The following is a 66,434-nucleotide window of genomic DNA, read 5'->3' as shown; positions in this document are numbered from 1 at the left end:
TAATAGCACCTACTAGAAAGAGACAAAATATATTTTGTGTTCCAGAGCAGCACACTATTTTTGCTGAGTTAAACTGTACTAACTAATTAAGCTAGATATTTCACTTAGTTGCAGTTCTAACACTGCTTTCTACATTAATGGTGGGGGTGGAAGGGAAATAGAACCAAAAGGTTACTAAGAGCCAAGAGTAACATAAGTATGAGGGAAAAAAAAGCGTGAAACTTGCTGGGCAGACTGGATGGGCCGTTTGGTCTTCTTCTGCCATTGTTTCTATATTTCACAATGGTAGACCATCTTTTATTCCATATATCTTAATTGAGAAGCTTTAGTGCCCACAGTCGATGTGGGAAAACTATGGCTTAACACACTGATCTGTGCAAAGAAAAAAAATACATTTTTTCAGCATATACTCTAAGGCCCTGTAAGCACGCCCCTAAAGATAATCTGGCATTTTCTCTACAAACAAGCTTTGTTGTTCAAGGCACCTTGTTCAAAACCTTTTGAACAATCTATTTTTAAATCTCTTAGGTGGCCTCATAAATGATTCCTTTCTGACTTGCTCAAAATGTTGGGTCACCACACTGTTCAGATTTAACACTGTTAAATACTTTGAAATTTTAAGATATCCCAATAAAGCCTGCTTTCACAGATGAATTGTTCAAGGCTGTAACTTGGTTCTAATGTTGATCATCATAACAAAACACTTTTTTCTTGAGGTAATCACTAACCTAGTCCAAATACATTTTTCCAAAATAGGACAACTAGAATTTGAGTCCTCCAAAACCATTATATTAATGCCATTAGCACAAAATCCCCCAACAGAAGAACTCTGAAAAAACCAAGGACATTTCTACTTAAAGAAAGCCCAGATGTTATTTGCACACGTTAAACTCAACCATAACATTTTCCTCCTTACTTTCAAAATGGCATGTCCAGCTTCAAAACTGGATTTGGAAAACATGTCTTCTACATGTGCATACATCTGACTTTTATAGATCTCCATAGGCCATAGAGTAATCTCTTTTGGGCCATCTTGAACATCATTTTTACAACATGAAAGATACTGCGATCCTAACTCCAAAGATTATGGTGCTTTGCAACTTCCGTGCCATGACAAAGTCCTTCCTGTAGCATGGTAGTGGCAGGTCCAGCGTGATCGACTGATGGAATCCTCTGGCATCTATAGGTGCCAGCCTTCCTGCTGATAAGGAAGTCGAGCTTCTTAATTGTGTCCGCTTCCTCTATTCTGACATATGAATGCACAGTGGCCTGTAGTCTCACTAGCACTGCACCTTCCCAGGTCAACCTGAAGCCAGCAAAGGTAAGAACTGCTCTCATGTCCTCATGGTGGTGGGGTGATCGTAAGAGTGGTGGGTGAAAAAGAGCAGTGATGAGAAGTGAGGGTGGTATTAAAGACTGCAGGTCAGGGAAACAGTAGTGAGGGCACAGTAGGGAAAGATGAGAAAACAGCAGGGTCAGGGAAACATGCATCTAACAATAATGCAGGAGGAGACATGGAGGCAAGAGAGACTAGGAGAGGAGGATGGGAGCTAAGGAGAAAAAACTGGTCAGAAAAGGACTTCAAGGAGAGAGACTGCAGGGAAAACAAAGAAGGGAGAGTCCAATAAGATAAGACTATAGGGAAGAAGGATGAAGGCAAAGGAGAGACTACAGCAAGGAAAGATGGTGGAAAGGGAGAAGGAAACAATAGTTTTAAAGAGCACAGGAATATTAACGTGAAAATGAAAAGAAAAATATGGAGGCACAGGATAGAAAGAGCAGAGAGAGGAAAGACAAGACAAAATTACTACTTACCTGATAATTTAGTTTTCCTTAGTGTAGACAGATGGACTCGGGACCAGTGGGTTATGCACATCTGCTACCAGAATGAGACGGAGCAAGCTGACATCACAGTATATATACTCCTGTAGCAACATCAGCCCACCAGTATTCTCTTCAAAAGCAACTGCAAACAGACTAGCAAAAAACTGAGTTTGAAAAGTCAACCATTACTGTACTCAACCAACAGGAAAAACTGAATTAATGTACCCACCCCAATCTAGGGACTGGATGAATACTTACCAGTATCCCCTGGAACACATAGCCCCACAGAAGAAACTTAAAACAAGTATTCTGCACCCAAGGGCAGGAAGCTGAATACACTAAGGAAAATGAAATTATCAGGTAAGTAGTAATTTCTCATTTCCTAGCATGTAGACAGATGGACTCAGGACCAGTGGGGGTGTACCCAAACTACTCCCGACTCAGGTGGGGAGGGCTGCCTGCGGTCCAGTCAACACTGCACTTGCAAAGGCTGCATCCTCCTGGGCTTGCACATCCCATCGATAATATCTAGAAAAGGTGTGTAAGGAGGTCCATGTCACAGCTGAGCAAATGTCAACGGGAGACAATGTAACCTCAGCCCATGACACTGCCTGAGCCCTAGTGGAATGGGCTCTAACCTGTGTAGGCAACAGCTTTTCAGCCTTCATATATGTGGCTGTGACTACCTCCTCCTTAATCCAGTGAGCTATTGTAGCCTGAAAAGCTGGTTTTCCCTGCTTACTTATACCATGAAGGACAAAACAGGCAATCTCTCTTTTGGAAAGGTTTAGAAACCTCCAGATACTGCAGAACTTGTCTCTTGACATTCAAAGGAAGCAACCAGTGATACTCTTCCACATCCTCTCTCTTATCAAAGTACGGTAAGAAATGTACTGATTCAAGTGAAAATACGAGTCCACTTTAGGCAAGAAAGAGGGAGCAGTATGCAACTGTATCACTCCTGGAATCACCCGAAGGAATGGCTCCCAGCAAGACAAGGCCTGCAGCTCAGAAATTTGGCTCGCAGAACATATCGCCACCACAAATACTGTTTTTAAGGTCAATAGCCACAAGGAACGGCAATGCAGTGGTCGAAATATAGGGCCCGCCAAGACATCAAACACCAAGTTAAGATTCCACAAGAGAACTGGTAATCGTAAAGGACGACGAAGATGATTCACTTGCTTCAAGAAACGAGCCACATCAAGATGGGACAATAAGGATTCACCATTCACCTGGCTTCTGAAACAGGTAAGGGAGGAGGAATAGCCTAGTGGTTAGAGCAGTGGACTATGAACCAGGAGACCAGGGTTTGAGTCCTGCTGTCGCTCCTTGTGACCCTTGGGCAAGTCACTTTACCCTCTATTGCCTCAAATACTATCCCCTCTGGGGATAGAAAAATACCTACAGTACCTGAATGTAAACCGGTGTGATATCTCGATTGAGATCGAATGTCGGTATATAATAATAAATAAAAAGGAATTAAGAGCCAACTTCTTATTTAATGCATCCTGCAAAAATTCCAAAATGAGCAGGATCTTCACTGAACGAGGAAGAACACCTCAATCCTCATACAAAGTCTCAAGCCCTCGCCAAACCTGTACATAGGTTAAGGAAGTGGAGACCTTCCGAGCACATAGCATAGTGGCATTAACCGCAGAATAACCACTTTTCAGCAAGCGAGCCCTTTCAAGGGCCATACCGGAAGACAAAATCAAGTTGGATCTTCTTGAAGAACAGGCCCCTGCTGCAACAGATCCTTGTGTGGCGGAAGACTAAGGGGAGTCTACCACAATTTTTCACAGATCCGCATACCATGGTCTTCTGGGCCAATCCGAGGCATCAAGAGCACCATCCCCCGGTGGCCTTCAATCCTGTGAACTATTCTGCCCAACGGGCCACAGAGAAAAAGCATACAGCAGCTTGTCTTCCAGCCAGACTTGTATGATAGCATCTTCTTTGAACCTCTCCTGTGACTGAAGAAGCAAGGACCATTTGCACTGGAAGAAGTCGCGAACCGGTCCCAGCGATCCACTATCAGCTGAAACACCTCGTCTGACAACACCCACTCTCCCGGCTGAGAAAGTCTGCTCTTACATTGTCTTTTCCTGTAATGTGAGAGACTGTAATCACCTGGAGCTGCCCTTCCACCCATTCCATAAGTTGGCCTATTTCCAGCACCACTTGCTGGCTCTTGGTCCCTCCTCCCTGCGATTGATGTAAGCCACTGTCGTTGCATTGTACAACATTATTCAGGCTGCTTGATCCTGCAATCTGTTTCTGAACTGCAAGCACACCAACCAGACTGCCCTGGCTTCCAGGCGATTGATGTTCCAGAGAGACTCTTCTGTGTTCCAGTGCCCTTGCGCCGTTAGTTCCTGACAGTGCACTGCCCAACTCTGGAGACTCATCTGTCATGAGTATCAACCAGTCCAGCAATGACAGGGAGACTCCCTGTCTCAGATGAACTTTCTGCAACCACCACTGCAAGTGAGAGCAGATTTCTATCAGCAACTGGAACCAAACAGTCCTATGACTGTGGGTTCCAATGAGACAGCACAGAGCGCTGAAGAGGACGCATATGCGCTCTTGCCCACGGCACCATGTGTGTTGCTGCCAGAGTACCTGAAGATAGGACCACACTTTCGGATGTATAGTGTTCACCAAAAGACGCAACTGCAAAATCAACTTCTGAATCCAAGCTTCTGGCAGGAGAACTTTGCCCTGCCTCCTGTCGAACTGAATACCCAGGTACTCCAATGACTGAGAAGGCTAGAGACTGCTCTTGGCTAGGTTCACTACCCAACCAAGCTCCTGCAAGAAGGAGATCACCTTGCAGGTCACCAGGCAGCTCTCTTCCAGAGTCTTGGCTCGAATCAGCCAGTCATCCAAATACGAGTGTATTAGGATCCCATCCTCTCTCAACTCTGCAGGCACTACCACCATAACCATGAAAAAAGTTAGGGAGCGGTGGCTAGACCAAAAGGCATTGCCTGAAACTGATAATGGTGCCCCAGCACCGCGAAACGCAGAAAATGTTGGTGCTCCAACTGGATGGGAATATGGAGGTAGGCCTCGGACACATCCAGAGAGGTCAGATATTCCCGACTGCACGGCCATTATCACCAAGTGCAAGGTTTCCATGTGAAAATGAGTCACCAGCAAATGATGGTTGACTTCCTTGAGATCCAGGTTGGAACAGAAGGAGCCCTCCTTCTTGAGCACAACAAAATAAATGATCGGCCCATACTTTCCTGAAATGTAGGCACTGGAACCACAGTCCTCAGACTGTGGAGCCTTGACAGAGTATATTCCACTGCCAGCTTCTTCTGCAGGAAGTGGCAAGGGGACACCATGAACACGTCCTAAGGAACACTTACAAAACATTTACAAAACACTCACACTCATCCACAAAACTACCTACAACCAAGACATGACATGGTTCAAAGATCACCATCCGACTCCGCCCATACAACAGACCACACCAGGGGACAGCACCTTGCCATGATGCACACTCCCTCTCCAAAGCTGTCTAAACTCAAATCCACCAAATCACGTGCCCTCTCCTTAGCTGGACCCACCCTCTGGAACAGAATGCCCCCAAACCTGCGCTTAGAATCTTGTCAAAAAAGATTCAAACAGAACCTCAAGACCTGGCTCTTTAAGCAGAGCCTTCACCTAATCCCCTCTCATCTCACCTTACTCCCTCACCCTACTCAGTTTTACCCCCCTCATCTCACTTTACCTCCTCTCTCCCCTATCGTCAAGCCCAATTACCTCATTCCTTTGTTACGAGTATGCCTTGTAACCCCCATTTAACCTAACCGCCTCAACCCAACCCCTGTATAATTCCTCTCTGCCATCTATTCTATATAATCATGCTTACATTGAATTATCTTTCCCATTATAATCTGTTAACTATATAGCATATCGTGTTAACTGTTCAAATGTCGTTCATGGTTTACATTATTTACTTCCACTGTTTAATTTGTTCTCTGTAAAGCCTGTTGCAGTTTTAGTTATTTGTGAACCGAGATGATGTTCCCAACGTATCCCGGTATATAAAAACACATACATAAATAAATAAATAAATAAATAAATAAATAAATCTGCAAAATTCCAATGCATATCCTTCCGGTAATACCTCCAGGACCCACTGATCCTAAATGATTGACCCACCTCTGATAAGAGAGACGTCCCCCTTCCTCTTGTCTCCGGGGTTGAGTGAGCAAACCTTCATTGTGAGGCTCAGGAGGATCCGCCACCCGAGCCCACACCTCTCTTGGGTTGTCTGGGACGAAAAGAGGACTGAGCCTTGCCAAAAGGCCGAGTCCTCTGAAAGATCGATCTCTTGTAGGGACGAAACTTGCTTGGAACCCTAAGACGACCCCTCATAAAGGGGTGCCTGCAACTGCTTCTAATCCTCCAGCAACCAAGGAAGGAACCAAGGAACCCTCCAGCAAAGGAAGGTACCCTCTACTGACCAGTTTCTCCAACTTGCTCCTGAACAAGAGGGAACCTTTAAATGGAAACTTTGTACAATTAGTTCTGGAGGTTGCATTGGCCGACCAATTACACAGCCATGATGTCTGGCCACTATTACCAAAGCCATTCTCCTAGCCTTGGTATAGACCAAATCGCAGCCCACATCAGTTAAAAAGGTGGTGGCGGGTTCCATAACTGCTCTGGAGTTCACCCCAGAATAATCAACTTCCAGAGAGCAGACAAGAACGAGCCATCAGAGCACAACGGGAAACTATCTGCAATGTCATTGTCTCTGCTTCAAATGCTTGTTTGAAAATGGCCTTAATTCTCCTATCATGCACATCCTTCAAGGCCACTCCTCCTTCGACAGGAATAGTCGTCCACTTAAGAGACAGCACAGACCAGCGCATCCACCTTCAGAAAACACAAATGCCCTCTCCGCTGAATCCAGGGGGTGCAGGCCTTCCAATATCCAACCCCCCCTTTGAAATTTGCCTCTGGAGTGTCCCATTCAAGATCAAACAATTCTTGAATGGCTGCCATAACGGGAAAAACAAGAGGCTTTATGCAAAGAAACCAAATTGGGTTTCTTCTTTGGCTCAGACATGGAATCTGTCCCAAGTACTCCCAGCATCTTCAAGGTCTGGGAAATCAGTGCCATCAGTTCATCTCTATGAAAGAACCGTAACATGGTCCGATAAGGTTCCAGTCCCAGAGGAATTTCCCCCATCTTCCAGGGAGTCAGGATATGCCACATCATCAGTGCCATCCAGGTTCCTGTCTGGAATATCCACAGCTAACCGAGGTGTGCTTATGAGCTTAAACATAGGACTGGAAGAGGGAGAGGGGGTCACCTGCTGAGGATCTGACCCTGACAGGTTAGCTGAAGCGGAGGACTGCACTTAAAGAATTTCAGACCTTGGGGAAAAAAATAAAACACACACTTTACCCAAGAAAAGGCAGAAGGATCCAGGCCAAAACCAGAAGGAACTGGAGCAGGGCCCACTCAGTTGCCATCTCCTTAGGAGGAATCAGTTAAGGGAGTTCTAAGGTCCAGTGTACCTCCAGAAAAATGCTTAGCCAGACCACGATTAGGCTGGGAAGTACCAGGCTTAGCAAATTCAGAGGAAGACAATCCTCCCTGAGCCTCTAAGGAGCGCTGACACGTTAGAGGGCACTTCAGGTTGAGATGCCCGAATATGACAGGCAACAGGTTTTTTGTTCACCAGTGCCATTAGTTCATCAGTCAACTGAGAATGTACATCCAGCTGGCTCGCACTGAAAAATTTCAAGCTCACAAAATTTACACATGCAAAAATTAGGCACCCCAACATCAAGCACCACAAAAAAACAAATGCACAAACAGTGCGCCAAACTCTGGACACACCACCGACATGCTTAAATATGTGCGCCCAAAACTGAGTGCACAATATTATGCAGAGCCTGACACACTGCTCACACCGACATTCCTGTACAGGGCAGTCAAACATTCACAAAAGCCCATGAAAACACCACCGTGACCTACCACGTGGCATGAGGAAAAAAGTCTAACAGCAGGGCCTAGCCCACCCTGGCTGCTCAACCTACCAAGCTGCCCAGTTCCCTTAAACCCCACGGGAGCAGGAACAAAAGTTGGAATGGTGCGCTGAGCAAGAAGACTGGAGGAAGTCCTACAAAACCCCTTTACACTGACTTTTTTTTAAAATTCTCCTTCAAAAATCTGAAGCAATCCCCATAGGGAGATGCATGTCCACCATCTGCTGGAGACAGAGAATACTGGCGGGCTGTCACAGTATAAATACTCCTGCAGTGACATCAGCTTGCTCCTCCATCTGCTGGCAGAGGTGCATAACCCACTGGTCTTGAGTCCATCTATCTACATGCTTGGAAAATGGAGGTTGGTTAATTTGGGGGAAGAGACCTAGATGATATTAAAGGGGAAAGAGGTGACAATAGTAAAGGAATGAAATTTCAAGAGAAAAAGGAATGAAAGAACACAGATAAAAACCCACCAGAGTATGAATGGTTAGGTGAAAGAAGTTTAATTGTTCTTTGTTACCACAATTTTGACTCACTATTACACAACATAATTCAATACAGAAAACATTTTCTGTAAAATATTCCCCATCTGTAGGTGAGAGAAAGCAGGGCCACGGAAAAAGACAAGGTGACATCAGGAGGAAAAGTTAAGGGCTTGTATAAAAGATGGAAGAGTAACAGTCAAGGACCATCCAAAGTGGTTGAATTAGCACAAAATATGAAACTTGTCCGTAGAACCAGTCGCCAAAGCTTCAACCTTAACTACTATCCATTCACACATCTTTAAACAACATTCATAATTAAATTACCTTAAAAATATTTTAAAATAAAAGTTTACATTCCATTCACCTTACCATGCTTGAAACAAAGAGGGCCGGATAAACTGGCTTGGGTCCTCTGAGTTCCAGACAAAGAGGCATATTGGGTTGGGGGGGGGGGGGGGAAGAGGGTGCTCCAAGTTCCAGCAGAGATACACAGCAGACTTTCATCGGGCCTGTAATTCAATCATCTCCAGATTGCTTTCATCATTTCCAGGCAGAAGTAAAAGGCTCTCACTATCACAGCCTAGAAGCCTGTCATGGGTCAGATGTTGCCTGTGGATCATAGTTTGACCACCTCTTTCCTAAAGTATACTGTTAGAGAATTTAATAGCAGTGAGGAATGTAGGCTGCAGGGAATGTGATTATCCAGGGAGGGAAGGAGAAAGGTGGAGGTATGTTTAAAAAAATAATTGTCTAATTTAGTTAAAAGTATGTTCTCACAGTCAAGTGACCAGCCAATGACTGCAAGTTTTGGTTTGGAATGTAATAAGGATCAAGCAAACTTGAAAAAAAGTATGCCCAGAAATAATAAAAGGTTGAGAAGCACAGATGCATCATGCAGGCATTTTGCAGACAGCCCAATGAATAAATGTTATAGTTTTTTTTATTCAGTCTTTTCATATGACATGCTACTTAATTCCCTTTATCATGAGAAGATATTGAGTTGCTACTCCTGACTTTCTTTGGGAGTCTCAGACCTTCCTCATTAGGAACAGAAAATACAAGTTTTTATCCCTTCTAATCTCCCAAAAACATTTACTGCAATGCATGTTAAAGGGAAAAAAAAAGTTACCAGCATCATCACTGTTTCCAACCCGCGAATGGCCATTATCGCATGCATTAGGGCCTTATCGCAGTGGTAGCATTCAAATTAGGTGGAGGGGAGGAGTCAGGGAGGGGATTAGGGAAATTGGCCAGTGGCACCGCTGCTGGCAATGTTTAGAACATTATCGCCGGCAGTAGAACAGAAAATATTATCACCTTTTACGATGGCGCTATGCCCGCGATTGTGTGCAGCATCGCTGCAGGCTATCGCCCGACCGCCCCCTTCTTCCCCCCCTTTACCTGCGCGTTCATCATTCCGCAAGACCTAAGACAGATGATACTACTTCTCAAAGATACTTTAAATACAGATTATCAAAAACTGTTTTTCATTCATCCTAGACTGAAAGCTACAATCCAAAGTGCTAAAAGAAAATCTGATCATGACAGAGAAATTACAAAATATAGTATTACAGCACAAAGGAAATAAACTTCCCAGACACCAGCATTCTTTTTCAGCTCCATTCTTATTTTTAGGAAAAAAAGGGGAAACATATGAGGCATTAAAGATTAGGCTTTTTTTTTCCAAAAGTTTAGATTTATTATTTAAAATCCTGAAGCAAAATAATGCAACATGTATTGTTTAAGAAAGTCACATCCATCACCTACCTTCACTGATGTGGCTATGATAAGAGACATTACTATACACAACTATCCTTTATAATGAACAATTTAATTATGACTTGGCTATAGTAGACATATACATACATCATACAGTCTCAACTTTAATCCAGAAAGATTTACTTATATTTTTTAAAAATCCCCATGCATTGGTTACCCTAATGTGACAGGACACCAATTGGGTTTCATTGGTTCATCAACTCCCTGGAATCCTATACATACAGATACCACTTTTGGTTACAGTATGTATGAGAATGATTTCAAACTCACTTTCATTATTCAAAAACATGGATCTGAACTGTTACAAGAGGCTAAACTGGTCAGTTGCTTTTTAATGAAAAGTCATGTCTCTAAATGTGCACACAATGCCATCCAGTTTAAAAAAAGAAAAAGTGATTTGAACAAAGAGAAAATTATTTCATAGAGACATTTTGAACTTTCCAGACTCAAAAAGCAAACTTGAAATGCTTCCTGGAGGTTGGATACTAAAATACAATATGCACCCTAAATCTAGGAAAAGAACTAATATTACAAGCTATTTTCTCCGAGATCCAATGATTGGTACAGACTAAGAAATTCTGGGCTTCCTTTCTGGCAGAGACTCTCAGCTCTCTGCAGAACCTCTGAAGGAGCTATATACTCCTGGAAATAACTCCTCCATGGGCTTCTCAGCAGTCAGAGGGCATCTTGGTGCAAAAGATCATCTCTTTTTCAAAGGTACATTGTAATAAAGTGATGCCCTTGGGTGCACTGAAGAGATCCTTGCCAGGCTTTTCCCTATTCACACAGAGAAGAGTTTGGTAACATAGAAGCAGCAATTACCGTACCTTTTTGCCATCACCAAGTTGCCCTATAAGACTTCTACTACAAATGGTTACCTCCATACACCAAGCCCGCCCTTACACTGTACCCTACAAGTTTGAGGAGACTGGATTTATGAGGCAAGGTCTACAATTTTTACATAGATTTTAATTAAATTTAAAATCTTTATTAATTTAAGAGTAAATCAGCAGACATGTATTTTATCTGTGACTGATGACTCACTTAGCCCATGTTACTCAGTTATTCACATGTCAAAGAGCAGTTTTTCTAACCTTAAAATGCAAGTATTGATGCCATTTGATTATTAGATGCTTGAGAAATTGCATGTATGGCAGTCTGGCATCAAGGGAGGTGAAATATCCAAGTTATAAGCAGAACTATTAATGGTAAAGGGAAGCTGTGGATAGGGCTTCATTTTCAGTTAAAATGATTTTCTCAAAAAAACAAAAACAAACCACTAGGTTTTCTAAAAACTATCATTCTATTTTTACTGATTTTCATTACAATTCTATAAATACAGAATTTTGTCTTGGTCCTGCAGAATTTGGGACTGGCCCAGGCTCATCTCTGGTACCGAACCTTCTACTTGGACACCCCGGCATAATTCCCAGTCCTCATTTTCCACCTTCTTGCTCAGCATAGGAAAAACTGAGTGGCACTTCATACTTCTAGTAATTAAAATAAACCCAGAAAAATGAGCAGTCAATTTGTTTACATTCCTTTGCAAGATGATCTCACTCATTATAAATCTACCAACAGAATTTAATTGTCTCTAGGAGTTGTACAAAACACACCAGCATTTGGTCTTACTTATTACACAGTAATTTAATACCTAGCTATTGAAGTTCAAGTTGGACAAAGTCTACAAATGTTTTTCTCCAATTTGAATTACATACATTAACTTTGTCACAGACCACAGCAATAATGTGTGTTACTTCAGACGTGCTTTAATTGAAAACCCCCAAAAAATGTACAGGTCACCAATGTGGAACACACTTAAAGTTGTATAAGAGTACTGAACTAATATCCCAGAACAGGTATATGTAAGCAGTACATAAGGAATGACTAGTTTTAATATGAACAGTCATTTGAGTTACATATTACAAAGAAGCATGACTTTTATAAAAAAAAATTACATATATACTAACTTACAGGCAAATATATATATTTATATACACACATACTTATGGAAACCAATGTCAGACATAACTAATGTCAATGCTAGAATAAGAAATATGAAAAGCAGCAATTCCAATAACTTTAATATTCTCAAGCCCAAATAAAGAAATCGCCCTTGACTTTCAACTACTTCAACTATTTCTTTATACATTAAAATCTTTCAGCACTATAAACAAAACATCTCGCATACTCATTTTTCTTCCCATGATCTAAAAAAAATATCACCAAAAGTACAGAAGAGAATATATTTTACAGACTGATCCAGAGATCTGACCTCTACTGTATCACCACTGCTCTCTACACTTACAGAATTCAAATAGTAACCAGGGAGAAGTTATTGCTAACTTTTTGTTTCTTTTTTTTTTTGGGGGGGGGGGGGGGAAGAGAGACTTTAGAACTTGGTAAGAGGTATTGATTAATCAGTCACTATCTACTGCAGCCAAATCTGTAGGTTTTGTTTCAAACCATAGTCTTTTTCTACTATTAAATATTTGCCACTCCTGTAACTATGAAGAATAATGCATTATTAATAGTGTTCATAGAGATATAACCTGATAGCTTTACTCAACTCAAGCAGTGCCAGCAACACTTTAGATAATGTAGTTGCCCCACAACCATCAGGACCAGCTGGGCTTACGTAAGCCACAGAAATGGTGTACTCAGGATCGGAGAGGAAGGGAAGACTGCTGCTCCTAAGCAGCACAGAGTGCATCTTAAAGGAAGCACCCCTCAGACTGGTGAAAGATTCCCCTGAACTGAAACATGGCAGAGACCACTGAGGAAGACCAAAAAAACTGCAAATTGTAATTAAAGTCAACAGCCCTCTTTTTTTGTTCAGACTATTACTATATATATATATATATATATATATATATATATATATATATTTATGTATGTGTATGTATTCACAGAATTTGAAAACTTCACTCACTCACTGGTCCTTATTCAATAAATATTTTTCCATAAAGACAAAACAGGGAAAATTCCCTTTTGAGTAAAACCCACCAGGAGAGACATCCACTCTTCTGAATTTAAGTACACTTGTACAGATGGAGCAGGACCAGGTATTATCAGAACTCCACTTAGGCATGACAAAGTATGAAAAACGTGAACAGCTGGCAAATGGATTATTGGTGGAGATTTTGTATACCTACATTTTGAAAACAAGGTGCACGATTTTCATTCTAAAAATGTCTGAAGTAGAATATACAACAATTAAATGTTACATGAAAGGAAACCCAGAAATAAGAGGAAGAGAGAAATCAGAGGAACCAATAACAAGCAGGCTCATATTTTGAAGAACAAACAGAAGAAAATATTAAGAATTTCTGTGGACCAGCTTAGCGGCTCAGTGCGCACTGCCAAGAGGTTGACCTGGATTCAATTCTTAGATTTGGTCTTCTGTTCCCTGGGCTGGCCAGAGATGCTAGAGACCTCTGGGGTATGGCATTAAGGTTACTGTGCCAAGGCTCCAATTTCAGGCCCTGGAATGAGCCCTAGTGCATGGCCCCTAGCCAAAGACTGTCACTTTGATAACTGAGGCTAGACAACTTGGGAAAAGGATATAAAATAGAGGAAAAATCTCTGGGTAGTTGCAAATGAAAGCTAGTGGTGCCAGATCTTAGCCCTAGTCCTTAATGAGCTGAAGGCCCAAAGGAGCACAAGGAATCTATTGTTCCCCATCCCAAAACTAAATTTGTTTATTCAACAAATCATTTGTCATCTGGTGCCAAACAAATATTTACATTTCCAAACACATAAATGTCAATTAAATCTCATATTTCTGGTGAACACATAACAGAAAACCCTATTAAAGGGCAAACCAGTTATTGGTCTAAAAACTTTTTTGCGCTATATAAATAGAAAATTCAGAAAATGGAGTAGTGTATTATAAAAAGTTGCAAATTGCTGTCACTGTACCAAAAGCTGCAACAGTATAAAGATCACAAAACAAAGCAGATTTTGCAGGGGTAGACAATCCCAGTCCTAGTGGGCTGCAAGCGTCGGGTTTTCATATGCATGAGAGAAATTTGTATGCACTCTGCCTCAGTTGTGTGCATATCTATTTCATGAATATTCATTAGGGATATCCTGAAAACCCGACTTGGTTTGGGGCCGAGAACCAGACTTGCCCATCCCTGTTTTAATGCACAAACTGAAATACATCAGTTTTGTGAATTTACAATTTACACTATGAACACAAACGTACCACATGCAGAAGACCAGTATTTAATTTCTGAGCCCAGCTGTTGCTCCTGGGGCCAGATAGGGCTAGGGATACTGCAGCGGTAGTATTCATAGCTCTTGGGGAAAGAGGGGACGGAGTCTCTGTCATTTCGAGTGTATCGTTAACTGCTGTGAAATGATCACATTTGTGGATGACACAAAAATATTCAAAGAGGTTAAAACACAGACAGTGAGGAATTGTAGAAGGACCTTGTGAGACTGGGGAACTGGACATCTAAATTTAATATGAATGAGTGCAGAGTGATGCACACAGGGAAAATTCATCTTAACCCTAGGACCACAATGTTGGGTTCCACCTTAGGAGTTGCCACCCAGGAAAAGGATCTTGGAGTGAGCTAATCAAATTTGCAAACACAAAATTATTACGAGTTAAATCACAAGCAGGATCTGAAAAATTGCAGGAGGACCTTGCAACACTGGAAGACTGAGCATCCAGATGTGGGGAAAAGTAACACAATGTTAAGTTCCATATTAAGTGTTACCATCCAGGAAAAGGATGTGGGCATCACAGTGGACAATACTTTGAAATCCTTGGTTCAGTGTGCAAGAGAGGTCAAAAAAACAAAATGTTACAAATTATTAGGAAAAGAATGGAGAATAAAATATGTCATAATGCCTCTGTATTGTTCCATGGTGAGGTTTGCACCTAGAGTACCATGTGCAGTTCTGGTCGCCATGTCACAAAAAAAAGATATAGTTGCATTGGAAAAGGTACAGAGAAGAGCAACCAAAATGATAAAGGGGAAGGAATGGCTCTCCTATGAGGAAAGGCTAAATAGGTTAGGGCTGTTCAGCTTGGAGAGACAGTCGAAGGGGGGGGGGGGGGAATATAAGAGGTCTATAAAATCATGAGTGGAAAGAATGGGTAAAAAATACAAAGACTAGGGGACACTCCATGAAATTAGTATGTAGCATATGCAAAGCAAATCGGAGAACACTCTTTTTCACTCAATGCACAATTAAGCTTTGGAATTTGTTGCCAGAGTATGTGGTTAAGGCAGTTAGCATAGCTGGGTTTAAAAAAAGGTTTGGACAAGTTCCTGAAAAGTCCATAAACTGTTATTAAGCAAGTAGACTTGGGGGTAGATATTAAAAAACTGCGCGTGCTACCCGGCGCACACACCTGGACACACGATTTTATATACAAAAGTAGGGGTGGCGTGCACAAGGGGAGGTTAATTTTTGCTATATTCGCGCGTCGACGCATCAGGGCCTTCCCCAGTTCCCTCCCAGACCGCTCCAATTTGGGAACGGACTAGGAGGGAACTTTCCTACCCTATCCTCCTTTCCCCTTCCCCTCTCTTCCCCACCCTCTAAAAAGCAATTTTAAATTCTTTGACCTGAAGTAACTTGCGCACGCCAGCAGCCGCACAAGGCTCCAGGACTGCGAATAATGGCGCTATCCTGGACCGCCCTCCCCAAAACATGCCCACCCCTTCCAAGAGGCCCAGCACTTGAGTGCATCTCCGCCTTTACATGCATGGCCGGGCCTCTTGGAGGATTTGCCTGGCGCACGTAAAGGCCCAGATTTACGCATGCAGGGCTTTAAAACTCTGCCCTTTAGGGAACAGCCATTAGTTATCACTGTGCAATAGCAGTATGGATCTATTTACTGTTTGGGTTCTTACCAGGCACTTACTGTAACGGGCTGGGGATTTGAACCACCAGCTGTGGTGCTGGTCAGTGGAAGCACTTTATGTATGCTGTGTTACCTGTGGAGAATTGGGAAGGAACTAACCACACTTAATTTCTTCAGGAATGATGGGCTGGATCACACCCAGCCAGATGCTCATTGGTCATAGAAAGACTCACCCTACTTATTCAGTTGTTTAGCCAGTAAGGCCTTCCCTACTGGCACAACCTCTTTTCAAGTGCTGGGGTGTAAACAGGGCTGCGATGGTCTGTTTTTAAACTTTGTGGGCTCTTTTGCTTGTGGTACCCAGTAAGGGAAACCACATCTTTGATCAACATTAATAGTTGTCTTGCAGAAACTTTGTTTCTTCCATTAGAGCATACTGAACAGCATAGCTACTGAGTATTGTGTTTTTTACTGAGATCCTCACACTTGTGACCTGGATTGTCCACCGCTGGAAACAGGATACTGGGTTAGATGGACTCTGTCTGACCCAGTATGGCAATTCTTATGGAGTCACTGTGGACAAAACATTGAAATCCTCAGTTCAGTGTGTGGCGGCAGTCAGAAAGACAAAATGATAGAACTATTCAAGAAAAATAAAGCAGAACTAGAAAAGGTACAGAGAAGGGCAATAAAAGTGATAAAGGGACTGGAACAGCTTCCTTATGAAGAAAGGCAAACCAAGTTAAGGTCTTCAGCTTGGAGAAGAGATGACGGAGGAGCGATATGTCAGGTCTGTAAAATCATGAGTGGAGTGAAACAAGTAAGGAACAGTTATTTACTCTTTCAAATAGTACCAGGGCCAACATGAAACTAGCAGGTAACAAATTTAAAAAAAAATTGCAGAAAGTATTTTTTCACTCAATTAAGTGGTGGAATTTGTTGCCAGAGGATGTGATCAAGGCATCTAGCATAGCAGGATTTAAAAGGGGCTTGGGACAAGTTCCTAGAGGAAAAGTCTGTAAACAATTATTCGCCAAGTGGACTTGGGGAAAGCCATTGCTTATCACTACGAGTGAACAACAAGGAATCAATCTATACTTTGGGATCTGCTGGGTATCTCCGAATGATCTGGGCAGAGACAGGATGCTGGGCTCGATGCACCCATGGTTTGACCCAACATGGCGTATCATATGTTCTTAAATTCTTTATTGCTGAAATGGCAGGAGCAGGGAAGGTTATAATAGGGAAAATACTCCAAATCTTTACAAATGAAGTCTCATGGCACCGTAGCCCAACAAAGGCTGGGGTCAAATGAACTGGAATCCCAAAGGAAAAGCAAGAAAATGCCAAGAATACAAAAAGGAAAAAAAAACCTTCAACTTTTTAGCTCCTCCCTCTCTACAGCCGCATCATTTGTTACTGTATCTTCAGGGATGAAATATAAAAAAAAGTAGGAAAACTCATCTAATGAACATAAACCTTATAAAGAGGGTGAAACTGCAAGAAGCTACAAGATTTAGATGCTCTATGACATTTTAAACATATGAGTATTTCTTCCATTCCTCTCTTCCATTCAAGTATGATATACTTTAATAAAAATATAAAAGTAGCAGTTCTGAGGAACACAATACAGTATACTTGCCTGCTTTAATACACTATGGGGCCAATGTAACCCTGTGTTGAGACTACGTACTGAAATTCAGTGCAGCTTAACACAGGTGCTAAAAAAATTAAAACAGGAGTTAAAAATGTGTTCACAAACCAGAGTTCAAATGTGCATAGTAAAGGCTGATTGCACATTTTAACTCAGAGGGAGGGAGGCGTCTTGAATGGGATTTCTATGCATCATGTTCTGTGCACATATAAGAATTACATGCACACGATTTATGCATACATAAATGCTTTCAATGCAGAAAACCTTTTGTGCACATAAGTCATGTGCAATAAACATGCTTGTGTGTGAGAAAAACATGTTTTCTCCACATAAATCCCAATTACAGGTCCCAGCACCAGAACTCCTGCTTCTGCCTTTAGATTAATGCTAGTGCTGGAAACTTTACTCCACCTTTTAGACCAGAAGTAAAATTTCCAGTGCTAAGAAAGATAAAAATGGGTCCTGATAATTTTCTTTCCTTGAGTCCTGCTTGGGATTTCTATCCTCCTCATCTGCCGGAGACAGAGGACACACTCCCTTCATGACCTCATTCTCAGCCATAAAGGGGGAGTGGTTGTAGACCCTTGCCAGTAGCCTTCTGTCAAAGCAAACCAGACAAGGCCTCCTTTTACATAGCCCTTTTTTTTTCATGTAAAAAAAAAAAAATTGTCCCTCAAGGGAGAGTGAAAAGGGGGGGAAGGGAGAGTGAAGAAAAGGGAGGGGAGAGAGAGTGAGAGAGCTGGATACCTCAGGCATACTACTTGTGGCCTAGACTGGTCTAGCTTGTTTACATAAGCTACTGTAGTTGCACTAAGAGAAAATTCTGACTGCCTTCCTCTTTACCCTTGGCAGAAAGGTCTGACATTCTAATCTGATAGCCCTTGTCTCTAATCTGTTCATTGACCATATGGATTCCTCCTCTGACCAGTTCTGTTGGGACAGTTTCTCCAAATGGGTTTATTTTGCGCATACCTTGACAGGAATGATTCTCATTCCTAAGCTATGGCATGTTAGAGATGATCTCAGTTTCTCAAACTTACTGTTAACGCCCTTTTTAACATTTGCATTGTATCAAAGAGAGCCTCCTTCTGGAGTTCATAAGGTGTAATCTTAACAGACAACATATCAAGATGCACTTGAAAATTCTTCTTAATCAGACCAGTGACACTTAATATAATTGGGTCTATTTCTATATCTTTATGCCACATTTTCTTGGTCTCTGATTACATCTCTTGGTTCTTAAGTATCTAGGCTTTCTCCATTTGATCTACAGAATATTGACTGGGTACTGAAACCTCTAACAGCAATGCCATTCTTATGGTCTTCTCCTTCACTACCATACCTAGTTTTCACGCATCGATCTTCCTGCTGGTGGGACTAGGAATGTCCCAGGTGATCACAACTTTGTTCTTTTCTATTAGAGTTGTGCTCTCAATGTTTGTTTAGTACATCAGTATTATGTTTTTACACAGCTTCCAGTGTATAAGCTGTGCTATGTTATTGTGCTCTGTATGCAGGCCTTCTGATCTCAGCACATCTCATCTTATGACAAGATATGTAACCGTTTCCAGTTCTGTTGCACAAATCTGCATTTGTCCGTTTTACCAGTCTTTTCTATGCTAGCTGAGAACCATTGGATCCACAGACCACTATCCTGTGCTGCAAATACCAATCTTTAATCCATAGGTTTGAATTCACCTCTTCTCCAACATTGTGTAAAATCTTGATCCATGTGGGGTTGCTGAAATAGTTCTCTATACTTCCCACTGTACTTATGCTTGTGTCAATTATCTTTCTGTCTTTGCTGATCTGATTCTTTAGTTTTTTCTCATCTTGCTAATTCTGAAGCCTTTTTACCTTTTGTATACTGGTGGATCTTCAGTCATTCCCTCTATTCTCCAAAATGACTGTCCTAGCTTAAGGACTGCCACAGGATAGTTGATCGTTTTTGTACTCCCGTACTATTTTAGCATTTAGGTCTGTTGATGCCATTAAGTATGCCTTAAGGCCTATTATGGAAACTCTATAGGTCTAATCAATTTCAAAGATCCAAACCATATTCAACCCTAGGGATGTACAGTCTCAGCATGCACTGGCTCTTATAAATTACCTGATTGGCATGGGGCAGCTTTCTTGTTTTTATATCCAATTCTTCAAGGTATTTGAGGCTTGTCTACTATTCCAAAACTGTATGATAACCAGCTTGCACTTCCTGCATTAATAGCTTGTACCTTATTTCGTGCTGTTAAAGCACTCACGTTTCCTCCAAGGAGTGACTAGGTATGCATACATTTTTTTTGTGTGAGCAACAGCATTTTTAAACCAACAATTTGAGTAGCAATATTAGCGTTGCATTTCTAAATATATAGCACCAAGAAAAATTTGAGTGACCATGTAAAAACTGAGCGATGCTCCAAAATGTATGAGCTGATGCACTCAGAGGGAACTATGCTCTTCAATATCAGCTTCATTCTCCTATAGGACTCTTTACTCATCTTTTCTCTCAATGCTTTATGCTGAATTTTTCCACCTTTCTCTACTCCTAGATTTTTATATACACTTTCCTGATGAAGTTCTTTTATATTGCAATCTTCAGTCAGGGAGATGTTTTCAGTTTTGCTTAATTTTCCTTTAAAGAAAGTTGCCTGAGCACATTTGTCCAAGCCAAATGTCATCCTGATGTCATCTGAGAAATTCTTCACTACACGACGTTCTGCTAAATGAGCATCACAAGAACTGTAGAGTTTCAGATCATCAACAGTGAGATATCTTCGAAGGGGATTGATCATTCTGAGGTCAATATTCAAAGCCATTTAGATGGATAACTCACAAATTATCCATCTAAATGGCAAGTTAGCCATCTAAATATTTAGTTTTGAATATTTACCTCTCTAGGATTAAGGCTACTGCCGTAACTCAAGGAGTTAATGAGAGCACTCAGCGGGCTTAATGCCAAACAAAATAAAAGCAGTGACAATCTCCCTGAAATATTCCTTTTCATGGTGAACTTGATGTACTCAAAAAGTACAGGATTCAATTTGTATATATCAAGGCATTTTATTATTCAGGAGTGTGGGATGCTATCAAAGGCTCTCTTATAATCAATCTATACTATACTTAGTTTTCGACTATGCATACAGCCGGCCATAATAGCTTTATTCAACATCAGATAGTCTTTTGTTTCTTATGCTCCTCTCGTTACCTTTCTGACCTATTACTGAGATTTTATTAGAATCGATGTAGTGATATATTCTATCTGCATCGACTGCAGTGAACAGCTTATAGATTGTAGGCAAGCAGGTTACTGGTCAATAGTATTTTGGGGACATTACTTGGCTCTTCCTTTGGCAAGAGATGGGTTCGCCTTGTTATTAGCCATTGTAGAATTAATTTTGGCTTTTTGATCAATTGGTTTTTGCTGTTAACCAGATATTGATAGAGGAATCAAATATTTGAGCCAAAAGTTGGGCAATCCATCAGGGCCAGGGCATTTCAAATTTGGGGCCCATTTTAACCTGGTTTTCACCTAATTATTGTAACTTCAGACTATTCCAAACTTTTGATGTTTGCCTGTTCTATATCCCCTATATGGAAGGTTTCTTCCACAAGCCTAGGGCTGCTTGTACCCCTTGCTTGTTTACATAATCTACTGCAGTGGCACTGTCTGAGAGACTGCCTTCCTCTTACCCTTGGTAGAAAGGTCTGAAGTTCTAATCGGATAGCCCTTTATCTCTAACTTATTTACCCTCAGGATTCCTGCTCCAACAGGTTCCCTTGGGCTGTATGGCGCTGGTAATATGCTCCCCACCCTATCATGCTGGTGTCTGTGGTTAGAACAATCCAGTGGGGCAGCTCCAAGTCTACCCTATTTACAAGACTAAAGGAATTCAGGCATCAGTCCAGACACTTTTCCGCCATCCAGGAAACCAGGAGGCAATGCTCATAGTCCTGGGAAGTTGGAGACCAGTGTTCTAGCAGCAAAAACACTACTGGGCACATGTGCACCCTGGCCCACTGAACTAGGTCTATGGCAGTTGTCATTAGCCGCAATAGCTGGAAATAATCTAATACTCTGAGCACCTCTAGAGTGTGGAATATCCTTACTTGCCCATTATGTTTGTGATCCTCTTAGAGAGAAGGGTCACATGCCTTTCTACTGTGTCAAAGAGAGCATCTAAAAATTGAAAGGACTGTGAGAGTTCTTATGGCATGGTTTACCAGCCAGCCCAGTCTTTCTAGAAGCTGGACTACTGTGGCTGAAGCCTGTCGTTTCACCTGGGCTGTTTTTGCCCTGATGAGCCAATTGTCCAAATAAGGATGCACCATTATCCCATGCCAGTACCACTGTAACTGAGCTAATGGCACAAATATAACATAGTAACATGCATCTGGGATGCAGTAATCCAAAAGAGCTGTATGTGATGGGGGTAAAAAACTGTTGTACACGGACCAAGAGAGAGACCTTGGGGTGATCGTGTCTAGCAATCTGAAGACAGCAATGTGACAAGGCGATAGCTAAAGCCAGAATAATGCTGGGCTGCATAGAGGAATAACATAAGAAAAAGAAGGTGATAATCTCCTCATACAGGAGGTCTCACCTGGAGTACTGTGTTCAGTTCTGGAAATCATATCTCAAAAAGGAATAGAAACAGAATGGAAGCGGTCCAGAGAAGGGCAACCAAAATGGTGTGAGGTCTCTATCAAATCACTTTTGAGGAGAAGCTGAAGGACCTAAATATGTAAACCCTGGAAAAGGAGGAGGTGCAGGGGAGATATGATACAGACCTTCAAATACCTGAAAATTTGTAATTATACACAAACCTTTTCCATTGGAAAGGAAACAGTAGAACTAGGGTCATGAAATGAAACTTGGGGGGGTGGGGGGGGAAACGACGACTCAAAACCAACGTCAGGAAACATTTCATCACGGAGAGGGTGCTGGATGCTTTAAATTCCCTTCCGGAAGAGGTGGTCAAGACGAAAAAAGTCAAAGAATTCAAAGGGGCATGGGATAACTTATTTTATTTGTGTGTTTTATATACCGTCATTCCATGTGAAAATCATTAGTTCATAACGGTGTACAGGTTTGACATTCATAAATAAATAATAAAAAAACTGAGGTAGGCATTCGTACGTGTGGGTCTCTAAAGGCTAGAGCACAGAAATGAAGAAATGTGTGCGGTGGTAACCCTCTCAGTGCAACAGTTATTACCCTTTGCAGAAGCATGGGGATTACTACCCTCAACCAATAAGCCTTGATACTTTTGTCGCAACTGCAACATCACTTTCTGCTCTGACGGCAGGGGGAGAAAAAGGGGAATTGGATTCAGATGGCAACCAACACTGGCCCTGACCTTTACAGTCTCAGGGTACTGATATACAGACATAAGGGAAAAAGCATAGGACTGCTTCTATGGCCAAGTCCAAAAGCAAAGCAAGTCAGCATTGCTGGAATTTTCAGAAAGGCTCCTCATACAGTAAAAATGTTGCAAGCAGTAATTTTTTATGGATTTAACAGTTGCTTGTTTTTTTTTATTGTACATATTACTACCCTTATCATAAGGATTGGAGTAACTGCACAGACTACCCTTAAGAGAAATTTGGGGTGACCTACATGGCACGGTAGATACTACCATAAGAAGCTTGCTGGGCAATCCTTTTCTGTTGTCATTACTATGTTACCGTGTTATTTGCGAAGAACTACAGCCATTACTACCATGACCTTGGTAAAGACCCTTGGGGCAAATGCAAGTCCGAAAGAAGGCCTGGAACTATGCAAAAACAAAGACAACTTTGATAAGAAGCTCTGACAGGTATATAGATAAAGGCTTCAGCTAGATCCAATAATGACAAAAACTCTCCTTTTCTTACTGCCACCATGAAGGAGCTGAGAATCTCCATTCTGAAGTGAGATGAAAGGTTCTAACCCTTCTTTGGGGCTACAAAATACATTGAGTAGATTCCTTGTCCCCTTTCTTGGGGAGGGACTGGGACTATGGCCTCTGAGTCCCATAATATTTAAAGGGCAACTCTTACGTCCTCTCTTTTGATTTGAGATATGCAGGGGAAAATCATAAAGGCATTTGATACTGGGGAGATTTCACTTGATAATCCCTTAAAACTATATCCAAGATCCTTAGTAATCTGGGTCCACTCTGCTTAAAACAGTGATAGGCTCTGGCCTATTACTATTTAATTATCGCTTAAAGTACTAAGCCATTTACATCACATACATAATCTGCAAACAAAAGACACAACAGTACATCTCTGCATGAACTGAATCTTAGAATACATCAAAGTTTGGTTTCCTTAATCAAAAGCCTGTTTGAATAAAAATATTTTTAACATTGATTTAAATGTTTTCAAGCAGTCCATCAGGCATAAAACTTCTGGGGGGGGGGGGGGGGGAATTCCTTATAGTGGGAGCAGAGATTGAGAAGGTGTATTCATGAATATCGACTAAGCCAATCTTGTCTCATAGAGGGGATATCGAAGAGGCCTCTCTGGAAAGATCTTAATCATCTAGGATTATAAACTTGAAGAAAGGCATTAGTCCAAAATAAAGAGTTGAGTTTGAGTAGTTTGTGTACCAGCATTGTGATTTTAAATATTACTCGATAGTGAACAGTCATCCAATGGAGGTCAGCCAGCACAGGGGTAATATGATCCCTCCTGCTCTTTCCTGTTATTAGCAGGCCTCTGAGTTCTGGCTCTGATGGTAGTTCCTGGAAGGCCTGGACCAGTGTTCTAAAGTAGTTCCTGGAAGGTCTGAACCAGTGTCACACAAAACAATTAGCTTAAAAAATCCTAACTTAGTGACAGTGGCAATCTGGTGTAGAAAAGACACGAGTCAATCCAGATCCCTAGACTCTTCACACAAGGTAGTATGGGAAACACAAAACCCTCAATAGTATGGGATGCTTATTATTGCCTGAGGGATCCATTGGATATCATTGTGGAGGGCAACCGCTTCCTGCTGCAGCAGGTTGGCCTCTCCTAGGCCTTTTGGATCCTGAAAAGGAATGGGTCTTACTCCACATCATGTCTGGGGCGTTAGAACTGATGCTTTTCCCCTGCATTGATAACTGAGATGCTGTCTTCTAAGCCCTCGTGTACTTGACCGGCCTCTATCCTTCGAGAGTCTTTGGGCTTAGATTGCTCAAATCCTTTACAAACATTTCTAGATCTTCTTCAAATAGTAGCCCCCTCTAAAAAGAAGCTTACAAAGGCATATCTTGGGTGAGTCTCTACTGCCCAATTCCAGATCCAGAGTTGTCTTCTGATTGCCACTCCAGAGACGACCAATCTAGAGGATAGCTTAATCATATCATAGAGCATGTCTGCCAAAAATGCAACTGCCGACTCTGGGCATGCAGTTTCTTCACTTCTGGGTAACTGCTGAATCTAGCATAAGGCTGCTTGGACTACATAGCATCCAAAATTCAATACCTGGATTGCAACGGCCTATGTGGAAAAGGCCTGTTTTAGGATTGTTTCAGTCTTCCTGTCCTGCAGTTCCTTTAGGGTTGTACTTCCCTTCACCAGCAAGGTGGTTCTACAGGTTGCCGCTGACATCAGTGCATCAAACCATGGGATCCAAAATAGCTTGTTTTTTTCCTCCAGAGAGAGAATATAACCTTCCCATCACCCTGCTTCCTCTGAGCCTCACTTATGGGGCATCCCACTTCGCCAGTACCATCTTAGAGCTTTGCGTAGGGAAAAGGGTTTTGAGGCCTCCTTATTCCCTGAAGGATGGGATCACCTTCCACAGGATCTTCTAACTTTGGTGCCTGAAATCTTCAGGGCCACCTGCACACTGGAAATGAGGGCTAAAAGCTCCTCTTTCCAAAACAGCCTCATGATTGAGGAATTATTCTCCGAAGAGCTCTGCCCTCTTCCTGTGTGCTTGGAGGCATTCTAGGCTCCAATTCACCCACAGACCAGTCTTCTCCAGAATCCAGGTGGCTGTTAATGCTGGTGATGCTTTGGCCCTAACAGTGTTTAGATATTGCCCTCTTTCCTTCCATCAGTCCATGGTCTGGGGATCTCGAACTAGCAGTAAAGCCAGGTTTCTGCATAGCGCAGAAAGCCTGGAGCATTAATAGTACAAACTCCAGAACGAATTCCATTCGGCCCCTGCCCCGGGTGTTCAAATCTAACTCAAAGCCCTTCCCTGGAATTCCCTTCCTCCAGGGATGTTGCTAGGCCTGGCTGTCCTAGATGCAGCTGCTCTTCCTCCCCCAAAGTAGTTGGGGCCAAGTCAGCTGGTGGCCCAATCCCTTCCTGTGGGGCCTTCGCAGGGTCTATCTAGGGAGGCAGGGTCGGGGGCCCCCATTGCATGCCAGGTCAAAGGAGCCAGCAACACTGTGATCTTTTTAGAGCCACATGCCAAACATCTGTGGCCATGCAGCATTTCTTGCCCCCCCCCCCCCCCCCCCCCCCCAAAGCTGCCCACTGCACTGGAGGAGCTCTGGAGCCAAGCATTGACTTCAGCATGCTTCTTCCACTCCCAATTCCCCTACAAGGTCCCCATGGTACTCACCACCTCCAGGTGAGTAATTGTAAACAGTAGGTCGTGGTCTCATTACTTGCAGAAGTTCCCCTACCCAATTGTTCTCTCTCTTTTTTTTTTTCTTTTTTGCTTTATTCTGCTGTACAAACACTGGGAGGAAAAAGACAGGCGAGCCAAGACTGGAGGGGGCGAGGAGGAGAGAAGGCAAACTGATCTTCCTATATAGTTTGTTTGTTTTGTTTTTTTTAAATAGGGCCAGGTCCTCCAGGGCCCTCTACTCCTTAAAGCATGAGGTTCCCCCTATAAGGGATCCTAGTAGGCAATCATCAAGATCCTTCCTGGAGGCAAATTCACTGGGGAAAGTAGCCCATAGAGGAGTTGCCCCAGGAGCTAAGTGAGCTCTACAAGACCAAGGCCGCACCCTGACAGAGGAATTTGAGAAATCCATCTACACTTATCCACAGCTGCAGGAGACAAAGACTACTGACAAGAGCCTATGACCACTCCCCATTTATGGCCAAGAATGAGGTCATGAAAGGGCTGTGCCCTCTGTCTCGGGCAGCTGAGGAACAAGAAAATCCCAAGTTTAAAGTCTGGTCAAGGAGGAAAAAAGGAAATGTGAGTTAAGCCAGCACACCTCTCTGCACTGGTTGGGGGTAAACAATGCCTTCGTTAGCATCCTTGCATGGAAATCCCATGCTAAGTACTAGGCAGTTTTATGTACACATTTTTTGTGCAAAAAACTCCTTGCTGCATCAGGAGTACAGAAAACATGTGCACAACTGCAGGTAAAACTGTGCATTCTGCTGAGCACACCTTATTACACTGGGCCCTTTAAGCAGACCATTGAACCCTAAATTATACTATTAGGTACCAATAACTCCCCTTTCATCATCCTTTTCAATAGAAAACTGAATAAGTGAAATTTGGTAAATTCCATTCTTTCCAAGTTCACACCTAGCTGTTTCCTGGTCACCTTCAGAAATCTGCACTTAAAGCAGCAGCACTTCTAGAAAAGGAATCACCTGGCATTTTAAATTTTCCTGTTCTATAAAACTAAAACTGTTTACAGATGATCTGAAAATGGATCCAATCATATGGCTATCAGCTTCTCCTCTTCCCTCTTTCTCCTCCTCTGTAATTCATCATGCCCCTGCCACCACAAATGGAGCATAAAAAAGTACCTTGAGGTTGGGAAGATGTGAGTGCAATAATGTAGGGAGAGGGAGATTTCAGCCACCATTTAAACAAATCCTGGTTATTACAAAGTGTTGTACAAACCAGGAAAGTTAGATCACCATCGTACCTTTTTATTTCTAAGTGCCAGTTGGTTGCATGCTTGATTCACATTTTAACTCTGCACAGAGTATGTGGCATTAAAATAGACGCCAACCTTCTGAGACATATATAGCCACATATCATTCTAGCAACACATCTAAATTTAAGTGTATAGTTTTAGATCATTCAAAATGTCAGCATTAGCTTTTAGTGCACCACAACCTAGTTACAATTTCAATCCACACAGGTACACAAAAAGATAAAGGGCAAAAGGACCGACCATAATGTAAGTTTATCCATGACAAGTTATTCAAATATTAAAAAAAAAACAAAACACAAAAAGCACTTGATTGTCTACAGAAATATGAGATTTCTGATCACCAGTTTTACCTCGGTCATGCATAAGAATGTGGCTGCTTTTCTTCAATACCCATTGCCATCACCCATCAATATTCAAAGTAGATGGTACTGCTGTTTCCCTAGTGCGCATTAACTGGACATCCTTGTTTGACATACAAGTATCACAACCCCATACTGCTGAGGCTTCTGCTGTGAGAAGGCCATAAGCCGTTTCAGTCATGCCTGTACAGATCCGATGAAACCATTTTTGGCAAGAGGCCTCACACAAGATGGCATCTTGATCGTCATTGACTTCATTTGTACAAATTCCACATGGATAGACTGGGTCAGAAGAAGAATGACCACGCCGACTGCGATGCAGAGGCATTTTGTTGCTCTTTTCAGAAGCGATCCTTTCAGCAGAACCTCTGGCCTGATGAGATTTATTTCGTGTGCCATTTGCATGGCTACCATTGACATTATCAGCACTGTTGGGGTGGGTATTATCTTGATTTACTGCATTGCTCCTACTAATATTTTTTAAGTCGACATTTTCTTGACTCATATCTTCAGAGTTATGACAGCGTTGATGTGTAGCAGAGTTCTGATTAGAAGTTTTATTTGTTCCTTGATTAAAGTCTTGTTTTTGAGTGGATGTTCTGGGCTGATTATAAGTATTTTGTGATTGAATAAAAGAATAGTTTGATTCTAATTGTGGGTTGAAATTTAGATTGTTGCTTGGCCCAAAGTTGGATGTCGTATCAGAATTGGATGTTTGGCTTGAATGTTGTGGTGGCATGGGGTTGTAGTTCTCACCAGGACTTGGTCTAAAATAATGATTTGGCATATTAATATTTTGACCAATGCTACTATTAAACATTGGCTGATTTCCAAAACTGGAATTCTCATGTGGAGCAAAATTGAAGTTGGGGGGTCGATTAAAACCTATTACCCCTGGGTTGTGAGGAAATGGATGTGATGGGTTTCTGAGTGAATATGGGCCACGATATGGGGACGACATTCTAGGCGCCATTCTGAAAGTATTATAACCCCCAACACCTGGATAGCCTGGATTGCTAAAATAAGGGTTTCCTGAAGGAAGTGGTTTGTATGATGCAGTATTATAATTATCATCAAAAGGATTCGCAGCTACAAGATGGTCTGAACTTGGATTTGGTGGTGGAGCATATTCCGAGAGTGGAGGAAATGGGGACACCTGAAAATATTTAGAAAAAGAAACCAGTTATTACCAAACACTTTTTGAAGTCAAAATTGAGTAATATAATCACCCACTCCCCGAACCTCTTCCTCCAATACTGTTTGTTACCAAAAGGCTTCCTTTATTTATTTTATTTTAAACTTAAGGAAATTTAATTCTCTTTGAAAGTGGACCACAGGTTCTTAGTCTGCAAGAAAACTCCTATAGCTTTAATGTGCATAGTCAATCACGCCTACAAGAACACCCTCTCAGCGTTGCTGTTCTATCAAAGCTCCCACATGCTTGGGGCAGTACATACCAGATCCCTGAAACCTTTATTAGTTAACCTCAAAAAAGTTCTGGCCTACTTTCAAAAATATTTAAATTTCCTTAAACTGAAAAAAACAGGGGAAAAATACAAGGGAACACGCAGCAATACTTAGCTAGGGAAACAGTATTTTAGGCCATGGGAAAAGAGAGTACTGTACCTTCAAACAGAAGAAAGCATGGCACCTGAGCCAAGTCTTATGGCTGTTCTGTCATTCACAGGGCACATTAAGATCAAAATGTGTCATTTTGATACAAGTCACTCAAAGTACATGGATACATCAGAATCATATGCCAAAGACAAAAAGATTATTTAACACATGAAATATAGATCACTGTAAGCAAACCATATATAGAAAGCAAAACATATATAAAAAGATACACACAAGTGTATATACATATTTTCATTTTAACCTGTGACAAAATCCACCTATCAAGTTTCAATATATATTTACAGATGATCACTTTTAGTGCAACAGATAATGACATTTATATATTATTTAACATTTTACTAATTTTAGATATTATTCCTTGTCACACTATGATAGTAACTGTTGGTTGTGCTTTCATGTACTAAATTTAAAAATCAATAATGGGAATGGGAAAAGGAAAGAAGTATCCATTCTGAATTAACATACTAAATTTGGATCCTCTAGATCTAAAATAGGAAACTAAACACAAAGGGCCAAATGTACAAGGGGTAGGAAGCTTCTAGCTTGAGATCATGGAAACAAGGAAACATACAAAACCAAAAACCTTAATACACTTCACCCAAAAAGTTATATCAAGAGATTTCATATTCTGCGTAATTGGGGTAGAGGGCGAGGAGTATCTGAGAAATTTTATAAGAGCAGCTGTACCATACTGTGTCAGACATAAGGTCCATAGAACCCTGCATCCTGTATCCAACAGTGGCCAATCTGGGTCACCCAATAGATCCCAAATTCCTTGTTGCTCACTCCCAGGTTTAGGCTGTGGCTTTCTCTAAGTCCACCTGGCTAATAATTGTTTGTGGACTTCTCCAGAAACTTGCCCAAATCCCTTTTAAACCCAGCTATGCTAGATGCTTTGACCACATCCTCCAGCAACAAATTCCATGCCTTATGTATCAAGTGAAAAAAAAAACAAACCTGTAAAAAGTGTTTTAAATCTGAAACCAGTTAATTTCATGAAGTGTCCCCTAGTCTTAGAACTATTTGATAGCGTAAATAACTATGCCCTATTTACCTGTCCACTCCACTCATGATTTTATAAACTTCTATCATATAAACTTCTATCATATCCCCTTCCTAGTTGTCTCTTCTCCAAGCAGAAGAGCCGTAACCTGTTTTAATCTTTAATCTTTCCATCCCCTTTTATCATTTGTGTTGCTCTACTCTGTACCTTTTCTAAAGAAGAAATTACTTACCTGATAATTTCTTTTTCCTTAGTGTAGACAGATGGACTCAGGACCAATGGGTATAGTATACTCCTGCTAGCAGTTGGAGACAGATCAGATTTCAATCTGACGTCAGCCCCTAGTACATATACCCCTGCAGGAAGTGCAGCTCTTCAGTATTCTCCTCGAAAAGCATTGTGGATATATGTGTGACTGACTGATTAACTTAACAATTTGGATAACTTCATAACTTGGTTAAAACGTTAAAACTTGATTAATTTGAACTGGTTGATTGACTATAGCTAGAGACCGCCAGTGTACTCAACCGGAAAGCGTCGACACTCGGCAGGGTGGATGCCCTAGGTAAGTGAAAACATGGCTTACCCTTGAATCATTTGAAAGACCATGTGAGACGGCAGCCAAGGGTGGGATGCCGAGTCCATCTGTCTACACTAAGGAAAACGAAATTATTAGGTAAGTAATTTCTCCATTTCCTAGCGTGTAGCAGATGGACTCAGGATCAATGGGATGTATAAAAGCTACTCCCGAACCGGGTGGGAGACTGCCCGTGACCCACTTAGTATTGCCCTTGCAAATGCCGTGGCCTCCCGAGTCTGAATGTCTAGACGGTAGAATCTGGAGAAGGTATGGATGGAGGATCATGCAGCCGCCCTGCAGATCTCGGCAGGTGACAGCATTCTAGTTTCTGCCCAGGATACTGCCTGGGCTCTGGTAGAATGGGCCTTGACCTGGAGAGGTGGTGGCTTGCCAGCTCCTACGTAGGCCGCCTTGATGACTTCCTTGATCCAGCGGGCGATGGTTGCCCGCGAGGCCGCTTCCTCTTGTCTCTTCCCGCTGTGAAGGAGGAAAAGGTGGTCCGTTTTTCGTACGGGTTCGGACCTTTCCAGGTATCTGGATAAGAGTCTGCCAATGTTGAGGTGGCGTAGACTACGGACTTCTTCCGAATTCTTCAAGCCATCCGTCGTTGGTAGTGAGATGGTCTGGTTAAGATGGAAGTGTGAGACCACTTTGGGGAGGAAGGAGGGAACCGTGCGTAGTTGGATGGACCCTGGGGTGAGTCTGAGGAACGGCTCACGGCAGGACAGTGCTTGTAGTTCCGATATGCGGCGGGCTGAACACACCGCCAGCAAACACACCGTCTTTAAGGTTAACAGGCGGAGGGACAGGCCTCGGAGGGGTCTGAAGGCGGTTCCCGCTAGGAAGTCCAAAACGAGATTGAGATTCCACAGAGGTACCGGCCACTTTAGTGGTGGGCGAATGTGTTTGACTCCTTTCAGGAAGCGTGACACGTCCGGGTGAGAAGCTATGCTGTCGCCCTCACTCTTGGAGCCGAAACATGACAATGCGGCCACCTGTACCTTGATGAAGTTGAGGGACAGACCCTTCTGTAATCCGTGCTGTAAGAATTCCAGGATCACGGGAACTGTAAATAAGCGTGGCTTGATGTTGTGTTCTTCGCACCAGGCTTCGAATACTCTCCAGATCCTTATGTACGTTAGCGATGTGGAGAACTTGTGTGCTCGGAGGAGTGTGTCGATTACCGCCCCCGAGTATCCGCTCTCTCTCAGGCGAGCCCTCTCAATAGCCAGACCATAAGAGAGAATTGAGCTGGGTCCTCGTGGAGGATCGGACCTTGTTGTAGCAGGATCCTTTGTGGGGGCAGGGGTAGGGGGTTCCCTGCCAGCAGTCTTCTCATGTCTGCATACCAGGGTCTTCGTGGCCAGTCCAGAGCCACCAGAACTAGTCCCTTGTGTAGGTGTATTTTGTGAATGATTGCGCCCAGTAGGGGCCATGGCGGGAAGGCGTAAAGTAGGGTTCCCGGGGGCCAGGGCTGTACCAGAGCATCGATCCCTTGAGACTGCGGTTCCCGCCTGCGGCTGAAGTATCTGGATACTTGGGCATTGGATCTGTTTACCAGAAGGTCCATGTCCGGTGTCCCCCACTGAGCCACTATCATCTTGAAGGCTGTGGGTGACAGCCTCCATTCTCCTGGGTCTAGACTTTCCCTGCTGAGGAAGTCTGCCATGATGTGGTCTTTCCCGGCGATGTGGATGGCGGAGATTTCCTGGAGGTTTGCTTCCGCCCACGCCATCAGGGGGTCTATTTCTAGGGACACCTGTTGGCTTCTGGTTCCCCCCTGCCGGATGATGTAGGCCACTGTCGTGGCGTTGTCCGACATTACTCTGACCGCTTTGTTTTGAAGTCTGTGAGCGAACCGCAGGCAGGCTAGCCTGACTGCCCCTGCTTCTAGGCGGTTGATGTTCCATCCCGCCTCTTCTGCGTTCCACTGCCCTTGGGCAGTTAGCTCCTCGCAGTGTGCTCCCCATCCTCATAGACTGGCATCTGTGGTGAGTAGGGTCCAGGTTGGGGAGGATAGTCTTGATCCCCGGCTCATGTGGCTGGCCTGCAGCCACCACCGTAGCTGGGTCCGAACTCTGCCTGGGAGTGATAGACGTATGGTGTAGTTCTGGGACCGTGGGCTCCACCGTGATAGGAGTAAGCGCTGTAGGGGCCTCATGTGGGCTTGCGCCCATGGCACAACTTCCAGTGTGGATGCCATCAGCCCGAGGACTTGCAGGTAATCCCATGCTGTGGGACGAGGATCGTTCAGCAAGGTTTGCAGTCGGTTCCACAATTTTGATCTCCTTATGGGGGTCAGGCTGACCTTGTCCTCTTTGGTGTCTAATCGGACTCCTAGGTATTCCAGCGACTGTGAGGGTTTGTGTTGACTACCCATCCTAGGCTTTCCAGTAGAGTTATGACTCTGCTGGTTGCTTGGCGGCTTTCCTCCAGTGACTTTGCTCTGATCAGCGAATCGTCCAGGTAAGGGTGAACAAGGATTCCTTCCTTCCTCACTGTTGCCGCCACCACCACTATTACCTTGGTGAATGTCCGGGGTGCTGTGGCTAACCCAAAGGGTAGTGCCTGGAACTAGGATGGGCCTGAATGTTCCCTCTTTCTTGGGAACGATAAAATAAATGGAATAATGGCCAGTATTTAATTCCTGTGGAGGCACTGGGGTTATGGCCTCGAGAGCCAGTAGTCTGGACAGTGTAACTTCCACTGCCGCCCTCTTGGAGGGGTCGTGGCAGGGGGACTCTACGAACTTGTCCGGAGGGGTTCGTAGGAAATCCAGGTAGTAGCCCTCCTGAATGATGGCTAGGACCCACTTGTCCGAGGTTATTTCGACCCATCTGTGGTAAAATAGGGCTAGTCTGCCCCCTATGGCTTCTTCCCTTGGATGGGTCGGCTGAATCTCATTGTGGGGTGCGGCTGGGGCCCGTACCCGAGCTGGCTCCCCTCTTGTTATGCTTGGTCCGAAACGACTGGTTCCTGCCCGTAGGGCAGGGCGCTTGATAGTTGCTCCTGTAAGGATTGAAGCGCTGCGAGTTTCTGCCCCTGGAGGACCTGGGGAAGTGTGGAGATGTAGGCTCTCTCTCTTTGGCTGGCAAACCACAAAAACTGAATCTGTCTGCATCAACACTTCTCAGTATTTGCTTATCTGCATTAAACATACACTGAGCCTGTTTGTGTCTGCATTCCTCAAGCTCTTGCTTTTTACAGACAGACCTTGCTCTTAGCACAGAAACACAGAATGCTTGCTCTCTCTCACAAAGATAGTAACATGAGTTAATCATAATAATCCGTAGCAGCTATGTCTCCGAGAGTATTGTTGTTATGAACAATGTGATTGTATACAGATATATGTAATGTAACGCAGGACAATAAAAGGGCCTGCCTGAAGTGACTTCGGGATGGCTTCCTGACTTCCTTAGAATCCTGTCTGGCGTCTCTTCTTTCCGTGCGTCTCTCATCACAACAGGAAGGGACGCTGGTTTCTCTTCGTCTTATCTTCGGTAGTCGCGGCAGTGGGGACTCGCCCCATTTGTCGGCCAGTTTCTCTAGTTCGCTGCCGAACAGGAGGTATCCTTTGAAGGGCATCCTTGTGAGGCGCGTTTTGGAAGATGCGTCGGCCGACCAGCTTCGGAGCCAGAGTTGCCTCCTGGCAGCCACCGCAGATGACACTCCTCTGGCCGCTGTGCGCACTAGGTCGGAGGCAGCGTCCGCTAGGAATGATATCGCTGGTTCCATGTCTTCTCCCGGGGTGTTGTTCCTGGTTTGTGATAAGCAGGCATGTCTCACCATGGTGCAGCAGGCCGCAATTTGTAGAGACATAGCGGCAATGTCAAATGACTGTTTGAGGATGGACTCCAGATGTCAGTCATGTGCATCCTTGAGCACTGTTCCTCCCTCCTCTAGGATAGTGGTGCGCTTAGGAGACCGCGCAGACCATGGTATCCACTCTTGGGCATGCAAGAAGATCTTTGGTTGCTGGGTCCAGAGGGTACAGGGCTGCCAAGACTTGTCCCCCTTTGAATGCGGACTCCGGAGCATTCCATTCCAGGTCAATCAGCTGTTGTGCTGCTTGTAACAGAGGGAAGTGGCGAGAAGTCTGTCGAAGACCCTCCAGCAGGGGGTTCGGTTTAGGTTCCCCTGAAGTACCCGGGCCCGGAATAGCGAGCTCCGTCAGACATTGATTGACCAGGTCCGGGAGCTCGTCCTTTGTGAAGAAGCGTCTCATGGTTCGGTGAGGCTCTGTCCCCAGGGGGAGCTCCCCCTCTTCTAGGGGTTCAGCTTCCTCCTCAGAGATGTCTGAGTCCCTATAGGTGGGGCTTCTGGGTAATGGGAGCCTGTGCCTAGGTCTTGAAGGGCCTAGGGCATGTGGGTCCTCCGGTGGAGCATGTGGCTGGTCAGCCAGAGGTTCAGTTTGCATTTGAACAAAGGCATGAATCCCCTTGAAGAACTCCACCTATGATATCGACGCTGGATCAAAGCCGAGGGGCGCTGGTTCCTTGGGGATCCCCATCTGTGGGGGGGTCCCCCGGGCTTGGTCCGGGGTGCCCCCTGAGGAGCTAGAACGCGGCCCTGGGTGGGACTAGCCCTGAGCTGGATCTCCCAGGGCCTCCTCGCACAGGGCGTCGGCCTCCTCGCTTTGTGCGGCTCTGATGTGGCATGCTGGGCAGAGGCCTTGCGCTTTAATTTCTGTTCCTGGGGGTGCCATGGCTGTCGGCGCGTAAATCTTATGCGCTCCGGTGCGCTTAAAATGAGCGTGTAAGTTGTGCGCGCGGTTGTGCCGTAGATATGCGCTTGGCTCTGTACGTGCAAGTTATGCGCGCAAGGATTTATGCGCACGTAAGTCTATGCGCATAAGTGCTTTGTGCGCCTGACTCGGAGATGTGCGGTCGGGGGTGAAAGGCGCGGCGAGTAGGCCAAGATGGCGACGGCGGGCAATATGGCGACCCCCCTCGGAGAGTCTCCACGTGGGTAGACTCTTGGAATAGCCGGGGCCTGGCCCTGCTAGGGCGGATCAACATGGTGGCACTGGTCCCAGTCGGTGACCTGTGCTCCTCCTGGATCCTCAGAGACCGGATTCAAGTAGAAGATTTCTACCTTACCTTGTCTTCGGCGCTTCCCAGTTTCGTCCCGGGCGGTCTCCAGCTGCAGGGGGAGAGGGCAAATACCTTCACCGCCGCGCTCGAGGGTGCACCCGCTGCCTCTCAGCCACGCCCGAAGGATCGGGGGCTAGGTCCTTGCCACGATTCGGCCACCGGACAGAGGCTCACCTCCGAAGGACCACGGAAATCACCTCGGGAATCTCAACTGGGGGAGGGACCCGAGGGTATCACCGCAGGAGAGCGGGGCTCGTCTTCAGGTAGGTTTTCTTCTTTAAATTTTGGGTTTTCTTCTTTGAATTTGATCTAACGCTTGAGAGCGTGCAGATAGTCCCTAACTGCTATGGAGACGGAAAATACTGAAGAGCTGCACTTCCTGCAGGGGTATATGTACTAGGGGCTGACGTCAGATTGAAATCTGATCCGTCTCCAACTGCTAGCAGGAGTACAGTATACCCATTGGTCCTGAGTCCATCTGCTACACGCTAAGAAATTCTGCTTTATCTTTCTTGAAAATGGGACAACCAGAATAGCATACAATATTCAAGGTGCATTCGTATCATAGATCTGAACAGAGACATTATGATAGTCACTTTTTTCTTTTCCATTCTTTTCCATATAATTCTAAACATTCTATTTGCTTTTCTAACCACTACATACTGAAGATTTCAAAGTACTGTCCACAACGACTCCAAGATACTGAATACTGCATTGTGTACCTATAGTTAGGATTATTTTTTCCTATGTGCATCACTTTGCACATTAGGTCCCATCTGAACATATGTTGTTGTCATATTGGATCAAACCGAGGGTCCATTAAGCCCAGCACCCTGTTTCCAACAGTGACCAATCCAGGATACAAGTACCTGGCAAGTATCCAAACCAGGGATTGGCAACCCGAGGCACGAAAGGCCAATATTAGTGGTACGGCAGCAGTAGCACAGCAGTGAATATAGCTGAGTGGAAACTTTGGCCACCGCTGCCATTACTGAAGCATCAGGCAGTTTGCTATGGCATTGCAATACCCCCACTCTGGCAGCAAGAGTCACATTTAAACGAATGTCATCTCCTGCTGCCGCAGGGCCAGTGCTGCAGATCTTATTGTGAGACTGGCTTCGCGGCAGCAGGAAATGACATTTTGTAATGCGACTCCTGCTGCCCCCACCTCATGCTCTGGGGGTGGAAGAGAGAGAACCCCACTGGCCACCAGTGGACATCATCTGGTTGGTGGCAGAAGACAGAGAGAGGACCCAGCAGTTAACAGCGGATCAATTCTCACTGGCAACTGAAGAGAACCCTAGGCCTGAAAGTGTGTGTGCGTGATTGCATTTGGGAGAGAGGGCGCGTGTGCGTTTACATGATTGTGTGTGGAAGAGAGGGTGCATGTGTGTGATTGCATGTGGGATAGAGAGCGTGTGTGCATGCATGTGAGAGAATGTGTGTGGGTGTGTGCGTTGTGATTGAATGTGGATGGAAAGAGAGTGGGTATCTGATTGCAAGACAAAAGGTTCTAGCGCCTATCTGTACTGAGTTACATTGTGAAGGAGTTAAATTTTCCTTATTTTTTTGCATGATTGTGTATTATTCAAGATGGAAAAGCTGTTATACCTCAAAATCAGGAACAAATTGAACAATTTATGGTGCTTTGGGGCACTAGTTACTGTGCTGGTGCAGTCAAGTCTTTACAGTTGCTGTTGTGAAAATGTACTTTTGGCTTCTCACCTTTCAACACAGATGTGAGAACAAGAAACTGGTAACTTGGATCTAAATCACTCTGTGCTTCCATGTGAAACTGTGTGTGAGAACTATGCTTTTTTATTACTTCTATACAATTTTGTGTACTTCCAGATGGAAGAGTGGCTAATCTGATAAATTAGGATTCACTGGAACAGCACCATTTCTGATATTTTTGGATTTCTTTGATGCTGTGATAAAAAAAAGGAAATAGCTTTACACTTTTATTTTTTTTTTTATAATCACTGTTGTGAAAGTGCATCTTTTGAATTTTTTTTTTGAGCACAGAAATGCAATCAAAGAACTGTAGTATTCAACATTCACATAGCTTTGTGAATTCATGTGGCAGTATTGCTATCTTATAATTTATATGGAAGATCATTATATTTATGAATCAACCAGACTACAATCGGTGGCACTGAGGAGTGTTTTAATTTTTGAGCAATGATGCTATTCTATTCTATTAATTTGCAAGAGTACGCATATGAGCTTACTGAGTGCAAGGGGTAGAGGCTATTTTTCAGTGGTTGCAGATGTGAGCTATGATCTGGAGATGCTGAGACCACTGATGTGACCAACATCTACATTTTTCTTTGTTTCATCTTTACATCATACAGCACTGTATTTTGGAATTGTGCTAAGCTGTCTGCTAATGACTGCATATGTGATGCTTGCTGCCCTCTTGGTTGGCGTGGCATTTTTTCTTTTGCCCTCACTAATACTGCTATTGGCTTCTAGATGCTCAAGCTTTGACCTGGTTTCTCATCAAGATCCCACAGCTAAATCATAGGAAGAATAGACTTAGTTGGATGCAGTACCTTGGAGCTTTTTTATTGTCTTGTGGTATTACTGTGTGAAGTGTGTGTGGGGAATGTGTTTTTCTGTGCAGACTTTTGTTTTATAAAGAAATATCTCGGAGACCACGTGATGTGGTGAACGGGGCCGGACGCATTGGGCACCGCTCCGGGGATAGGACCCCCCTAATCCCACTCCATCCGTCCTTCTGTACAATTTCTGCCGGAATTCTTGCTCCTACGGGTGGCTTATGTCGATTACTAATTATATGCATAAGTCGCCGGTGACTATGCCACCAAAAACAACAAGAAAAGAAAAGGAAAAGCCAGGAGGCCTTGGAGCCAAGATGGCGGCGGACACGGGGACCGCGAGTAGTGGGGAACGGAGCCCTGGTGCGCAGCAGGCGCATCCCACTACACTGGAGCTGCAAGAGGCGATATTGCAGGCGCTGGAAAGTAAATTTACAGGGCTATCTGAGCAATTGACGACGATGCAATCTGCTCTATCAGATTTTGCTCCCAGGCTCGACCAGGTTGAAGGCCGCACGGGAGTTTTGGAAGATGACGTACTTGCTCTCACAAACCGGGTCCATGTCCTGGAAAAAGAACTGGCAGACCAAAAAGACAAAACTGATGATTTGGAGAACCGATCAAGGCGGTCTAACTTGCGGCTGCTCGGCTTCCCGGAATCTATTCTAGATCAGAACCTCCGTTCTACGTTGATGACTTGGATTCCAGAGGCCCTTGGGTTAAGCGAGCTACAGACCCGCTTTGAAATCGAGCGGGCGCACAGGCTGGGGCCGCGACCTTCCGACGCCGGGCTGAATTCTCGCCCGCGGATAGTCATCCTAAAAATCTTAAATTACCACCATAAGGAAAGTGTGTTACAAGCAGCGCGGAAAATACCTGATCTGCAGTTCCAAGGGCACCGCATCCGCATGGCACCGGATTATTCGGTACGAGTCACAGCGCAACAGAAGGCTTTCTCGGCGGTGTGTAATTTACTTTTTGAAAAACAGGTCCGTTTCATGCTACAATTTCCAGCGAAACTGAAAGTCTACAGGGAGGGGCGCTGGACTGTGTACTCATCCCCCGAAGCCACGAGACAACTTCAGGAGGACTTAAAAAAGTGATGTACTGTAATTTGGAAGTTCTTTATTTACTGTTTATCTGATTTAAGCACGAATAAGGGTGTGGGGGAGGGGGGTCCTATGCTCCCAACACATCCCTGCGTGCTCTCACTTCAGGCTTAGCCTGTGTAAGGTTAGTAGATATGAGGGGGAAAGGGGGGGGGTGGGGGTGGCGGGGGTTTTGTTTTTTCCTTTATTTTTGGGGTATTGCACGGGGAGCCGGGATTGTTGGAATGGTTTTGGAGAAACGGGTTGTGGCTCACTATAGTCCTACGGTAGCGCGTTTGGCGTTGTTGGGGGGAAGGGGGGCTAGGCTGGGGGCCTCCCTTTTCTTTCTCATTGATGTTATTCCGGTATGTAGCATTGGAGGGGATGCTGGATAATGGGCTCCACATATAAAGTGGTATCCTGGAATGTAGATGGCCTTGGTAGTCCTATAAAAAGGAAAAAGGTTTTTCAGCACCTGGCCCGTCTTAACACGCATATAGCGTGCCTCCAGGAAACACACCTCAACATTTTGGAAAATAAAAAGCTTTGTAGGGAATGGGTGACTACTTGCCACTTTGCCCCTGCGGTTGGTCACAAGAGGGGGGTAGCGATACTGGTGAACAAAAATACTCCCTATATCATTTCTAAAGAAGTGGCGGACCCGGAAGGCAGATTTATTCTCATCACAGGCATGTTAGAGGGACAACCTCTCACTATTCAATATTTACCTTCTCCCTCTATGCCAACTTCTCACCGACCTCAATCTAAAGTTTTTCCTATACGCAGATGATATTCAAATCATCATCCCTATCAAAGACACATACTCTAATACTCTTGTCTACTGGGAATCATGCCACCAAAAAATCAAACTACTCAACAGTCTACACCTCATCTTAAATTCCTCCAAGACTGAGATCCTGCTCATCTCGCCTGAAAACACCACCAACAACAGTATACTTCCTACCAATCTTCCTACCACACAAACCAGAGACCTAGGAGTGATAATAGATAACCGGCTAAACTTCAAGGCCCACATCAACAAAACAACCAAAGACTGCTTCTATAAACTCCAGGTCCTGAAAAGGATAAGACCTCTTTTCCACGCTCAAGATTTCAGAACGATCATCCAAGCAGTCATATTTTCGAAACTGGACTACTGCAATTCCCTATTGCTAGGTCTACCTTCATCCTACTCCAAACCACTACAGATGGTTCAAAATTCAGCTGCCCGTATTCTGACAGGCGCAAGGAAAAGAAACCACATTTCACCAGTCCTGAAAGAGCTTCATTGGTTACCCGTATACTTCCGCATCATGTATAAAGCCATAACTATCACCTATAAAACTATTCATCAACTCACCACTCTCGATCTCCAATTCCCTCTCCAAGTACACAACTCTACTAGACCTACCAGAGATGCTTACAGAGGTTCCCTCCTGGTTCCCCCAGTGAAAACGACCAAACACATTACCCTAAGAGATCGTGCCACCTCCACAGCTGGCCCTCTACTGTGGAATTCCATTCCTACAGACCTCAGACAGGAGCCCTGCCTCCCAACTTTTAGGAAAAAACTTAAGACTTGGTTATTCAAGCAAGCTTTTCCGGACACAACCCAATGACTCCCAAAACACCTTACCATTTGTATATAACATTTATTTTGTATACTACATTTAAATTGTACATTGTTTAACCATTTCTATCCTCTCTTCTCTTTTTCCTTCTCCAAGTTTGGCCTCCATTGTTAAATGTAACTGTACCTTCTGTCACCTCAGTTCTGGTTCTATGTTTTTTTAAGTTCTATGTATTTATTGCACCCCTGTTCTATGTAAACCAGCAAGATATGTTTTCATGATTGCCGGTATATAAAAACTCTAAATAAATAAAATAAATAAAACTATTTGTAATGTATATGCCCCTAATACTGCCGATAGGAAATTTTTTGGGCATCTTCTCTCTCAGGTTATAGAACACCTTCAAGGTTCCTTGATTCTGGCGGGAGACTTTAATGGTGTCTCTGATGCAACCTTAGACAAATCAAGTATCCCTAGCAGCTATAAAGTACCAAAAGAATCTGATATAGATTATGTATGCAGGAAACTGGACCTGTTAGATGTCTGGAGGGTTTTGAATCCCACGGCCCGAGAGTATACCCATGTCTCCCGAGCGCACCACACTATGACACGCATTGATTATGTGCTCGTGGCTTCTTCTCTATTTACTTGGGTCGAAGCAGCAGACGTTGGCTCCATAGTAATATCAGACCACGCTCCAACGTGGGTGTGTCTTAAGTTATCCAGGGAGCCCCGTACCCCAGGATCTTGGCGATTTCCGAGCCGCCTGGGTAATGATAAACAATTTCATCAGTATTTGCGCCAAAAATGGGAGGAATTTGCGCGAAACAATGAAGAACACATAGGTCAACCAATACTTTTTTGGGCAACAGGGAAAGCTGTTATACGTGGCGATATCATTGCCTATACTGTTAAAAGGAGGAAACAGCTCGTGAGCTCTATTTTGCAGTTAGAAAAGGAATTAAAAGATCGGAAACGACTGCTAGCACAGGCCCCGTCACCAGCCACTAAAGAAGCTTATTGGGCGTGTTTAAATCAACTGAACTCCCTTCTTCATATGAGAGCTCAGAGGGCCCTAACACATGCAGAGCTTAATTACCATCGCTTTGGGAATAAAGCGGGAGGCTTACTTGCCAGATTAGTAGCCACTAAAAGAAGGAAAAACTTTATCAGCAGCCTCCGCACAGACACTGGGCAATTGGTTACCAAAACTTCAGAGGTTTGTAAGGTTCTGCGGGACTTTTATGGCCACTTGTACACAGAAGATAGAGTAGGCTCCTCACATGATGAAGCAGAGTTTTTTAAAACTCTCTCTTTGCCGCAATTGACAGCCTCTCAACTAGACGCTTTAAACAAACCAATTTTGGAACAAGAAATTCAGCAGGTAATCCAACAAAGTAAGCCCCATAAAGCTCCCGGTCCAGACGGCTTCCCTTCCGACTTTTATAAAATTTTAAGGCCTCAACTAACCAAGCCATTATGTCAGTTCTTCAGGGAAGCGGAATTGGTGGGGGAATTTCCTAGTGACTTTAATACAGCTTATATTACTATTCTCCCTAAACCTGGGAAGGATCCTTTAAACGCCGCTTCCTACCGCCCTATATCACTCTTAAATTGTGATCTGAAAATTTACGCCCGTATCTTAGCTAATCGTTTGAGTACGACCCTTCCAGATATCATTTCTTCCCATCAAACTGGATTTGTTAAACACCGTAAGCCCAGTTCCACAGTTATCAAACTACTGTCTGCAATTGAAATCGCTAGGCAACAGGGGCACCCATCCATGGCGGTCGGATTTGATTCCGAGAAAGCCTTTGATAGGGTGGCTTGGGACTATATGTTCTCTGTATTGCGCAGATTTGGGATAACAGGGAATGTCTATCACCGGATCACCATGTTATATAAGAATCCAAAATCCCATCTCCTGGTAAATGACACGCTCTCTGATACCATCTCTATCCAGCGGGGAGTCAGACAAGGTTGTCCCCTGTCGCCTATTTTATATGTCCTCTCTCTGGATCCCTTGCTAAGGAAATTGGGTAGTTCTCCGGCGATATCTGGGTTTCAAGATATCTCTACTCCATTTACTATAGCAGCTTTTGCGGACGATATGTTAATCTTCCTTCGCAATCCCTTGTTGGCCTTACCAGAGGTGCTTGATATTCAGAGGGCCTTTGGTAAATTCGCTGGTTTAAAAATTAATACCGATAAGTCGGAGGCCTTGGATATCACCGGGCGATTGCAGGCTTCATGGGTAGGGGTGTTCCCTTTAAAGTGGGTCTCCTCTGACCTAAAGTATCTGGGAGTCAAGATTCCAGCGGATCCAACCCAGTTATACGCCCTTAATGTAAGTCCCTTAAAACAAAAACTGATTCGTAGCCTGAGCCAGTGGAGGGATCTCCCCCTCTCCCTGTCAGGGAAGATACAATTGGTGAAAATGATGGAGATATCACGCTGGATATATTTATTCCAAATGTTGCCTATCTGGTTGACCCGGACAGATATTAAGGAAATTAACCGAGCATTAAACCTGTTTATCTGGGGGGGGCAAACGGGCTCGCATATCCTTATCAATGTTAATGCAGTCAAAACAACGGGGAGGTCTTAATTGCCCGGATTTGTCTTATATAACTGTGCTTGTTTACTTCGCCACATCAGAGATTGGCTCTTTGATACGGATTATGTTACTCCATTGCAATTCTATAAGGATTGGGGGGCTCCTTGGTCTTTAAGCTCTCTTTTACATATGCCCTCTGATATGTTACCTCCGTACTTACTTCACAGCACAATGATCAGGCCTATGCGTCAAGCATGGAGATTTATTTGCAAGCAATTGAGACTCTGGCCGGGCATCACAGCCTGCCTGCATATCACCGGTTGCCCCCTGTTTCCTCCAGGGATGGACCGTTCACTCTTTACCACCAGGAAAGAGAAAGGACTGATTTGGATCTCGCAGCTATTTAGTTCCGGCTTGGCTTCCGGTCATCTTCTCAGCTTTCAAGACCTGAGGATTAAATACTCGCTTGCCAACCAAGACCATTATGGGTTTCTTCAGTTGAGGCACTTCATCCAGGTACAATGCGGCAGGAATCCCAGGTTTCCGGAATATGCCTCCGTCCATAATTTGTTGCTCGGGCTGGACAACAAACGTTTGAAATGTGCCCAGTATTATAAAGGTTTATTAGACCTTAAGTCTCAAACATACCTTCACTCTTTACTGGCGACCTGGAACTCTGGCCTGGGCACTTCAATCCCCTGTGATACCTTTTTATCCTGCTTTGCGAACATAGCTAAAATGGTAGATAATGTAACCTTCCGGGACAAGCAATTCAAGTTGTTACATTTTGCCTATTATTCTCAACGGCATGCCTACCATATGGGACTTGTACCTCACGCTAGCTGTCTACGCTGCTCACACCCCAAACCGGATTTATTGCACTGCTTCTGGTTTTGCTCTTATGTTCAAAAGTTTTGGTCCTTGATCGCGAACAAAGTCAATCACCTTTGGACCTCAGATATACTGTTAGTACCTGAAATTTGGCTACTGGGCCTTTATGACTCTCATGTTGACTGGTTGTCTGTACCACAACGCTTGCTGCTTGATAAATTGGCTTTGATGGCAAAATCGGCCATACTATCCTCCTGGACGGTCTCCTTTCCGGACTTATTTGCCATATGGACCCAGAAACTCCATCATCTGGTACATTTGGAGCACTTGTTGGCCTACACACTTGCCTCTAAACGCCTGTCTTTATTCCATGAGATTTGGGATCCTTACTTGACCCTGTTGCCAGAACCACTTCAACGACAACTGGTCCCCAAGAAGTTCTCTCAGCCTCCTCATTCCTCAACCGCGTGAGAGTTTCCTGCTTACCAACAGGACCGTGGGACCTTGGCTGTGATGTCCACGCACGTCATTGGATTACGGATTGTCAACGGGATTGACTCTCGAGCGTGGCTCTTACTGAGACCTACGGGGATTCCTCTTTTCTCACTATTGAGTCTGCTGAGTACAGTCCTGGCCCACGCTGAAGTATACTTTACTTGTCACGCCCGACGCGCTTCTGTATATGTCTTTTTATGCCACACCTGACTTTGACTTTGAACTCTGATATTTGATCTTTAAACTCTGATATTTGATCCTTGGTTTCATTATTTCTGGCTCTTTGTGGTTCTATGTGCATACCCTACCTGTTTAGACATTATGTTGCTTGGGTGGGAGGGAGGGCGGGAGGGAGGGGGGTGGGGGAATAAAGCTGAGGAGGCAATGTTTACCCTCCCTAAAAAATTGGGGTGTTATGTTCATAAGTCGATACGCTACTGTCATGTTGACAGCTGCAGGAATGGCAGTTCTATGCATTTCACATATTGTATGTTTTCTGGCGCATACCTATACTGTTGTGTGTTACTTCTGTTGTATTCAATGTGACTGTTATATTTGGTCAACACCTGAATAAACATTATTCTGTAAAAAAAAAAAAAAAAAGAAATATCTCTGGATGTTAAGTTCTCACTGTACTATTGCTATGGCAGGGCTGTGTGACTTGAGCTGGGGAGTCAAGGGTTCTACGACAGTTGGTTTGCCTTGTTATTTACAGGGCAGTCTGGCCTTCCTTTTATGTCTCCTTTTCAAACTTTGATAATTGATGTTAATATTGCTTCTTTTTTTTTTTTAATTATCTCTATTAATTTTTCAACTTAAATACAAGTAAGGATTAGTCCTTACTATAAGGCATAGCATAATACATTTGTCAAATCATCTTATATTAAACACCTTATATATAATTTATACTATTTGCCTTATACATACCATGAAATCTGAAAGATTCTTTTTAAGAAATTAACAGAGCAGTTACTTATAACCAAATTTTTCCAAATAATACAGAAAGTAGTGGAGATATCATTTATAATCCTGGATCTACAAACAGATAAACAGACAATATTAATTAGATTCCTCTCTAGAGGTTAAAAATGTTTCTAATTGCTCAGGCTCCAGAAAAACATACCGTATATTATCTATTGTCAGGATACATTTACATGGAAATTTAATCAGTATTTGTGCCCCCAATGCTCGTGCTCTAGGGCAAAGATTCAAAAATCTCTTCCTACGGATTTGTGTCACTCTTACCACGTCTGGATAAATCCAGATCCTTTCCCCCAAATATAATTTATTCCTACATTTGAGAAAATTTCTCAACACATTATCTCTTTCCATAGCTATAGCAAATGTAATCAATAATATACCTCTCCTTTCTATCTGATCTTCCTGAGAGGTCTCTAGAAAACCTGATAAATCTTCTAAGGGGGATGGTGAGAGTACATTTTCTTTAGGAATAGTTTTTACCCCTTCTCCTTCCCCACTTTTCAAAGTATCAGGTAAAAAGTACACTTTAATTACATTAGGCATACTTGTGGGGGAGAAGGATAATATATCTTTAAGATATTTATTTAGTTGTTCATTAGGGGAAATGAGTTTACATTTTGGGAAGTTTATCATTCTCAGATTATTATATCTGAGTCTGTTCTCTAAAATCTCTATTCTTTTATCATTTCTACTTTCCCCTTGAATTAAAGTAGTTTGTATTTCTTTAATTTGTTCTACTTGATTATCTAATTTTTGAATTTTTATAGAGTTAGATAAAACTACAGGGTTAACCGTTAATGACTGATCCTGAAAATCTTGAAAAGCATGGGTTAGAGATACTATCGTTTTTTCAAACACAGAAATAGCATGCCATAAAACATCTAAAGTGACAACTTCTGGTTTTTTTTTTAACAACGATACCTCGGGTATGATTACTGGAGATCTCTGAGCACAAATTGATACATTTTCTGTTCCTGTTTGTATTTCCCCTTCAGTGGATATTGGAGTAGAACTCCCAATTCCAGATATCGTCCCGATATTAATCTCTTTCAGGGCAGCTAAAATTTTCTCGCCCTGAAAGTGTCCAATTTTTGCAGCGGCTGTTGCTCCCTCAACTGCTTCTCCACCTTGTGACATCTTTGGTCTCAGGGGACTAGCAGTATCAGACGCTGTATCATGGAGGGGATGAGAAGGGGTCACAGGAGCACCAGGGCTCAAAGATATTTCATCAAGAGGTAGAGGATTCTGCTCCTGATCCTGCAACCCAACTGACTCTCCTGGTGTAAGCCCCACTGCAGAGTAGAATTCTTTAATCTTTGTTTGAGTTGGGGAGGTCTGGCGAGGGGTCGAGGTTCCCTCCCTCACCTTCCCTTTCCTTTTTGTGTGCGGCATTAAGTTAAACAGGGAAAAAAAAAGACCATCAACAAAGAGTCCGAGTTCCACTTACTGCGTGCTTTCTATTCTTCTCGAATCTTTCAGTTGGAGGGCTGCTTGGATCCGAGGGTAGATAGTGTCTTAAAAGGTAATTATTTTAGAGGATTCCCCCCAAACAAAATCAAAGCCGCGCGCGCGGCTTAGGCAGCGCACCGGCGTGGACTACGCGCCGCTCCGGCCCTGGTTTTATCGGCTGGGTCTCGGTGGGGGCGGAAGTGACGTCACGCCCCTCTCCACTCCGGGACTCCCGAGTCAGGTAGAAAGACTCCTTTGGCAATGGAAAGAGGGTCCTCAGCTGGAAACAAATCCTGCGCCTCCTCTCTCTCTCAAGTCAGCCTAGACTGCGCGCCGCTACAGCCCTGGTTTTATCGGCTGGGTCTCGGTGGGGGCGGAAGTGACGTCACGCCCCTCTCCACTCCGGGACTCCCGAGTCAGGTAGAAAGACTCCTTTGGCAATGGAAAGAGGGTCCTCAGCTGGAAACAAATCCTGCGCCTCCTCTCTCTCTCAAGTCAGCCTAGACTGCGCGCCGCTACAGCCCTGGTTTTTATCGGCTGGGTCTCGGTGGGGGGCGGAAGTGACGTCACGCCCCTCTCCACTCCGGGACTCCCGAGTCAGGTAGAAAGACTCCTTTGGCAATGGAAAGAGGGTCCTCAGCTGGAAACAAATCCTGCGCCTCCTCTCTCTCTCAAGTCAGCCTCGATTGCGCGCCGCTACGGCCCTGGTTTTATCGGCTGGGTCTCGGTGGGGGCGGAAGTGACGTCACGCCCCTCTCCACTCCGGGACTCCCGAGTCAGGTAGAAAGACTCCTTTGGCAATGGAAAGAGGGTCCTCAGCTGGAAACAAATCCTGCGCCTCCTCTCTCTCTCAAGTCAGCCTCCAATATTGCTTCTTTAACTGTTTATAGAATTCATTCTTCTGTTAAGAAGCAGCAGCTATTGACTATGTTTGGGAAAACTAATGCAGGTTTTATTTTTACAAGATTTAACTGATTATGAACATTAAATATTTAAACAGGGCTGAGTGGACCAATGTGTTTTCATCATATTGTAGAAATATTGTAGAAATGTTATTCTTTTTCATAAGAAAATGTATTAGAGACCCTGAGGGGCGTTTTGTGGTGGTTAGTGGATCTCTATTAAAAAAAAAAAAGTGTTTTACAATATTTATGCTCATGGGGGTTTTTTTCCTCAGTTGGTGGTCATGTAGAGACAATTTTTGGCCCATACCTTAATAGTGGGAGGTGCTTTTAATGTGATTAATAGGCCAAAGTCACCAAACCCCAACAGCACTGCTCAGAACTCAGGGATTTCTTTTCTCATGAAAGAGCTTCAGTTATTAGAAGTATGGCAAGTGTTATATCCTGATGATCTGTCTTTTACCTTTTATTCTCAGCCCCACAATAGTTATTTGTTGATATCTACCGCTGCTTTTCATGCTTTACAGCAAGCAGATATTGGTACCTCGCTTCACTCCAATCATGCCTCAGTTATGCTTCATTTATTTTTCCAAAGTAGGGCTTTTAAATGGCATTTCAATCCTTCCTTATAATATGGATCTACATTTTAAGGATTATTTGTCTCAGACATGGAAAGACTATGTGCTATTTAATGATTCTCTGGGCATTTTATCAGATGTGTTTTGGGCTGCTGGTAAAACAGTATTATGTGGTGAAATAATAGCATATGTTGTGAATAAGGGCACAGCCCAGAACAGAGAAATATTGAGACTGCATTTAGAATTTGGTAAGTTGAAAAAAACAGCACATACAATCTATCTCACAGAAAGTGGAAGGACAGACTGTTGCAATGATAAAGAATCTTAATCAATTTGCCCTAAGTTCATTATAGGATTTTAGGAATACGCTTTTTCAACATGGGAATAAATCTGGTAGATTATTGGCTAGAATGGTTAAGCATGCTAAGGTGAAGCAATATGTTACTTCTATCTATGGGCCTAATTCACTAACGTATTTCTCCCATTCTGTGTCTATGGGAAAATGCCTTGATGAATCAGGCCCTATGATTTCTCTGCGAAAAAACACACAGATTTATAGAAAATACAAAAAATATGTGGGTTTAGTATGGAGGTCCTCACCCCCAAGGAATGGGGGAAAAAAACTAGGAAGGCTAAACAACAGTCAAAGGCTGACAGGAGGTAAACCCCTATTATACCCATATATAATTTCTTATGTTCTTATAAGCCAAAGACTTGACAAAGTTACTTGCTTCATATGCAGTCTAACTTCCCGGGATCATGGAGGTGTTAGCGGCTTCCAGATAGATTTTACTTTTAGAAGGCTCAAATTGGGCAAGAGCCTAGGCTAGATGGCCAGGGGTCGGAGTTTTATATCATACTGCAGCCTTGTATTACGACTCCTATGCTGAATATGTATGATTTCTAAAGATCAAACAGGGTTTTTACATTTCCCACATGGAGTGCTGAATGTGAGAAAGATGGTGGAAGTCTTATGGTCTCCTCATATGTGCAGCAGGAGGGGTATTTTCATTAGTTTAGATGCTGAGAAGGCCTCTGACTGGTCTCAGTGATCGTATCTTTTCTGGGTCTTAGCACATTATGGGATTTTTTATTTTTTTTTTTACAGTGGATTCAATCGACTAGATTATTTATGAATGGTACAGTTTCTCCTTTTGCATTATAGAGTGGAACTAGACAGGGTATCTGCTTACCCTTCTTTATATTTTCACAATTGAGCCTCTTAGTTTAGTTTATTAAAATGTATGAATTGCTTGGTGTGCAGGGCTCTGAGTGATTTACAAGACTACATACATAAAATAGAAAATGTGCTTACCGTAAACAGTGTTTCCATAGATAGCAGAATGAAATTAGCCATGCTGACCCACCCACCTCCCTGGACAGACTCTCCAAGCACTGCTCCGCTGGTTACGCTATGTTATAGACTGAGGAGAAGATGGCGATCGCGTGGGAAGGCGCATGCAGCAGCACAGAGCAAGAGCTCTGTGATATCAGAGAAGTTCCGCCTCAAGACCCTCGGAGGATGTCCCGGACAGCATGGCTAATTCAGCTTGCTATCAATGGGAAATAAACAAGAATAGAAACATACATCACAATACTGCAATAGACTCATAAAACAAAAAAAGTTACGAAGTACCTCTGTTATTCATGGCTTTTGGCTGGGCAATCATGAACATAAGATCTGGGGGTTTTTTTACTGATATAATTCTTCTTATTGCTAATTCACAAGACTCTCTGTCTCTTCTGTTGTCCCTTTTTGATATGTATGGAGCTCTTTCAAAATCAATTATAAGTCATAAGCATAAGGATACTGGGAAGAACTGGGATGGTCCCTTTCCGCAGCGGTGGGCTGAAGATTACATTAAATATTTGGGTACAGTATTTTCAGGTGTATAAGTCATACTCTTGCTTAAAACAGGACCTTTGCCGTCAAAATCCATAGATAAGTTGCACTGGTATATAAGACGCACCTCTCCATCCCCCGGCACATGGTGGCAGGGCATACGAGCACATGTGCATGAACTGGAGAGAAAGAGCGAGGTGTGTGGCGGTGGGGCATATGTGCGGCTGCGCACAGTGTGTGGCAGATGAATTGGACAGAGAGAGAAAAATGCAATAGATAAGTCGCACCTACGATATTTTAGGGAAAAAAAACCCAAACACCGAAAAATATGGTATATATATTTCTGTTGATACATTCAGTTATAAAGCTGATGTAGGTCAGCTCTTGTACATAAAATTCAAGATCAGTTGAATGTATGGAAAGAATTACCACTCTCTTTATTGAGGAGGAGTACATTATTTAAAATAGTCCTGCTTCTTAATTGCTTTGTTGTTTACAAATACTACCATAATGATATTGCTATGTTGACATTTGCATTGGTATGCTTCAAGTAAGGGTGCAAAGATCGGTTATTTAAACTTATGTATACCAAAGCCTTTGGGGACTTAATATTCCTGATTTTCATTTTTATAATGCAGTTCAATTACATTTTCTTTAGGAATGAATCTCTGTTGTAACGCTGATAAGGTGGCATCTCATTTGTCTTCCCATTTTTTCTATATGTTATCCATATGCATAATGCTGTTCTTCTGGATAAGATGTATATCAATCCTTTATTTTTCCTGTATTACAAGCCTGGAGATGTGTATGGAAATGGTAGGGGGCGGCTTCTATATTATCGAAATTTTTGCCATTAGTCGGGAATAGCGAATTTCTCCAGGTTTGGAAATGGGGCCTTCTCAACGGAGGGATAAAAACTTGAGGCCTGTTGCTAATTTGTACTGCAAGGCTCATGATACCATATATTCGTTTGTCCAATTAAAAGAACATAAGAACATGTCATACTGGGTCAGACCATCAAGCCCAGCATCCTGTTTCCAACAGTAGCCAATCCAGGCTACAAGTACCTGGCAAGTACCCAAACACTAAGTAGATCCCAAAATACTGATGCCAGGGAATAGCCACGTCTATTATTAAGGTAACTTGATTAAATTTTGGTTTACCTGCTAAGCATTTTTATGCCTACTTACAGGCTTGCCACTATATTTATTCCTTAAAGTCTCTGTATCCAACCTTGCTCAAACCTGCTGGTTTTGACAATGAGCTGAGAGCCATAGGGAGACTAGGTAATAAGTTGCTGCATTGGTATAAGCTATGGTGACTGAAATGGGATCCTTAGCTGCATGCTAATTTATCCAGCTTTTGAAGCAAGACTTTGGACCTAGATGTTACTTCTCACTACATTCTTAACATCAGTAAAATGTCAATTGATGCGAGGTTCCAAATGATTCAGTTTAAAACATTGCAACATTATACTGAGTGTTAAGGCCTTTGGGATGGGTATTGTGATTTTGATACTTGTATTAAATGTCATATTGAGAAAGGCTCTTTGGAACATAATTTTGTTTTGTGTTCTAGGCTATTTAGTTTCTGTGAGGAGGTTCTTAATAACATTGAATGGGTGATTTCTCCAAAACCTCCCTTTTGTGGTAAATGGTTATTGTTGGGATCCATTTGCTAGGCAGTGGGGCTAGCCATTGAATATAGAAAATTTGTACAGAAAGCAGTACTTTCAGCTAAATATTGTGTTCTATTATACTGGCTTCAGGAAGTTTCTCACTCTCTTCACTTATGGCATCAACACATGGTTAATTGGATGCAATCGGAAAGATGATATTTTTACATCCTGAAAGGAGTCAAATGATTGTCATGCATATGGAACTTTTCTTTCATTGTTTACCAGTTAATAAGCATAAGAGATTAGAGGAACTGAAGTATTCTGCGGTTTGGCACAAGTAGATTCTATAAATTTATGTCTGCTAATAGGATGAGTGAGTGTGTGCATGGGATGTCTTTGTGCTGGTTACATGTGGTTACTATGGTAATGTCTGTTTATTATAAACATTTGATGCAATATTGTGCATAGCGTATGGTCAACTGACATTCAGGCCGATTCAGTAAAAACGCAGGAGAGCGGACGAACGCCCGCTCTCCCAGCGTGCGCGATACAGTATTCAAATGAGGTGATGCGGTAGAATTGGGCAAAAGGAGGCGCTAGGGACACTAGCGCGTCCCTAGCGCCTCAATTTTGCTGGCATCGGTTCTCGAGCCCGCTGACAGCCACGGGCTTGGAAACCGGATGCCGGCAAAATTGAGCGTCCGGTTTTCAGCCCGACAGCCATGGGCCGAATTCAAATTTTTTTTTTTTTACTCTTCGGGACCTCCGACTTAATATCACCATGATATTGAGTCAGAGGGTGCACAGAAAAGCAGTTATTACTGCTTTTCTGTGCACTTTCCTAGTGCCAGAAGAAATTAGCACCCACCTTTGGGTCGGCGCTAATTTCTGAAAGTAAAATGTGCGGCTAGGCTGCACATTTACTTTCTGTATCCCGCGTGCATACCTAATAGGACCATCAACATGCATTTGCATGTTGAGGGCGCTATTAGGTGCCGCGGGTTGGACGCACGTTTTCCTCCCCTTACTAAATAAGGGGTAAGGGAAAATGCGCGTCCAAGAGCACGCACTGTATCGGCCTGATTGTGGGGTTCTCTCTTTTTGCTATGATTGTTGGACATATTGCAATATGGCATCAATATAAAGAGTTGAAAAAAAATAAGAGACATAAGGGTCATCCTGGTTTAGACCATGGCCCATTGAGCCCAGCATTCTATTTCCGACACTGGCCAATGCAGCTTACAAGTACCTGGCAGATCCGCAATAGTTGATCTATTTATTTTCTCTCACTCCCTGGGATAAGAGTGGCTCTCATGTCTTCCTGGCTAATAACTGCTTTATTTTTAGACCATTTAGCTTTTCCATTTTGAGGCCTCCTTGAAATAAAAAGTACACACAACAACAACAAACTTTTTGTTTCTTTTTAGCACACGGGTAATTTAAGTTTTTCAAATACTACACCCAACTGCCTGATTTCCACAGACCTTTTCTTACAGAGGTTGTTCCCCTTCCTATAAATACAAAACAAATTAGTACAGCTCTAGTAATACAACATAATTACCTGTGTATTTGACTTGCGCTTCTTCTTATCAGGGCTTCCCAAATGTATGCTTGATCCTCCTAACCCATCCAATCCACCATCACCACCTATAAGATTTAAATTAATGTATTTTTTCGTTTTATACTGTTTGTTTTTGCACAGTATCCCAAATATTACACAAGACTAATGAAACCACATAAACGCAAATTTAAAGACCACTTAGGGATGCGAACATGCCGCCAGTCTCATTTATACTAAGCTGTCTGCAAATACTGAGATCCTCTGAGGATAAAGTTTAATTCTCAATTTAATAGTAATCTGTTCTTACACTGCCACTTTATCCAGGAACTTAATACACTTTACCAACATCACATTTCAAAAAGATACATCATAATTTATGAGAGATGACTGTATGAACTACACAGTAATACATTTCAATTCCTGCTATCTACATGTGGGTAAATTAAAGCAACAGGAGACAGACTATGACAGGAGATAAAAATAAACACCCATCCAATCTGCCTAGTCTCCTTACCTGCTCCAATATCAAGAAACCATGATCTCCAGCTTTACTCTTGCTTCAACCATCATGGAGTATCTCCAATGGAGCAGCAGGCTAGGAGCCAGGGAATTCAGGGTTCAAATTCTACCAGATCCAAACTTACTGGGAGATGCATCAAGCCATGATAGGGTTCTAATGTGCGTCAAACAATGTTCATCGCTCAATATAGCCCTATCATGGCAATATGCATGATTATTTGCATGGCCTTGTCCAGATTCCCTCCTCTATTACAATGAGCTGCTTTGCATGCAAGAATTTTGCAAATCCATTCAAAGCAGCTCGTTAATATGCAATCTGATGTAAATAACTTATCACAGTCAACTTCGAAAGTTGTCAACCATGATAGGTTAATACCGCCTCCATGGGAAATGGTAATCTCAAGCAGGAGTCCCAGGACCCTAATGCAGGTCCCTAGGCTCCCACATTAGATTTAAAGGGCCATACAAATAAACTAAAAGTCTTGGAACCCTGTCCAGCGAGATGAGCATCAACTACTTTTTCACAGATCCTCTGAAATGGTTTTTTTGATTGTGACATAAATTCCCAATAACTCTTAAAATGAAGGCCAAACACAAAATCTTTTGCACCTTTATATAAGGATGATCAAACTATCATACAGATCCACTCTATAGGATTGATTACTTGACACCAATTGAAGCACCTGATTATAATTAGACAATTAACTGTACTAATGAAACTAGGGTTCACATCTCCCCTGTGAACCATGGTGCTTTAAAAAAAAAAAAAAAAAGTTTGACAAACCAGTGTTGCTGATGAGGAATTGGGAATCTTCTTGAGAAATTACTCTGATTTTTATGGAGCTGTGTAATCTTGTATTCTGGCAGGTGGCACTTGTGGACAAGTGCAAGGTGATACATATAAGGAAAAATAATCCATGTTGTAATTACATCTTAGGAGCTACCCAGGAAAGAGATCTAGGCATCATAGTAGATACTACATTGAAATCGTCAGTTCATTGTGCTGCGGCAGTCAAAAAAAACCAAACCATGGTAGGCATCATTAGGAAGGGAATGGTGAATAAAATGGAGAATGTCATAATGCCTCTGAATCGCTCCATAGTGAGACCGCACTTTGAATACTGTGTACAATTCTGGTTGCCGCATCTCAAAAAAGATATAGTTGCGATGGAGAGGGTACAGAGAAGGGCAACCAAAATGATAAAGGGGATGGAACAGCTCCCCTATGAGGAAAGGCTGAAGAGGTTGGGGCTGTTTAGTCTGGAGAAGAGATGACTGAGCGGTGGGGGGGGGGGGGAGGATATGATAGTCTGCAAAATCATGAAAGGACTTGAACAAGTTAGTGTAAATCAGTTATTAACTCTCTCAGATCATGGAGCAAGCAGCTCATTTGAAACAAATTGAAGAAAATTATTTTTCACTCAGCTCATTGTTAAGCTCTGAAATTCATGGCCAGAGGATGTGGTTATAGCAATTAGTGTAACTGGGTTAAAAAACAGATTTGGGTAAGTTCCTAGAGCAAAAATCCATAAACTGCTATTAATCAGTAAGGAATAGTAGCTTGAGATCTATTTAGTGTTTGGGTACTTTTCAGGTGCTTGTGACTTGGATTGGCCTCTGTTGGAAACAGGATGCTGGGCTTGATGGACCCTTGGTCTGACCCAGTATGGCATTTCTTATGTACTTACTATTTCACACACATACATTGATTCAGAATCAGTCTTATTGTTCCCACTTTGTACATAATTGTCTCAAGAAACACAAAATTGTTTAATTTATATCTTTTATAATCGTATAAAAAGAGACTGGTTTCAAACAAACCAATTAATGTAATCTACTCAAGCTCTTGAAAGGCAGAATATAAATTAAAGGGTATCATGGTAATAAGTTATAATTATTATACTTGGGTTCACAAACTCTCTCTCAACATTGTATGAAGTATTGTCTGCATTGCCTCTAACACTCATCAGCTGCAGAATAAATCTTTTGTAATTTATGTGGTATGAGGTATCAATGGTAAAACATTTTGCAACTATTTTATATTATAGTGGCCAATATTGAGGATTGCCTACCCTTTCTATAACTGTATCCTGAGTAAGTTACAAATTAACTCTCCCCCTATGCCACCATATGTTTGGGTACCAAATATATATTTTAGAAATAAGATCTTTCCTCACCCAAGCCTTTTCACTCAGTAACTCAAATGTCTTCTACCTATCCATCATTTGTCTAAGGCTTTTTATTAGACAAGAGATTTTTAATCTGAAAATATGCAAATAAGTTTGATGATGATAGCTGAAATTTATCTTATAGAGATCTAAAGTTAATAAATTTCCCCCGAGTCCAAAATTATAACTTGCCATCTATTCTCTCCCTAGCTCCTAAAGACATTAAATGTTAATTAAGAACATAAGAAGAGGCAAGATGGCGTCCTGAAGGGTGCACGGAACAGAGCCGCTCCAGCTTTACTCGAAAAATTAAACAAATGCCGCCGAAGAGAAAAGGCAGGGTGAGGGTGTTCCCCTCTATACCTACCCAGCTATCGGAGCAGGCCTTAATAACATCGTTCCTTGCCCAAGGAGCAGTACATCTCGAGGGGGTGAATCCCATTGCGAAAGCGCCGGGAGGAGAGGCGCTCTCACCAGGGACGGAGGTTTCCCTCAGCCCCCCCGCCGGCAGCCAGAGGAGCCTCGACCCCGGAAGCACAGCAACCAGCGCGGACCGATGAGGTCACAGCGACAGGGTTGCTGGGAGAAGCGACGGGTGGCTTAGAGGAAGAAGGCAGTGGAGAGGATTCACCGCGGGAAGGGCTACCGAACCTCGCTGAACCCGTAATTCCATCAGACTCCACTGAAGTGACCCTCTCGATATCGGGTGAACATCCTGAACCTCTGGTAAGGCCTGCGGTCGTCACCCTTGAATCTCTATGGAAACTCTCTGTGGGGCTAACGCTTGCTGTTCGAGACTGCAACCTAAAATTAGACTCTTTTGCCTCCCAAGTCAATAATAAAATTCAAGCTCAGAATGATACTCTTTCCCAACTCCAAACATCAGTTGTGAAGGTCGAATCTGAAATAAATCACCTTAAAGATTTTAATTTGGCTACTTTACAAGACAGAGCTGCTCTTTCTAGAAGACTTGAATTATTGGAAAACTGGAACCGCCGTTTGAATCTAAGGCTAATCAAGTTTCCTAGAATAATGGGAGAGATGCCTATTACAACACTAAAAAGATATTTTGCCGAAGTTCTTTTACTGCCTGAATCGCAATTTCCATTGATAAATAAAGTTTATTTTCTTTTGGGTCAGAATCGTTCAAACGAACAGGCAGTTCCTGCTATGGATTTTCAAAATTTGACAAACTTTTTAGAATCTTCGGCTATTGAGATAATTGATTATTCCACATTGCATGTATCACTAATAGTTGAACAAGATGTTAGTAGGCTTATGGTAGTGTATTTCAAAAATTTAAACACGCTGTTCCATGGTAGTAAGGTTCGTATGTTCCCTGATGTTTCCAAAATAACTCAGGAAAGACGGAAAGGCTTTCTGAGCATGAGACAAAATGTGATTTCTCTTGGTGCAACTTTTGTCCTTAGATACCCGTGTAAGTGCGTTATCAAAAAGGATGCAGATACGTTTATATTTTTTTCCCCAGAGCAATTAAAGCTCTATATAGATACTCATAGCTCCCCAGAGCATACCGTATTTTCAGGGGAATAAAGTAATTATTCTGCTTTTTAATTTCAGGTAAATGCCTTGATTTAATATTAATTTCCTATAATCTCCTTTAAAGTTTGTCTCTTACTGGTTTATTATTTGAGAATTGGTTGCTACTTAGGTAAAATATTCTATTGTATTAGAAAGCTTTACTTAATATTGTTGTTTCCTAAAGTATGCAACATGTTTCCTGTTCACTTTATGATACAAATTGTATTAGAAAAGTCATAAATAAAGAATTAAAAAAAAAAAAAAAAAAAAGAACATAAGAATATGCCATACTGGGTCAGACCAAGGGTCCATCAAGCCCAGCATCCTGTTTCCAACAGTGGCCAATCCAGGCCATAAGAACCTGGCAAGCGCCCCAAAACTAAGTCTATTCCATGTTACCATTGCTAATGGCAGTGGCTATTCTCTAGGTGAACTTAATAGCAGGTAATGGACTTCTCCTTCAAGAACTTATCCAATCCTTTTTTAAACACAGCTATACTAACTGCACTAACCACATCCTCTGGCAACAAATTCCAGAGTTTAATTGTGCGTTGAGTAATTCAGGGAGAAAAGCCAAATTGTATCTTTTCCAAGATAACTGTAAGAGTCCTCCTATCCTCAGACTATACCACAGCATACCCACAAATGTACAGCATATCTAGTAAAGGAGTTCACGGGCATTTTTCTCTTGTTAGATATACAATGGATTAAACTGGGGCAGTCGCAAGAGTGTGATGCTCATTTTGCATCATTTACTTTCTACTTCAGCTTGCTTGACAATCTACCAGCACTTATCTGTGAGGCAAAAAAAGTAGTTCACCAAAATAAGTGCAGATACTGTTGCATAGTCCATATAGATTTTTAAAAAATTATTTTTAATTTTTGTTACTACACATCCGGCAGCTCCACTGTAGTCATCAATATATTTCAGTGGGTCCACTACAGTGGAGCTGCGGGATGTGTAACAACAAAAATTAAAAATATATTTTTTAAAATCTATATGGACTATGCAACAAGTTTCTGCACTTAGTTTGGTGAACTATAATTTCTGAGTGCAGTCTTGCTCTTGTGTTCTTTAGGCAAAAGAAGTAGACATTAATTTTAAGGAGAAGGAACAGCATTCTCATGTAGTTAGGACAGTGCTTCTCAAATGCAACCATCAATGGATTTTTTCACATTTTGGTGGCTGCCACAGATGTAGTTGGCTAATGCTGAATATTTTAGGAAAACGATATTTATGCGGTCATTAGCAAAAGCAGGTGGCCACACTTAGACCACCTAAAAATATATTATAGTTTTGCACCAATATTTAGTATTAATTTATTACAAATATTTAGTAACCACATTAGTACATCTATTTAAAATATACCGTTTCTACATTAGAAATTAGATTAAGACAATTTGAGATCAGTGGTTACTGAATCAGCCTAATGAATATTATGCAGCAGAATTTCATATACAGATTTATTTCATTTACAGATTTTCCTAAAATACTAAGCTCAAGCCATATTTTTTATTTTGTTTCAGAACTAAAGGCAATTTTGAATTGAATACATTTTAAACACCAGCAATTTTTTTTACCTACTTTAAAAAGTTTTTTTCTAATTCTCTTGTGTATCTTTCTCTATAAACATGCAACATGTTCTGTTGTGCATACTTACATCATTTTTTTCAAAGAGAAATGAGAATATTTGCACATAATAAACATGTTTGTAAATTGGAAAGGTGTAGATGAACCCCCTTCCTTTCATAATGATCTTACAAGTTTACAGTTATTTTAATGTTTCTAGTTAAAAATGATATATAGTGGACTACAGTGGAATGGTGATCTCTGTACAAACGGAAAACAGTTTAATTTCGGATGTAGTAGTAACTGCAAACCAACATTTTGCAGGGTCAAAGGCACTGCAAAAAAACTAGATAAATTCATGAAAACTTTAGATCTTACATCTGCTCTATTTCTCGATTGTCTGGAGATATACATACGAGTGATTTTTGGGTCATCAGATATAAAACACACATTCAGAATTATATATTTGGTAGTTTGCCCTGTATGTGAACCTGGATCATTGATCATCAGCTGCTCTTAACGGTTTGTACTTGGGAATCATATTCAGAAAGTGGTAAGGCCCAGGTACTTAAAATATGGAACAGCTTAACTCAAATTTTTCTTATATCCTAAAATGCATTTATTTTACAGTTTTTAATCATAACATTCTCTATACGCAACATAATAGAATGGCCTTAAAAAAAATTTCCTCCAGGCTGCCATAAGAAAGTAAAGCAGAAGGCGGCCACACCGGAAACCAGAAGCAAAGGCTCGCACTGTCCCAAATCCAGTGAGCCCATCTCTTTTCCCGCCCCGTCGCTGACAGACAACCGCCAGCACCGGAATGCAGACAACCGGCTGCGGCGAACCGAGCTCCCTCGGCCACACCACCGAGCTGTGCGGAAAAAGATGGGCCCACGGCGAGGTCTCCTGCCTGACGCCCCACACCGGAGCCCGCTCGCATGCACAACAACGGCGCCTCACCTCGAGCTCTCTTCAGGCCGATGGGGTCCTTGTCTTGTTCCGAGGACATTACAAAAGCACCAGCATGTCTCTGCCACGGGAGGAAGAAAAGGAAGCGGCCGCAACCCTGCGGCGTCCGGGAGGCTCCAGCCTGCTACCGCAGTCCGAGCCCTGCGCTTTGGGGGAGGGGCACCGCTGGGCTCGGCGAAGCTTGGAGAGGAGAGCTGGGAAAGCGACAAGCCTCAGCGGGCGCGAGCTCCGGGGCCCTTCTGGCGCGGCGGGCTGGCAACGGAAGCGCCGCGGAGCCCCGGCATGCTTGGCGCTCGCGCCTGTGTGTACGTGACGTACAGTGTGCGTGGCCTGTCAGCGCGCGCTGCCTGCGGCGGCTCTAGCACCCGCGCTCACCTGAGCGCGAGCCTAGGGTGACACACATTGGACATGCGGTCGTGAGCTTGCAGCTTTCGAAATACACCTTCCAGCTTGGCGAGGAAAGGCGGTGCTGCGACGTGACCCCTTCTCAAACTATCGTGGATTGTATTTTTTTTTTCGTTGCGCTCTGACCCAGCTGTAAAAAGCACAGCAGTATCGCATAACCTTAAAATTAGTATCTCCACATAAAAATATAAGCAGTAGAAACTTCATAATTTGGAAGCTGTAGAATGGCTTAACTGTAAAATTCTCAGTTTATAAACCCTAGAACGTTTTCATGCACCTTCACAGTGGCATAGCCAGAACTGATTTTTTTTAGGTGGGCACAAGGTTAACATGGGTGGGCTGTTGCCATGCGGATCTGAGACTTAGTAGGGTAGTTGTATTCTAATTGATGAATAATGCAATATACTGCACCCTACAATGGCTAAGTAATTTGCAATAACCATTATGCCTCATGCATGAAACTTTAAAACATTTTACCCTGATTATTTCAAGCACTTACCAGCATTAAACAGTCCTTATTAATCTGTATTAATTTATTTTATATTTATTGCAGTTTATAAATACACAAGTATATCATGTAAAAAAAAAAAAAGAAAACAAACATCTAATTATATAATAAAACAAAAATGATTGTATTCTTACATGAATCCTCTTTGCAGAAAGCCAGAAATCATCATAACTATAATAAAATAGCATTAACAGGTGCAGAATTAGGACAATTCAAATTACAATCAACATGAAAAAAATATTCAAATTCTGGTGTCACCTCAGCAAAAAATATCCCTTCACTGCTAAACATTTTAGGACAAATTTTAAAACAGCCACACGCATAAAAATCGGCACTTATATGCGTGGCCTGGCCCTGCGCACGCCATGCACATTTTCAAAAGGGACCGGCCATTCACGTAAGTGCCGATACGCACACAAGTGCCAGGCGATGAAAATGAAGCGGGCTGGGGGAGGCATGGTCTGGGCAGGGAGGGGTGAGACGGAGGCCGGCTGGGACAGTGCGCACCAGCAGCTGGCCATCGCACTCAAGCTACTTCTGCTCTGGATAAGTAGGTAGGGGTTAGGGGTTGGGGTAGAGAGGGAAAAGGGAAGGAAGGCTAGGTAGGGGGGTAGAGAACTGGGGAAGGCCCAATTGCATTGCCATGCGTAATTTAGTAACATGGACGTGCACATGCTCCTTTTAAAATCTACCCCTTTGTGAAGTAACAAAGTTCTACAAAAAAGAGATATCTAGAACCTTGCCATTCTAAACAGTCACAGCACTGAATCTCAGGACTCAAATAACAGAAACCTTATTAAAAAGAGTAATGCAAATACTACACCAGGCCCTAGAACAGTGATGGCTAACCTATGACATGCGTGTCAGAACTGACACGTCGAGACTTTTTGCTGACACGTGCAGCGTTTCGTGGACTATCGGGAATTTTTTTTTTTTAATCGGCTGCGCCGAGCCTTTAAAACTAGTTTTTTAGTATCCCCCCACCCTCCAGACCCCTCCACCCCCCCAATGCCCCCAGGCGCAGTGACAGGCAGATAGGCAGGGCCGCGGCCCGAAGAAAAAGATCACGTTCAAACGCGCTGATGCTCCTCCTCCTTCCTGCCTGTGCGGCCCCGGAAGTAAACGTTGCCGGAGCCACGTGGGCTGGAAGGAGGTGAAGCATCGGCGCGTGCAGAAGAGGAGCAGCGCTTGGTTTACGGGCAGCCGCGAATCCCAAGTCGCAGTGGCCCGAGAAGAGGAAGAGGCCTGGTAGCAGGGCTTCCGCAGAGCCCATCCTGCGACGACCCGCGAAGAGGAGGCCCAGAGGTGAGAGAGAGGCTGAGGGTCTGTAGAGGGTGTGTGTGTGTGCGTGTATGAGATGAGTTGAGAGATTGTGTGTGAGAGTGAGAACTTGAATGTTTGCAGAGACAGCATGTGAGAGCCTGTGTGTGTGTGTGTATATACCAGTGAGTGTGAGAGCATGAGTGTGGGAGTGAGAGTTTGGGGGGGGGTGGAGGGGGAGAGAGTGTTTTAATTAAAGATTTAGCCAATGAAATTCAGCAAAAAAAAGTCACTAAGCAGGTAAGGTAAATAATTATTTTTTTGCTTTATTAATACAGAACATATTAAAATTATATCACAAAATTATGGATTTTTCTAGAAGTGACACACCACCCAAGTTATGCTTGGTTTTTTAATGAATTTTGACACACTGAGCGCAAAAGGTTGGCCATCACTGCCCTAGAACATTAATACATCACTTACTAGAGTAACAGAACAAGCTGAATTACTACAGGGAAACTACGTACTAGCAGAAATACTGCATTTCAGTCACACACAGGCAAAATAAAGACTGACTCTTACCTAAAATAGAAATATGAGACTACAAATTAGAAACAGAAACAGACTAAACCAAAATAGAAAGTCTGAGAAATTAGACTATGAACAGTGGAATCCTGAAGAAAGTGCTAAATACAAAAATATAAGAAATGCACATTCCCAAAGATGGCATATTCCAATTGCTAAAATCTCAAAAAATTTTTTTTACCTTTGTTGTCTGATCTTTGTATTTTTCTAATCAGTTAGTCCCAGTTTCTTTTTTCCCTTGTCATCATTTCCTAGGGTCTCTTCTTATTCTGTTTCTTCTCCTATTATCTTCTTCCCTTCCTCACACACACACACACACAGGTTTCATGCTTTCTCTCACAGACTCCCTCACATACACAGACTCTCATATGCTCTCCCCCTCCAAGCTCTCACTCTTACATTCTCTACACACACCCACACACAAGCTCTCACTCTTAACATGCTGTACCATACACACACATAAGCTCTCATATGCTCTACCACAAACACAAGTTCTCACTCTCATATACTCTCTCCCTTACACACAAGCTCTCACTCTTACACGCCCTACCATAAACTCACACACAAACTCTCACTCTTACATGCTCTACCACAGCAACAAGCTCTCACTCACTCTCTCAACTCTCCCCCCCCCCCCCCAACTCCCATTCTCACCCACAGTCAGAGGCTTACTCAGGCTCCCATTCTAACTCACATACACCCATGCCCAGGCTCCCATTCTCACCCCCACACACACACAAGACTCCAATTCTAATCCACACACGCCCCCAGGCTCCCATTCTCACCCATACACATTCAAGCTCCCATTCTCATCCACATGCACACAGAGCCTTTTCATTAGGTACAGCCAAACTCCTACTTCCACTGCCGCAGGGATGGGATCCTGTGACAGCCTTCCTCCTCCAGCCGTCCTCTTCACTGTCGTGGGGATGGGTTCCTGTGACGACCTTGCTGCTCCGGCCCTCCTCTTTGCCATCAGGAGGATGGGATCCCGAGACAGCATTGCAACTCTGATCCTCCTCTTCGCCATTGTGGGGATGGGATCCTGTGATGGCATTGCTGCTCTGGGCTCTGGCCCTCTTCCAAGTCAGACAGCCCTGGTTGGGTAAGCCTGAGCCGAAAGTGGGTGGGCCATAGCCATGCCACTGCATCTACATTTTAGGCTCTTCAATTGAAATAAAAAATGTATGTAAAAATTGATGTTCTGTAATAAGTATAGACAAGAACTCAGCATTTTGTCAATTTATTTCAAAGTTTTGATAATACGGTCTGTAATAACAGTGGTTTCTTTAATGTTAGTATCATATGAGTTACAATAAAGGAATTCATTGTCAGGCTTGGTTTGTTGATAGTAAATGTTTTTAAAGGGAACATAAAATTATATGCAATAACTAACAAAATCCTTAAAAACAAAAAAGTTAAAACATCGATTGTCCATGTACAGTAAAATTAAATATGTACTACAATCCACCCGAAATGGCTACACTCTAGAACCTCCACATGCATGTTTTCATGCACCTAATTTTTAGGCTCTATAATTTAAAGAAAACAACTGTTTTTGGTGCACAAATTGATGCTCTGTATTAAGCACAAACAAAAGAGTAACCAAGGATAAAAGCTTATTTATAAAGAGACCATCATATAATGGGGTATATTGATTTGCTAAAAAGCAGTTCCTCACAGAAATGCTGCAACATCCAGCGTAACTACTTTCCCCTTTTTTTTTTACATAACCATAGGTCTCAAATGTGCCCAAAACATCACAAAAATGTTTTTTATATATATATGAATGAAAGTGATTCTTATTTTCTTTTTCTCATATACTAATAAAATCCACATGAAAGACAGTCACTTATCTTGCAAAACACTGACAAACATGCCCACTTTTCTTATTTCTTTTCAAATGCTTAATGCCATCATTTACATGGGATTTTCATGCAAGGGCGCTAAGCAATTCTCCCATTTAGAATGCGCATTTTCTGTGTCAAAATTCCTTGCTGCATCAGCGGAAAGTTTTGTGCACAGAATATGTGCATTGAAGTGCAGGACTCTGTTCTCGAAGGTTCATGCTTCAATAAATTGGTTAGTCTATAAGGTGCTATCCAATTTCTACTACTACTACTACTACTACTACTATTTAACATTTCTATAGCACCTCACAACATACACAGTGCTGTACAAACATACCAAAAGTCAGTTCCTGCTCAATAGAGCTTACAATCTAATAAGACAAACATACAGGACAAGAGACTTAGGATATTTCATAAAGCAAGACAGTGGTTAAAAATAAAAGAAAGTTAACAAGACTAAAAACAGACAAGCATAAGATTTAAAAGCGGTTTCAAAAAGGTGGGTCTTTCGATACATCATTTTTGCTACACCAGACTAACAGTTATCTCTCTGAAGATTTTGCATCTGGCCAGCACACTTTTATTACTGCTCCGCTGAAACTTAAAACCGCTAAAAAGGGGAAAAAATATATTTTAAAACTTTAAAAATGTCTATGGATAAGTATGTACTTGTTTGAATAAGTAGTGGCTGCTGCCACTTACCTGGATTAGTACAGATTTAACTGGCTATCTGGCAGAGAGTAAGTCAGTATTTATCCGGCTATCTGGTGTGGCTCACCGCTACTTAACCAGGTAAGTATTTATCCAACTAATTGGAGGCAGCTGCCGTCGCTTATGGCCAATCAGGGATGCCTCCCCCCTTTCCAAGTTAAAATGTGGATTGGAACAGTGCCAAATGCACATTTTACTCTAAATGCCCTCAAG

The 66,434-nt window shown here is 42.9% G+C and overlaps 1 protein-coding gene across 2 annotated transcripts; it reads right to left on the bottom strand.

Moving 5' to 3' along the window:
* Positions 1 to 10,001: 10,001 nt before the first annotated feature.
* PYGO1 (pygopus family PHD finger 1) lies at positions 10,002 to 61,347 on the bottom strand. 2 transcript variants are annotated; one of them, XM_029575041.1, is made up of 4 exons: positions 60,894 to 61,347; positions 54,132 to 54,217; positions 27,774 to 28,938; positions 10,002 to 11,602 (listed from the first exon to the last, which is right to left on the bottom strand). In XM_029575041.1, exons 1-3 carry the CDS (start codon positions 60,940 to 60,942, stop codon positions 27,823 to 27,825), a joined length of 1,251 nt encoding a protein of 416 aa, XP_029430901.1. In that variant the 5' UTR covers positions 60,943 to 61,347; the 3' UTR covers positions 10,002 to 11,602; positions 27,774 to 27,822. The 2 variants fall into 2 exon arrangements, with proteins under 2 accessions (XP_029430901.1, XP_029430900.1); XM_029575040.1 differs by lacking the exon at positions 10,002 to 11,602 and having other exon boundaries at positions 27,395 to 28,938.
* Between the last annotated feature and the right edge of the window lie 5,087 nt (positions 61,348 to 66,434).

This window comes from Rhinatrema bivittatum, chromosome 13 (assembly GCF_901001135.1).
Source record: "Rhinatrema bivittatum chromosome 13, aRhiBiv1.1, whole genome shotgun sequence".
NCBI classification, from domain to species: domain Eukaryota; kingdom Metazoa; phylum Chordata; class Amphibia; order Gymnophiona; family Rhinatrematidae; genus Rhinatrema; species Rhinatrema bivittatum.
The sequence above is the reverse complement of the archived record's forward strand: the minus strand, read 5'-3'. Positions and strand labels throughout refer to the sequence as shown.

Bases quoted from the DNA above. Each gene is read 5' to 3' on its own strand.
- PYGO1 (XM_029575041.1), bottom strand. From the start codon at position 60,942: ATGTCCTCGGAACAAGACAAGGACCCCATCGGCCTGAAGAGAGCTCGA. The intron at 54,218-60,893 runs GTGAGGCGCCGT...TAAATCTTATAG, and splicing joins CGGCCTGAAGAGAGCTCGAG to GTGGTGATGGTGGATTGGAT. The intron at 28,939-54,131 runs GTAATTATGTTG...AAATATTTTCAG, and splicing joins AGCGCAAGTCAAATACACAG to GTGTCCCCATTTCCTCCACT.